Source organism: Chiloscyllium punctatum, chromosome 5, assembly GCF_047496795.1.
Source record: "Chiloscyllium punctatum isolate Juve2018m chromosome 5, sChiPun1.3, whole genome shotgun sequence".
NCBI lineage: Eukaryota > Metazoa > Chordata > Chondrichthyes > Orectolobiformes > Hemiscylliidae > Chiloscyllium > Chiloscyllium punctatum.
The window spans coordinates 3,461,966-3,534,054 of record NC_092743.1 but is presented as its reverse complement, the minus strand read 5'-3'; the positions used below and the strand labels follow the sequence as shown (position 1 = coordinate 3,534,054).

Sequence of the window (72,089 nt, the reverse complement as noted above, 5' to 3'; positions counted from 1 at the left end):
GTTGATGTCTGTTGACAAGGTGTTTTGCGAATAATGTAAATAACACTGATGCTGAACATGGTTTGCTGGGATTATGCTCAAGCCTGACATGCACATGAAATTCCATTCATAGCCAAATGTGAATGAGAGAATGGAGTCAGTGATGTTTCCACACATCTCTGCAAGGAAAGGTATACTTTATGAATCAACTTTTGAAGGGAACACATTGCCATTCAAGACAGGGAGATGTACAATGCACAGCTCACATTTCCATTGCACCTAATAGTGCACTGTGCTGTGGGTAAAAACCACATAACACTGTGCTCAGGCTTTTTAAAATTGGAACAGAGAAGGTTGAGGGGGAAGTTAGAAAATTATGAGGTGCGTGGACAGGGTGAACAAAAAAGTGACTTCCCCTAGTTGAAGGGTCAGTAATGGAGTGGGGGGGCATAATTTTAAGGTGAAAGGCATGAGATTTAAAGGGGACTTGAAGAAATCCTTTTTAACTAGAGTAAGGTAAAGTCTGGAATGCAGTGCCTTGGGGGGGGGGGGGGGGGGGTTGCGTAGTTGAAGCAGGTAAGCTCACAACCTTTGAAAAGTGTATGGATGAGCTCTTGAAGTGTCAGAACATTCAATGCTATCGGCCAAGTGCAGGAAAGTCTGACTAGTGTAGACTTAGTGTATTTTTGGTGGTACTTGATGGGCCAAAGAGCCTCTTCCATACTGTATGATTCTATGAAAGTGCTGCCTCTCACAGATTATTCAGGATTCCTCCTAACCTGCTGGCTGCTTTGAGAGGCTTTACTACACAGCACGCAAGTTTCATGAACTAAATGCAGGCTGAAGAACTATCTAACCCTAATACCTTGTGATGTTCATTCATTGTCTCACTGTCTGCTACTTCTTCTCTAATGGTTAGTGGGACATTTATACATAACTTTGCTCCTACACCTTATGGTCTTATTATGTGTAGATATTTAAAAGTGTTAAAACCCAAAGAGATTAAGGATACAGTCAGATGGATAATGAGGCATTTATTCAGCAATGTGAAAGGCAAAAATAACAAGGTCCACATGTCCTTTGCTCTAAATAAAAGCTGTTTGCCATATTACCAATAGAATGTTAAGCAATTAAACATAGTTCCAATACATCTCATTAATCCTAGAAGCGAGATTCACTGAGGTTATCTCTGGTTTCTCAGATTGGCAATACATTGCTCTGTCATGCTATCTTCTCAGAATCCCTATAGTATAGAAGCAGGCCATTTGACCCATCAAGTTGACACCAACCCTCTGAAGAGCAGCCCATCCAGACCCCCCACCCACCTGTAACCCTGCATTTCCCATGGCTATCCACTTAGCCTGCACATGCCTGGACACTATGGGCAATTTAGCTTAGGCAATGTACTTAATCTGCACATCTTTATGAGATGAGACCAGAGCGCTCAGAGGAAACCCAGGCACACACAGGGAGAATGTGCAAATTCCACATGGCCGTCCGAGGGTCCTGCTCAATGGCCTGATCTACGTGTTCATTCTTACCCTCAGAAGATTGTTGCTGACCTCCCACTTCATGTTTGCCCAGGATATCCCCTCTTAGTTGGATTCTGGGTGTGAAGAGCACAAAATACCACAGTGATGTGGGGCACCCTTATGGACAATACTACAATGCCCCACTGCAGTGGTCCAGGCATCAAAACCTCATCTTTAGGGAATCTATGGTCTGTTGCACTGTGGCCCTGGTGGAAGTGTGACCAGCATTGTTTCTCCATCCTGTTTAGTCTGAGTATCATAATGGTGTTCGCCTCCCTTTGCCTCTCAGCAGGCATCCCTATATGATCTGAGTACCTTGATGGGAGACAGGAACCTGAGAGTTCTCTGGAATGTAACAGTTTTTTTTAAATTTCAAAAATATGCTTTATTCATAAAAATATCTATATTATACAATAGCATATTAAGGAAACAAACATTGGAGTTTCACTCTATCCAAACAAAACAAAGACTATGGCAGCACACAAGATATCTGACACAAGTTGCACAATTTAACATTGATAGGCATGTGTAATTTGAACATTGATGGAGGGGGTACTTTTGCTGCTAATGATGACTGCAAGTTGGTTACAGTACGTTCTCAAAGAAACATAGAAATGATTAATAGCATCCTTCCCTTGGGGAAGCCAGCAATGGCAGAGAGTCCCACTGCTCACATAAACAAGGTGAATTGGGCCTTTAATGAGATGCAAATATATGGGGATAAGGGAGTCACTGCTCAGTTGTGAGATTTCTGAAGTCACCATTTACACCTTGGGGAGAAGTTGGAAAAGTTTTTCTTCAATGTCAAGAATTTGAGTTTATTTTCATTCTCACGATATTTTCCAGCTTTTTCACCATTATACACACCATACTATGGAGGGAAGCATTCTGCCCTAAGTTTCTGTTCCTTCAAAGCAGAACATGACATTTATATCTTTGTTTATTTCTGTATGCTTTCGTAGAACATAGAACAATATAGTGCAGAACAGGCCCTTCGGCCTGATGTTGTGCTGACCTGTGAACTAATGTAAGTCCATCACCCTACACTATCCCATCATGCATATGCTTATCCGAGAGCTGTTTAAATGCCCCTAATGTGGCTGAGTTAACTACATTGGCAAGTAGGGCATTCCATGTTCTTACCACTCTGAGTAAAGAACCTGCCTCTGACATCTCAATGTCCACCCTATCTAATTTTCTGATCATCTTGTATGTCTCTATTAAATCCCCTCTTAGCCTTCTTCTCTCCAATGAGAATAGACCTAAGTCCCTCAGCTTTTCCTCTTCACTCCAGACCAGGCAACTGACTGTGTGGAGTTTGCACGTTCTCCCCGTGTCTGCGTGGGTTTCCTCTGGGTGCTCCGGTTTCCTCCCACAGTCCAAAGATGTGCAGGTCAGGTGAATTGGCCATGCTAAATTGCTCGTAGTGTTAGGTAAGGGGTAAATGTCGGGGTATGGGTGAGTTGCGCTTCGGCGGGTCGGTGTGGACTTGTTGTGCCGAAGGGCCTGTTTCCACACTGTAAGTAATCTAATCTAATCAACATCCTTGTAAATCTCCTCTGCACCTTTTCCAATGCTTCCACATTCTTCCTGAAATGGGGCGACCAGAACCGCACACAATACTCAGAGTAAGGCCGCACTAGCATTTTGTACAGTTGCACCATGACATCACGGCTCTGGAATTCAATCCCTCTATCAATAAAACCTAACACACTGTATGCCTTCTTAACAGCATTATCAACCTGGATGGCAACTTTCAGGGCTCCATATACATGGACACCAAGTTCCCTCTGCACATCCACACTACCATGAATCTTTCTATTGACCCCTATTCTGACTTCCCCTTATTCTTCCCAAAGTGAATCACCACACATTTATCTGCATTTAACTGCATTTGCCACCTTTCAGCCCAATTCTCCAGTTTCTCCAAGTCTCCCTGCAACATTCTTCCACACTATCCACCACTCGACCGACTTTAGTATCATCTGCAAACCTACTACCCCATCCACCTATGCCTGTGTCCAAGACGTTTATAAAAATAACAAACAGCAATGGTCCCAAAAAAGATCCTCGTGGCACACCACTTGTAACTGGACTCCAGGCTGAATTTTTTCCATCAATCACCACTTGTTGCCTTCTTACAGAAAGCCAGTTTCTAATCTAAACCACTAAATCACCTTCAATCTCATGCCTCTACATTTTTTCCATGTGTTACCATATCAAAGGCTTTACTTAAGTCCACGTACACCACATCAACTGCCCTACCCTCATCCACATGCTTGGTCACCTTCTCAAAAAACTCAGTGAGGTTTGTGAGACACAATGTGCCCTTAACGAATCCATGTTGACTATTTCCAATCAACTTGTTGCTTGCTAGATGATTATAAATCCTATCTCTTATAATCCTTTCCAAAAGTTTTCCTACAACAGATGTAAGGCTCACTGGTCTATAATTACCTGGGTCACTTCTACTGCCTCTCTTGAACAGGGGCACTACATTTGCAATCCTGCAGTCCTCTGGTACTAAACCTGTAGGCAATGACAACTCAAAGATCAAGGCCAAAGGTTCCACCATCTCCTTCCTAGCTTCCCGGAGAATTCTCAGAAAAATCCCATCTGGCCCAGGGGACTTATCTACTTTCACACCTCTTAGAATCGATAACACCTCCTTCTTACTAACCTCAATCCTTTAAAGTCTTAATAGCCCATATTTCAGTCTTCTCCTCTACAATATTCTCCTTTTCCCGAGTGAAAACAGATGAGAAATATTCATTTAGCACCTCTCCAATCTCCACAGGGCTCACACACAACTTCCCACTTCTGTCTTTGACAGACCAATTCCTACCCTAGTCATCCTTTTATTCTTCACTTTTCTAAATAAAGCTTTAGGGTTTTCCATTATTCTATCTGCTGGAGACAGCTCATGTCCCCACCTTCCTCTTATCTCCCTTTAAATCCATCCTAGCTACTCTGTAACTCTCCATCGCCTCATCTAAATCATCTCACCTCAATGTCACATAAGCCTCCCTCTTCCACTTAACAAGAGATACAATTTCTTTAATAAACAACAGTTCCGTTACTTTATCACTACCTCCCTGCCTGATAGGGGCATAGCTATCAAAATCATGCAATAGCTGTTTCTTAAACCAGCTCCACATTTTGATTGTTCCCATCCCCTGCAGTTTGCTGCCCCATTCAATGCCTCCTAAGTCTTGCCTAATCACATGATAATTGCCCTTCCCCCATCTATAACTCTTGCCATGCAGCATGTACCTATCCTTTCCATTGCTAAACTAAACATAATTATGGTCACTCTCTCCAAAGTCCTCACCTATCACTAAGTCAAACACCAGGCCTGGTTCATGCCAAGTACCAGATCCAGTGTGGCCTCCCCTCTTGTCGGCCCTTTGACATACTGTGTCAGGAAACCATCCTGCACATACTGGACAAAAACTGATCCATTCGATGTACTAGAGTTATAGCATTTCCAATCAATGTTGGGGAAGTTAGAGTCTCCCATAATGTCTACCCTGTTTCTTCCACTCTTGCCCAGAATCAGTTTGCCAATCCTCTCTTCCACATCCCTGGAACTTTGTGGAGGCCTGTAAAAACAAAACCCAGCAGTGTGACCTCACCTCTCTTGTTTCTAACCATAACACCTCAGTAGATAAGTCCTCATCAAAAGATCTTTCAAACACCGTTATACCATCCTTGACTAACAAAGCCACACCTCCTCCTCTTTTACCACCTTCCCTCATCTTAATGAAAGATCTAAACCCTGGAACCTGCAACATCCATCCCTGACCTTGCTCTGTCCATGCTTCTGAAATTACCACAACATCAAAGTCTCAGGTAACTATCCATGCTGCAAATTCATGTTATCTCTTTTCCACTGAACCTTTCTTCTCTCCTCATAATAGAAACATAGAATATATGACGAGGAGCAGGCCGTTCAGCCATTCAAGCTTGCTACACCATCAATGTGATAATCCAACTTGGAACGCTTTTTCCCATAACTTTTGATCCTTCAAGTCCTAAGAACTACCAACACCTACATCTTTCTTGAAAGCTTCAATGTTTTGGCCTGAACAGTTTCCAGAGGCAGAGAATTCCACAGGGTCACCACATTCTGGGTGAAGAATTTTCTCTTCATCTCAGTTCTAAATGGCTTACCCCTTATAGAGTCATAGAGATGTACAGCACGGAAGTATCTTTAGACTGTGACCCCTGATCTGGACTCCCCTGGTCATCAAGGACATTATTCCTGCATCTATCCTATCTAATCCTGTTAGATTTTTAGAGGTTTTTGTGAGATTGCCTCTCATTCTCCTAAACTTGTGAATACTGTACAATCCTAACTGACACAGTCAGACTATAGGAAAAGAGGCTGTTAATTGGTGATTACTCTGATAAGTGATTAAAGTTTCTTCTGATGCTAAGATTCAAAATATTGCGAATCATGATATGGGAAATAAAATATATAAAACCTCAATTAAATACAAAGTTGAATACAATAATTAAGTAGTCCCTTAGAATACATTGAAAATGGTAGGATAAGTGATGTGTCACAGCTGAAATGTGCAGGGCTTCCTAGATACTAAGTAAACACATCTTCACAAATGTTTGATTTTGAGCACCTTCAGCTCTGACTTTATCTGCTGAAGGGAAAATTACAGATACTTTGATATATCAAAGAGGGGAAGGTTACCTGGATTCTTTGCACCAGGAGGCAGTCACACCTCTTAGGGTTATATTGTCTGATTTGGTCAGTGTTCAGGGACAAGAGAATATGACTCTGAGTGAGGCAGGTAAGGGGATGTAGAGTCTGGGATTCTCGGCTTTTGCAATTGTCCAGTAGATTTGAGGTCTTTTAGCTTGTCTCAATGACAGTAAGGGCTGCAGATTGGATGCGCAAACTGACCCTGGAACCATGGTACAGAAAACCATTCAAGGGGACAGTAAGAAGGAACGTAGTGGTAACGGGACAGCACAGCAAGGGGGAGTAACATTATTCTTTTTAACAAGGAGTGTGAGTCCAAAAAGTGTCTATCCGGTTCCAGGGTTTGGGACATCTGCTTGCATTTACTTGACATATTTCTACAAATCTCTCAGAATGTCATGAATTTTGGAACTCTGTTCTTGAAAAGCGTTTGGAAGCAGAGACATTGAATCTTTTTAAGAATGAGTTGGATAGAATCTTATTAAGCAAAGGGATGAAATGTTATCAGAAGTAGATGGGAATGCAGATTTGAAATTATACTGACATCAGACATGATCTTATTGAATGCTGATTGAACAGGCTCAAAGGTTTAATGACCTATTGCTGCTCCTAATGTGTATGTGCATATGTTTTTGTCACTGAGCCAATTTTGGGTCCAACTCACCACATTGCCCTGTATCCCGTGCGCTTTTATTTTTCTGGCCAATCTAAAATTTAAAATTTTGATAACAGACCCAAAAACCAATAAAACTATAACTACAGAATTTCCTCAAGAACTCTTTTAAGCTTTTTACAAAAAGTGCCAAGTATGATATTGACCATCATCCCTTTACTCGTTCTGTCTCCCTTTTAAATTGCAGTGTTCTCTAGTCTCAAGTCCATTCTCAACACTATTCTCATATCCTGTGATAAAACAGACACTTGCTGTCTAGATGCAATAGGATCTTCTATTTAATTAACTAGAGTCATGATCTCACTACTTCACAATCAATGCTGTCCTTATTCATTAGACAATGCAAGCTTACAAACCATCTTTCTCAATTACTAGTTACGCTGATTTTGACAAATTCCTTGCCAACTCCCCAAGGCAGTCACTCAAAATCCACAACTGCTTATCATCTTCTCAAGAGCAATTAGAGATGGTTAACAAATGCAGGCCTCACCAGTGATGGCCAAATCATGTGAAAGAATTTTAAAAAGTTAGTTCAGATGATTCATTGAACAAAATTTTATTTTTTTCAATGTTTATTTGTTTTCCCCTAAGTTTAGTTCTATCCTCTATATGCTAATTTTTTGGGGGGATACAGTTACAAGCACAAGGCCCTCTGACACCTGAAATCATTAGAGATTCTTTGTGAGTAAACCTTAGTAATAAATGTTGTCAGTTGTTGAAATGTAATGGTTTAAGGTAATTCAGATTTGCATGCACCATGTTAGATAAAACTGCCAAGTCACAAGAAGAATGTTAATTATCAATTGCAGGAAGCTCAGAGGAATGCAATTAACTTCCTATGTCATTAGATGTTTAAAATTTCAGCCAAACACCCTGTGAAACAGATCAAATGCCTCATTCAGTGAAATATCACCAAAAAGGTGCAGGGATTTGAACTCGTCTTCTTTCTTATTTGTTACCTGTCCATCAACAAAGCTTCTCATTTCACCAGTAACCTTATCTTCCATTGCACCTGGAGGTTTTCTCAGGCCTTGTCTGTATGATTAGCATATTTGTAAGTTCCAGTGCTTTGATGGGATTATCATTTACAATTTTAACAGGTTTAACTGAGTGCTCTGCTGTAAATCCAGTACACCCAGAGAATCTCCACAGGCAACCATATAATAGCTTTGCAGCATGGTTAGAACAATTGATTTCAACAGACTCATGGCTATACACGCAACACAATGTGAGACTGAGTTCAATCGGACTAATGTGGTTCCATTGCTCTTACAGTTCAGAAATAGGGCCTTTAGTAATCATGTCTACACAAGTCATTAGACGTTCAACTATTCTAATCCCATTTTCAGCACTTGGTCTATAACCTTATTTGCTCTGGCATTTGAAGTGCTCATCCAAATATTTCTTAAAGATCTTCAGGGTTCCTGCTTCCACCACCCTTTCAGACAGAGAGTTCTACATACATACACTCTCTGGGTGAAAATGGTTTTTCTTAAATTTCCTCTAAACCCCCTGCTCCTTGCCTTAAAATTGTATCTCTTGGTTATTCATCCCTCTTCTAGCAAAAAAAGTTTCTCCCTACCTACCATGTATATGCTCCTCAAACTTTGTATGTCTCAATCAGGTGACCCCTCAGGCTTCACTGTTCTATTGAAAACAACCCCAACCTCTCTAGTATCTCTTCATAGCTGATGCTGGAAGAGCACAGCAGTTCAGGCAGCACCCGAGGAGCAGTAAAATCGACGTTTCGGGCAAAAGCCCTTCATCAGGAATACAGCTGTATTCCTGATGAAGGGCTTTTGCCCAAAACATCGATTTCACTGCTCCTCGGATGCTGCCTGAACTGCTGTGCTCTTTCAACACCACTAATCCAGAATCTGGTTTCCAGCATCTGCAGTCATTGTTTTTTACCTCTCTTCATAGCTGAAATGCTGCAGCCCAGGCAACATCCTGGTGAATCACAGAATTGTTACGGTACAGAAGGAGACTATTTGCCTAATTGCACCTACGCCAGCTCTTCAAATTAGCATTATTAATCAGTGTCAACCTCCTTCTTTTATCCCTATACCCTTGCACACTATTTCTATCCAAATGATCATCCAATGCCCTCTTGAATGCCTCAGTTGAATCTGCCTCCACCACATTTCCAGACAATGCATTCCAGACCCTAACTACTCGCTGTGTGAAAAAACATTGACTCACATCGTCCTTGCTTCTTTGCACAGCACTTTAAATCTATGCCCTCTCATTCAATATTTTTCCTACTCTTGTTTAAAAAGAGAGTAAGGCAAAAGATGGAAAATTACAGTCCAATTAGTCTAACCTCAGTCTCAGGTAAGATCCAGTAATCCATTGTGAAGGATGAGATTTCTGAATACTTGAAAGTATATCAAACAATAGGGCAAAGTGAGCATGGCTTCATCAGTAGGAGGTCATATCTGATAAATCTGCTAGAAATGTTTGAGGAACAAACAAACAGGTTGGATCAAAGAGAACCAATGGATGTTATCTACCTGGACTTCAAGAAGACCTTTGACAAGGTGCCATACAGGAGGCTACTGAGAAAGTTAAAGGACCCATGGTGTCAGAGGCAAGGTGCTAGCATGGATAGCATTGGCTACCTGGCAGAAAGCAGAGAGTGGGGAGAACACGGTCCTTCTCAGGATGGCAGCCGGTGACCAGTGGTGTTCCACAAGGCTCAGTGTTGGGACCACAACTTTTCACTTTATACATTAATGATCTAGATGAAGGAACTGAGGGCATTCTGGTTTTGTTTGCAGATGACACAAAGATAAAGTTAAAAATCACAGAACACCAGATTACTAGTGATGAGCTATCTGCCAAAGGAGGAGTGCTCCAAAAGCTTGTACTTCCAAATAAACCTGTTGGACTATAACCTGGAGTTGTGGGTTTTTTAACTTTGTCCACCTCAGTCCAATACTGGCACCTCCACACAGAGTCATAGAGATGTACAGCATGGATACAAACCTTTCGGTCTAACTCGTTCATTGCCAACCAGATATCCTAACTGAATCTAGTGCCATTTGCCAGCACTTGGCCCACATCCCTTTAAACCCTTTCTATTCATATAACCATCTGGATGCCTTTTAAATGTTGTGATTGCACCATCATGGATACAAAGATAGGTAGAGGGACAGGTAGCTTTGAGGAAATGGGAAGGCTGCAGAAGGATTTGGAGAGGTTAGGAGTGTGGGCAAAGAAGTAGCAGGTGGAGTATAACGTGGGAAAGTGAGGTCATGCACTTTGGTGGGAAGAATAGAGGCATGAACTATTTTCTAAATGGAGGGAAAATTCAGAAGTCTTCAACAGTTAGTGAAGTGGATAAAATAACTGGCATCAGTCCCTCCCTTATGTACCCATAATGAGATGCCACATGTTACCTCTTGTGCTCTGGAAGCCATTGTTGGCATAGAAATTAAGGGTCACTGACAGAGTTCCTACCAAATCCATGTTCCTATGTGTCCAGACAAGCAATCTGACAAATTTTGGTGACTGTTTCTTATGGTATCCTCATGGCCTTGCTCACCATTTCAGTTGAGTATCTGATTTAGAGGTCAGAGGTGAGGTGCTGAATAGCTGAATGTGCCAGGAACTGGTGGAGTTGAAGATACAATTGTAATTTTTTAATTGACTCGTGGAATGTGGGCATTGCTGGCTAGCCAGCATTTTATTGCCCATCCTTAGTTGTCCTTGGGGACGTGCTGGTAGCCTGCCTTCTTGAATTGCTGAAGTCCACATGCTGTAAGTTGACTCACAAGGGAGATGCACTGCACAGATTTACGAGGATTTTGATCCAACAACAGTGAAAACAATGACAATATATTTTCAAGTCAGGATGGTAAGTGGCTTGGAGGGGAACTTGAAGCAGTGGTGTTCCCATGTATTTTCTTTGAAAATCACACATTACCAGGCTATAATCCAACAGGTTTATTTGGAAGTACCAGTTTTCGGAGCTCTGCTCCTTCATCAGGTAGCTAGTGGGGCAGGATCATAGGACACAGAATGTCGTATAAATTCACCAGAGAGAAAAGTCCGAGCTCAGTCAACCTCTCTTCATAAGAGAAGTCCTCCAGTCCAGGCAGCATCCTGGTAAACTTTCTTTGCACCCTCTCCAAAGCCTCTGTATCTTTCCTATAGTAGAGCGACCAGAACTGGACACAATATTCCAAGTGTGGTCTTATCTTGTAGAGGGACTTGTAGAGCTGTAGCAAAACCTCGCGGCTTCTAAACTTGATCCCCCTGATAATGAAAGCCAAAACACCAGATGTTTTCTTAACAACCCTATCCACTTGGGTGGCAACTTTGAGGAATCTATGTACAGTCCTCCACACTGCCAAGAATCCTATCTTTAATCCTATATTTAGCATTCAAGTTCCACCTTCCAAAATGCATCACTTCTCATTTATCCAGGTTGAACTCCATCTGCCATTTCTCAGCCCAGCTCTGCATCCTGTCTGTGTCGCGCTGCAGCCTGCAGTAGCCCTCGATACTATCAATGACACCTCCAAGCTTTGTGTCATCTGCAAATTTACTAACCCACCCCTCAACCTCCTCATCCAAGTCATTTATAAAAATTACAAAGAACAGAGCCCTGTGGGACTCCACTCAACACTGAACTCCAGGCAGAATACTTTCCATCTACAACCACTCTCTGCCTTCTGTCAGCCAACCAATTCTGAATCCAGATAGCCAAATCTCCCTGTATCCCATATCTCCTGACCTTATGAATGAGACTACCATGGGGAACTTTATCAAATGCTTTGCTGAAGTCCATATACACCAAATCTACTGCTCGACCTTTGTTGACCTGTCTTGTCATCTCCTCAAAGAACCCAATAAGATTTGTGAGGCATGACCTGCCCCTCACAAAGCCATGCTGACTGCCTTTAATCACACTATGTTTTGTCAAATAGTCATAAATCCTATCCCTCAGAATTCTTTCCAAAACCTTGCTGACCACAGATGTAAGATTGATTGGTCTGTAATTACCAGGGATTTCCCTATTCCCCTTCTTGAAAAGAGGAACAACATTCACCTCCTTCCCATCCTCCGGTATGACTCCGATGGAGAGTGAGGAAGCAAAGGTCTTCACCAGTGGCTTCGCAACCTCCTTTCTCGCTTCCTGGAGCAGCCTAGGATAAATCTGGTCTGGCCCTGGGGACTTACCAATCTTAATGTTTTCCAAAATTTCCAGCATATCAACTTTATCAATCTTGATCTGGTCAAGTGTGTTCCCAGCTCCTCAAAGTTCTCATTTACAGCAAGTTCCCTTTCCTTGGTGAAAACCGAAGCAAAACACTCATTTAGGGGCTTCCCCTATCTGCTCAGACTCCACGCACAAGTTCCCTCCGCTATCCCTGACTGGTCTTACCTTCTCCCTGATCATTCTCTTATTCCTCACGTATGAGTAAAATGCCTTTGGGTTCTCCCTAATCCTTCCTGCCAGGCCTTTCTCATGCCCCCTCCTGGCTCTCCTCAGTCCATTTCTGAGCTCTTTTCAAGCAAGTCTGTAATCCTCTAAAGCTGTGCTAGATCCTTGCTTTCTCCACCTTACATAAGCTGCCTTCTTCCTTTTGACAAGAAGTTCATCTGTTCTCGTCATCAAAGGTTTCTTAATCTTACCCCTTCTTACCTGTCTCAGAGAAACAAATTTGTGCGTCACTGGCAACAACTGCTCCTTAAATACTCTCCACATGTCTGCTGTGCCCTTTCTGTGGAATAATTGCTCCCAGTCTGTACTTCCCAACTCCTGTCTGATAGTGTCATAATTTCCTTTTCCCCAATTAAATATCTTCCTTCCATAACTGTTCCTTTCCCTCTCCAAGGCTATGGTAAATGTGAGGCAGTTGTGGTCACTATCACTAAAGTGTTCTCCCACCGCGAGATCTGACACCTGTCCTGGCTCTTTGCCGAGCACCAAATCCAAAATGTCCCCTCCCTTCGTTGGGCTGTCTACATACTGAATAAGGAAACCCTCCTGAACTCACCTGACAAAAACGGCTCCATCCAAACCATCTGCACTAAGGAGGTTCCAGTCGATGTTGGGAAAGTTGAAATCACCCATAACAACAACCCTGCTACATCTGCATTTTTCCAAAATCTGTCGGCCTATGAGATCTTCAATCCCCCTACTGCTATTAGGGGGTCTGTAGAAAACCCCCAATGCGGTGGCTGTTCCCTTGCTGTTCCTAACCTCCACTCATACTGACTCAGTAGACAAATCTTCCTCAACAACCTTTGTTTCTTTAGCTATGATCATTCTCTGATTAGCAATGCTACACCCTCTCCTCTTTTTCCACCTTCCCTGTTCTTTCTAAACATTCTAAACCCTGGAACATCTCGCAACCATTCCTGCCCCTGTGAAACTCACATCTCTGTTATGGCCACAACATCATAGCACCAAGTACTGATCCATGCTCGAAGTTCATCATTCTTATTTCGGACACTCCTTGCATTAAAGCAGACACACTTTAGCCGATCCCTCTGTTTCATCGCGTGAGAAACCTTCCTAATAGATTTACTACATCCTGTTACTGCCCCATCTACAACTGCCCCCCTCTCAGGTATGTAGCTTTGATCCCACCCCCATGTAGGTTTGCTCACTGAGCTGGAAGGTGCACTTTTAGACGTTTTGTCACCATACTAGGTGACATTTTCAGTAAGCCTCCGAATGAAGCACTATGTTTGGGTTTTCTTGCGTTGGTGATGTCATTTCCTGTGGTGACATCATTTACTATGGTGATGTCATTTTCTGTTCTTTTTCTCAGTGGGTGGTAAATGGGATCCAAGTCAATGCATTTGTTGATAGAGTTTCGGTTGGAATTCCATACTTCTGGGAATTCTTGAGCATGTCTCTGTTTGGTTTGACCTCGGATGGATGTGTTGTCCCAGTTGAAGTGGTGTCCTTCCTTATCTGTATGTAGGGATACTAGTGAGAGTGGGTTATGTCTTTTTGTGGCTAGTTGATATTCATGTCTCCTGCATTGGACAAACAGGCTGCAAACTAGCCACCAGAATACATGAACATCAACTAACCATAAAAATGACCCACTCTCACTAGTATCTTTACATACAGATGAGGAAGGACACCACTTCAACTGGAATACCTCATCCATCGTATGACAAGCCAAACAGAGACATGCACGAGAATTCCTAGAAGTATGGCATTCCAACCGAAACTCTATCAACAAACACATTGACTTGGATCCCATTTACCACCCTGCGAGAAAAAGAACAGGATATTACATCACAATAGGAAATGACGTCACCACAGGAAATAACATCACTAACCCAAGGAAACTCAAACATATAAATAGAAAATGGGCACAAAACATCTGAAAATGAACCTTCCTGCTCAGCGAGCAATCCCACATCCTGGGATTAGTCTAGTTTGGTGTATGTCGGCTGGCATAGACATGGTGAGCCAAAGGGCTATTTCTATGCTGCTTGACTTTATGACCTTTTCTCTACAACCATCTCCTGGACGACTGTTAATAGTTTGTTCTTCTCTGGATGTGATGATGTGCTACAGTACTGCCTGTCTTCAATGGTGTTTTCCCTTAATATCTATGTCCAGACCAGCTTCCACCTCAGGTGATACCTATTGTTAGCCTTGCAGCATTTGTTGGTAAACAATAAGAACTCATCCTTCTTCCGACACCATTCAACACTCAACATGTAACCCACATTACTTTTAATGGACACCAACATTACCTCGGGGAGGCAATAGCCTAGTGGTATTATCACCGGACTGTTAATCAGGAGTCTCAAGTAATGTTCTGGGGACCCAGGTTTGAATCCTGCCCAACAGATGGTGGAATTTGAATTCAATGAAAATCTGGAATTAAGAATCTAACAATGACCATGAATCCATTGTCAATTGTTGGAAAAACCCATCTGGTTCACTAATTTTCTTTATGGAATCGAGACTGCCAGCCTTACCTGGTCTGGCTTACATGTGACCTCCAGACTCACATCAATGCCCTATGGGATGGGCAATAAATGCTGGCCTAGCTAGTGATACCCTCGTCCCATGAATGAATTTTTAAAAACCTATTCCCCACCATCATGGAATCAATATCATAGAATGCAGATAGAGATCAATTGGCTGCACCGATCCTTTGAAAAGTATTTCACCCAGACCTATCTCTGTAACCCTGTATTAACCATGGCTAATCCACCTCGCTTGCACATCTGTGGACTTTAGGAGGCTGGGAAATTGGTTTAGTGAAGCAACAGTACCCACCCATTATTTCTACTTTTTGTTGGTTGCCACTCAACCAATTTTCCAGCCATGTCAGTAATTTGCCCTCATTTCTGTGGGCTTCTACTTTAGTTAGCAGTCACTTATCTGGGATTTTATCAAAGGCTTTCTAGAAGTCCACATGAACAACATCCATAAACATTCCCCTATCCACTACCTTAGTCACTTCAAAAAAGATTTGTCAGACATGATCTACCAATGATAAATCCATGCTGCTTCTCCCTGATTACCTAAAATCTACTGGATAGGTTTGGTGCTATCAATAGTGATGTTCTGAGGATGGCACAGAGAACATTCATGTCAAAATGGGAAGTGATATTGGCAAGGGGGCAGATCCAGAGTCAGACTCAGGTATTGGAAGGCTGTGCCAAATTGCCCAAGAGTGTCCTGCGATGTGTAGGCTGGGTGGATTAGCCATGATTAATGCAGGGTTACAGGAATAGGTCTGGGTGGGATCCTCTTTGAAAGATCAGTGCAGACTTGATGAGTCAATTGGCCTCTATCGGTACTGTGGGAATTCTATGACTGGGGGAGTGGGTATAAGGGGTTATGTTGGGGTCCATTAGAAGTAGGAGAAAGTGAGGACTGCAGATGCTGGGGATCAGAGCTGAAAATGTGTTGCTGGAAAAGCGCAGCAGGTCAGGCAGCATCCAAGGAGCAGGAGAATCGACGTTTCGGGCATAAGCCCTTCTTCAGGAATGGCTAGACTATATAGCTAGTCTAGTTCAGTTTCTGGCTAATGTTAAGCTCCAGGATGTTGAGCGAGAGTGTTTAACCCACTGCCATATCCCTTCCATGTATGCCCAATTTGAAGAAATTCTGCTCCTCTCTCCTACAGGATTCAATTTCAATCTTTTTCTCTTTCATTACTTTTGTCGTTATGCCTGGCGTTTAACAAGTATTTGCTAAAACCTGCTTCCACAGCCACATCGCATTCCTCATTGACTGCCCCTGGCTCAGACTGACCCCACTTGAATTCCACCTTAAGTTTCATCCTTTATGTTTTGAATCCACCCAGGAGATCACAGATATCTCCATGACATACAATGATGCTCAGACAGTAGCTCTCACTGCATCCTGATATTCACACTCAGTGCCATTATGACAAAGCTACTCCTTTATAACAAGATTATGCAGTCCTTGGCTTTTTTTTTCAGAGAAGTTGTAAACGACACAGACTCTGAAAAGTCTGGAGTTGAAGGGTTTCAGGACCAATTTGTTTATAGCTAACAGCTACTGCCTCAGGCAGCAGGCTTTCAAGTTAAAAACCATTTGTACACTGAAAGGGGAGTGGCCAGTTTTCCCAGCTCAGCTTTTCTCTGGTTTGGATTGGTTTTTAACAGTAGTCTGAAAAAAGCTGCTGGACCCAAAGAAGCAGGTCCAGTCTGATACTCTCTCTCTGACTTCTCTCCTGTAAGACCCTGTGCTTGATTTTACCTTTTGTGCTGAGGGGTGTTTATGGGGATTGTTGCAAGTAGTTGGAACAGCATCAGTAAGTTCGGGTGATCTGTTGGGTTTTCAGAAAGGTTAAGTTATTTGCGATACTGTTTCTGTTGTTTGTGTTTTATTCTGTAAGCTTGTAAATAGATTCTCTTTTATTTAAAACTAAGTGGTTTGACCTGTGTTATTTCTCCTGGAATTTCCACTTTGCACCTGCTTAAGACAACTAAAGAAGTTAGGGTCTGGGCTACCTTCTTGAAATGTTTTGAGGGGTCTGGCCTGGTCCATAACACCATGCATCACCATATGCACATCTTCTCCATTGACACCGTCTCACACTGGCTCAGAGCTGCCCTGCCCCCTTCCCCGCCCCAGCTCCATTTCACCCTCTTGACAAATTCGATGTTTTAACAATAAACTTTTTCTTTTCTTATCAGGCATTAAAAAACCTAAGATGCAACAACTTAGAGATATTCAGCCTCTTCCAGAACCTTCTTTCACTCCCTTTCCCTATGATTGCATTCCTTCTCCCAACCCCACCTCCTTTCCCTCATCTCCAGTCCCTTCTGATCTTCTGCCCTCTGAATGTTCTGTATCCAGCAAGGTCTCAACTTCATCCTAGAACGTCCAGACTACCCAGACAGGATTGTCCAGACGCATTGTTACTGCCTGCTCCTGCCCCACTGAACCCATCACTTTATACCTCGTCTCAATTTTTTTTTCCCTTGTCCAGTCCCTTCCCGCACACATCCGCTATTCTTTTGATGCTTTTATGTCAGTTTCAAAATTTGAAGTTTGCAGGCACTAGCTATTTCCTTGTCACCATGGATATGCAATCCCTTTACATGTCCATCCCTCATTAGGATGGTCTCACAGCTCTCTGCTTCATCCTGGAAAAAAAGGCCTGAACTGTCCCCATCTGCCACCTCCCTCCTTCGCCTGGCCAAGTTTCCCCTCACTTTGAACAACTTCTCATTTAAGTTCTCACACTTCCTTCATGTCAAAGGGATGACCACGGATAGCTGTATGGGCCCCAGTTATGCCTGTCTCTTTGTGGGGTATGAGAACCTTTCCTTGTTCCAGTCCTACTCCAGGTGGCTCTTTCTCCAATACATCGATGACTTAATTGGTGCTGCTTCCTTCTCTCATCCAAAATTGGTAACATTTATCCATTTCACTTCCAATTACCACCTGATGTCACCTTCATCTGGTCCACTTTATAATTATGGAATCCCTACAGTGTGGAAGCCCATCGAGTCCACACCATCGCTCTGAAGAGCATCCCACGCAGATCCCTACCCTATCCCTGTACCCTTACATTTTTCCCACAGGTAATCCGCGTAGCCTACACATCCCTGGACACTATGGGGTAGTTTAGCATGGCCAATCCACCTAACCTGCGCATCTTTTGACTGTGGGAGCATTTGGAGGAAACCCACGCAAACATGAGGAGAATGTGCTAACTGCACACAGACAATTGCCTGAGGCGGGGATTGAATCCAGATCCCTGGCACTGTGAGGCAGCAGTACTAAATACTGACTCCTCCCTTCCTTTCCTTAACTTCTCTGTTACCATTTCTGGGGTTAACTTGATCACCAATACCCATTACAAACCCACCAATTCCCACAGTTATCTTGACTATACATTCTCCCATCCCGCTACCTATAAAGACTCCATCGCATCTGTTCCAACATTGCTAACTTCGACAAGGGAGTCTCCGAAATGTCCTTCTTCCTCAACTGAGGATTCCCCACCACTTTTGCTAACAGGGCTGTCAGACATGTCCGATCCATCTCCTGTCTTTGGCCGTCACCCTGTCTCTTCCCACCCACAACAGCGAGAGAGTTCCTTGTCCTCACCTACCATCTCTCCAGCATCCACATCCAACGTATCATCAGCCTCCAGCAGGATGCCACTGCCATCATATATTCCCCTTCCCTCCCTTGTCATCCCTTTACAGAGACTATTGCTTCTGAGACATCTGGTCCACTCCTACATGCCCAACATCTCCCACAGCACCTTGCCATGCAATCACAGAAGATATAACTTCCTCCCTCCTTACTTCCTTCCTCCTCAATATCCAAGGCTCCAGGCACACCTTCCAGGAGAAGCACAATTTACCTGAACTTCACTCAATCTAGTCCAAATGATTTGTTGCTCACAAAGCAATCAGACCATAAGACATAAGAGCAGAAATGAGATCATTCCACCCATTGAGTCTGTTCTGCAATTCAATCATGGCTGATAGGTTTTTCACCCCCATTTTCCTATTTTCTCCTCATAACCTTTGATCCCCTTGGCAATCAAGAACGTATCTATCCCTGTTTTAAATATACTCAATGACCTGGCCTCCACAGCCTTCTGTGGCAATGAATTCTATAGATTCACCACTCTCTGGCTAAAGAAGTTTCTCCTTATCTCTGTTCTAAAAGGTCTTCCCTTTCCTCTTAGACTGTACCCTCAGGTCTTCATCTCTCTTGCCAATAGAAACATCTTTCCAACATCCACTCTGCTCAGGCCATTCAGTTAACTTAAAGGTTCAATCAGGTCCTCCCTCGTCCTTCTAAACTCCATTGTGTATAGTCCCAGTGTCCTCAAATGTTCCACATATGTAAAGTCTTTCATTCCTAGGATCATTGTCGTGAACCTCCTCTTTGACCTGCTCCAGGGTCAACACATCCTTCCTGAGGTAGGAGGCCCAAAATTGCTCAGAATACTCTAAATCTTGTCTGACCATCTCCTCTACAATCTCATCTACTTTGGGGAGAAAAAGCAGAAAGTGGGAAACTGCTTTGCAGAACACCTACGTTCTGTCCACAAAAATGACCCTGAGCCTCCTGTTGCCTGCCATTTCAACACACAACACAACCACCTTCCCTGGACAATATCTCTGTCTAAATTTTGTTGCATTGCTCCAGTGAAGCTCAGCACAAGCTAGAAGAACAACACCTCATTTTCTGCTTGAGAGCTCTGCAGTCTTCTGGACTCAATATTGAGTTCAACAATTTTAGGGCCTGAGCAGCCTTCTCCCATGTCTTTATCCCAACCTCCACACAAGGCTGTATCTCACATGGTTTGCTACCACAAGCAACCCATTATCGGCCACTAATGGTCTCCATCAGCAGCTACTCATTCTCCCAGACTGACCTTTACACAGTCATTTGTCTGTCCAACTGTTTTTCTCTCTCTTTGGGCTCCATCTCCACCTATCATTTACTCCTTCCCCCTCCCTTCATCCCTTCTTTATTACATATAGCTTAAAAATGTGTTGCTGGAAAAGCGAAGCAGGTCAGGCAGCATCCAAGGAGCAGGAGAATCAACGTTTCGGGCATAAGCCCTTCTTCAGGAATCCTGATTCCTGAAGAAGGGCTCATGCCCGAAATGTCGATTCTCCTTCTCCTTGGATGCTGCCTGACCTGCTGTGCTTTTCCAGCAACACGTTTTTCAGCCTCTGATCTCCAGCATCTGCAGTCCTCCCTCACTTTCTCCTACTTTATTACATAGACCCAACTTTTCCCACCTATAATCGGTTCTGAAGAAGCGTCTCTGGATCCAAAACATTAATTCTGCTTTCTCTCCATGGATGCTGATATACCTACTGATTTTTTCCAGTAATTTCTGTTTTTGTTGTTCTGGTTTGTAGGGCAGAAATTGAATGATATCAATACCATTGGATGTCAAGGGGCGATGTTTAGATTGTCTCTTACTAGAGATAGTTATTGCCGAGCACTTATGAAGCATTCATGTCAGTTGCTGCTTGTCTGCCTATATAGTCCAGGTCTTGCTACATTTGGAAATGGACTGCTTCAGTATCTAAGGAGTTGCACATGGCACTGAATATTGTTCAGTCATTAGCGGATATCCACATTTCTGACCTGATGACGGCAGAAAGATCATGGTTGTGCTGAGGAACTCTGCAGATGTCCTGAGGGTGTAAGACATTTGTAACTGATGTAAACATTTCATAATAACCTGTCAGCAGACAGGTTTGCTGTTTCCATTCCTGGATGTTTATAGCCCAAGTTAAATGGCACATCCAAAATTATGATCTGGGTTTTCTTTGAATTCTTCTGCAGATGATGATAGTCCTGTTCATAGTTGGAATCTTTCCACTATTAGCATTAACCACTCCCATAGTTTAACGCCTTAATGCTTAATCTTGTTTGTGGAGAAATGTTACTTCAACCAAAACATTTGGAGGAAAAAATATTTCTGCGTGTGCTCCAACTCAAGGGGTTTGTTCGGGAGAGCACCAAGGTGGAGGTTGCCTGATTATTTGAGTATTTAAAATTTGAAATAATGGGACAAAATACATAAAAACAGACTATTTCCAGTGCTTGAGGGATCTTGAATGTAAGAACATAGACATATTATTAAATGTGACATGCTTTAAACACTTTTACAATCCTGCAATATTACCATTCTGGGGTACCATTGACCAGAGACTCAACCTTTATTCCTGATGAAGGGCTTTTGCCCGAAACGTCGAATGCACCGCTCGTTGGATGCTGCCTGAACTGCTGTGCTCTTCCAGCACCACTAATTCACTGCACAGTACAAAACACCACACAGAACAAAACAGCTTGCGTGATTGGCACCAGATCCACAAACATCCACTCCCTCTTCCATTAATGCTCAGTAGCAGCAATATATATCAGCTATGAGATGCATTGCCAAAATTCTCCAAACTTCCTTAGGAACCATCTTCCAAACCCAAGACCAGTTCCATCTAGAAGGATAGGGGCAACAGATACATCGGAATACCTCCAACTGTAAGCTCCTCTGTTAGCAATTCACCACCTGACTTGGAAATGTATCACTGTTCCTTCAGTGTCACTGGATCAAAATCCTGGCATTTCTACTCTAAAGATAATATTGGTCTACTTACAGCACACAGACTGCAACAGGTCAGGAGACAGTTCACCACCACCTTCTCAAGGACAGCCAAGGACGGGAATTAAATCCTGGCCGATCACCATTGCCTAGATCTGATGAATGCATGAAGGAAAAAGTCCAGCTTAGCATTATAAGGGGACAATGGACATTTTTAGGAGCGTTGGTCAGATTCTCTGTTATTGGAGATGGTCATTGCCTGGTCATTGTTGCACAAGTGCTCCTTGTCAGCCCAAAGCTGGATATTGTTCAGGTCTTGCTGCATTTGGACGTGCTTCAGTATCAGGAGCCATGAATGTTGTTGAACAGTTGTAATCATTGGTGAACATCCCCACTTCTGACCTTATGATGGAGGGAAGTTCATTGATGAAACAACTGAAGATGATTGGACCAAGGACTCTACCCTGAAGAACTCCTGTAGAGATATCTTGGAGCTGAGATGACCGACCTCCAAAAACCACAATCACCTTCCTACGTGCCAGATATGACTCCAAACAGTGGAAAGTTTTTCCCCGATTCTGATTGACTCCTTTCTTTCCTGTGTTTGATATCATATTGGGACATGGGGTCCTGAGTCAAAGTTGAGGACTCCAAATGCAATTCATTCCCTATTAGGGCGTGTCCTCTTGCTGGGACAGGACATACCAAGGGACGTTGATGGTCTTGTCAGGGATATTGTCTTTGAGGTATGATTCTATGAGTATGACCACGTCAGATTTTTATTTGACTAATCTGTGAGACAATTGCCCCAATTTTGGCACTAGCCCTCAGATGTTGATAAAAATAACTTTGCAGTCCTGATAGGGCTGTTTTCCATTGTTGACTTCAATGTCTAGGTTGATACCAGGCATTCTGTCTGGTTTGTTTCTACTTAGTGACTTTTTAGCGGTTGATACAACTGAGTGTCTTGCTGAGCTGTTTCAGAAGCCACTTATGGATCAACAACAATACTGAGGGCCTGGAATCACATGTGGGCCAGACTAGGTAATGACAGCAGATTTCCTTCTTAAAGGGCACTAGTGAAACAGATGGGTATTTACTACAACTTACAGTCACCATTAGACTTTAATTCTGGATTTTATTGAATTCTGATTCCACCATTTCATGTTGTGGGATTCAAACCCTAGTCCTAAAATACAGGGCAACCCCTGATTTTGCGGAATTGTTTCCCGCGGTTTCAGTTACCTGCAGTTTCCTATGGCCTGAACATATTATAGGGAACTTTGCGGAACCAGGGACAAGGAGGCTGCTGGGAAGGTATATTTCCCATTGGAAGGAATGTGTTCTCTCCTGTCTGTGGTTTTGGGCTTCTGCGGTAGGTCATGGAATGTATCCCCTACATGTATGGGGTGATTACTGTATCACTAGCGACAATGCTTCTACACATGCCTACAATTTCTTTGGAAATTTATACCCTGTACAAGAAGGGTAGTAGAGATATTCCAGGTAACTACAGACCAGTGAGCCTGATGTGGGAAAGTTGCTGGAGAGGTACTGAGAGATAAAATCTATTTATATTTGGAAAAGAATGGGTTTATCAATGATAGACAACATCTTTTTGTGTGGGCGAGATCATGCCTTAACAACTTAATAAAGTTCTTTCATGATGGATTTGATATTCCTCACATCCAATTTCCCTCATAACCCTCGATACCTCGACTGGTCATTCTTTCTTATTTTTTTCCATGGTTTGGCCTCTGCATTTTCCTTTTAAGCCTTATGGAATTCCCTTTCTCAGAAAGCGGTGGAACTTGTGTCATTTAAATTATTCAAGGCATAAGTGGATGAGTTTTTAACAGACAAGGAAGTCAAGGATTGTAGGATACAGACATGACTGTGGAGTTAAGACCACAGCTGTATGCCATAATCCATGACGTTTTGTTGGAGCAGACTCCTAGAACAAAATAGCTTACATCTGTTCCTATTTTCCTACGAAATGCCTTGGGTTGATTTCCTAACAGATAGAAATTTGCCTCAGTCATTGAAACAGAGTGAACATTATTTGTTTCAGTTCTTGAAATGTAGGTGTCCCTGGCTAGGCCAATATTTATTGCTTAACCCTAAGTGTCAACCACATTGCTGGGGGTTTGGAGTTGTTTGTAGGCCAGACCAGGTAAGGATGGCAGATTCCTAAAGAACATTAGTGAATCAGGTAGGTTTTTGCAGCATGGTCACCATTAGGCTAGCTTTTTATTCCAAATTTTTATTGAATTCAAATTTCACTATTTGCAGTCATGGGATTCAGACCCATGTCCCAGTTCTTGATTACTAGTCAAGTGAGACTATGCCATCACCTCCCCGAAACTGGATCAGTTGTCTGCTACATACACATCTGGTAGTCTGGTTCACGGCATATGAATTTAAAAACTTACATACAAATGGGCTGCTAATACATTATCCAAGACAGTTTCTATCTCTAATAATATCTATCACCATTTTATCACTGACCTGTATTGTTTAATTCCCCCGTCAACCCTTCTGAATTGACTGTTTTGGAAATTAATTAATGTTTTTAACCAATTTGATATGACATGACACAACTCTAGAGCAGGTAGACCTCAAACCTGGATCTCCTAAGCCAGATGTAGAGACACTGTCACTACACCACAAGAGCTACAGACTGGAACCACAACAGCTATCCAATGTAACTATCTTGTTTATCACACAGGGTTCACCACTTGCTTGGAGACAGGCAGAGAATAAAAGAGAAATGAATAAAGTACATCCAATTACATCATACACAAGCAATGCACAGTTGTTTATAATCAAATTCATCATTATAGGCTTACAAATTAAAGCATTTTTTAGATATATTTTAGTACTTATAATTACATTCTCTTTAAAAACAAGAATAGGCAAATATCAGAATGTGGTGTTTAAAAAATCCATGTTGGCAAGGTCTAATCAGGTAAGTTGTGTCAAGTGTGTCTCTTTGTTCCAGGATTCAGTATACAATCAAATGATGCCAATGAAAAGTGCAATATCAGTAAGATATTCCAGTAACATATACTCAAACACACAGTAAATTAAACTTTAGAATGCAATATAGCCCCCACCCCAAGTGATGCATCCATGGCTACACTAAGGATCCTTTATAGCTTTTCATCTTGTATTTCTGTATTGTTGCTGTCAGCGATCTCTTCCAGTGCGGGGGCTAAGTGGCATAAAACAATTGGTTCATAATTTTTTGAATTTATGGTTGAGACAGGATTAAATGCAGGAAATATCGGTTTGCGGAACTTTGTTTTAAAGGAGTGAATATGAGTCCCTCGGTTGACATTATAGAAAGACAAGCGTCCTTCTTCATAATCTACAAATATTCCCAATCGTTCACACTTGTGGTCCCTGCTGTTCAGATCAAGGAAAATGGATTCATCAGCATGAAGAGCATAGTACTCCTTGTCAACCATCTGGATGGACCAGGAATATTTGTTCTTTCCCAGAATGGTTTCTTTACCTTTCCCTTTCCTGGAAATGGAGCAGTATGTAACACCGATGTTCCACCCATCCTTGTTCCTCACTTTGACCTCCCAGTAGTGTTTGCCTGATGAGAAGCTTTCATTTGCCAGAACATTGAATGAATACTCAAACCGCGCAGAATTATCTTGGACACTAGTGGGTATGGGATTGTATTGCACAGAATGCAAGTCACTTGACAAAGACAGATTCCTGTGTGCTGTGTTCTCAGCAAAAGTTATATTTCTTGAATCTGTAACAAAAAAATACTGTTACTAAAATCTGAAATTTTATTGAAACTTGAAAAGGAACATGGCAGTTGGAATATAATGCCAAAAAAATGTTGGTTATCCACTTTGGTAGGCAAAACAGAAAGGAGATTATTTCTTAGCTGGTGAAAGATTATGTGGTGTCTTTGGGTGTTCTAACTCACTGAAAGCTAACATGAAGTTTCAGTAGACAATTAGGAAGGCAATTGGTAATTTTTATTGCAAGAGGATTTGAGTACAGGAGTAAAGAAGACTTGCTGTAATTGTTTTCAGTTTTTATGTGATCATACCTGTACTGCTGACTATATATAGTCTTGGTCTCTTTACTTAAGGAAGAATATTCTCATTATAGAGGAACTGCAATAAGGATTCACCAGACTGACTCCTGGGACAGTGGGAAAGATTGATGAAGCTGGCTGTATATTCACTAGAGTTTAGAAGAATGAGGCACATTCTCTTGAAGCATTCAAAGTTCTTTCAGGACTCTACCAGATAGATGCACAGTGGATGCTTCCTTCTGGCTATGGGTTTTAGAACCGGGGACACAATCCCAGGGGAATAGGTGGGTAATTTAAGACTGAGTTGAGGTGATATTTCTTCTTTCAGAGGATGGTGAATGTTTGGAATTCTCTACTCCAAAGGCCTATGGTAGCTTAGTCATCGAGTATACTTGAAACAGAGATTGACAGATTTCTAAATAGAAGAAATCGAGAGACATGGGGATAGGGTGAAAACTGGTATTAAGGTAGATGGTCAGCCAAGATCTAGTTGAAGGGTGGAACAGGCCGAGGGGACGAATGGCCAATATCCATGTGTCAGTTTTCTATGGATATGATTACAAACTGTACACTGCTGAATATGTTTGAATCAATATTGACAATGAAGCTTTCGATATGTAATTCCACTGCATAGCGTTCTTGGTCACGGCTGTAATGTGCTAGTATAGTTGTTATGACTAACAATCCCTCCAAGTCGTTCCAAGGGTCTAAACATGGCGAATGGCATTTGTTTTTATTCATTCATTGGAATTCACAAGACGTGAACATCATTGTCAATCTCTAATAGCCCAGAAGCAGTTCAGAATCAACCACATTGCTATGGGTGTGGAGTCACATGCAGGCCAGACTGGATAAGGTTGGCAGATTTCCTTCCCTAAGGGGCATTACTGAATCAAATGGTTTTTTCTGACAATCAGCAATGGTTTCATGGATATCATTAAATGCTTGATCCCAGATTTATTTTTTATTGATTTCAAATTGCATCATCTGGCCTGGTGGAATTTGAACCTGGGTCCCAATAACAGTACCTGGTTTCCTGGATTAATGATCTAGTGATAATAGCACTAACTATCGCTAGCGACCTCCCGTGCCAATGCCATTCACAGCATTGATGTTTGTTTCTGAAAGTTGCTGCCGCATGCAAACCTTAGAGGTCCTTGCAGAAGGAAAAAATGAGTGGGAATACTAGTTATTACACAAGACTAATAGTCAGTCATAAATAATTTCTACCACTGTTACCACCTTCCAAGAACTCTGCGCTCCTCCAATTCTGGTTATTGCCCTATTCCTGGATATAATTACTCTTGAACCAAGGCTGTAATGAAGTCAAGAACTCAATGGCCTGAACAGAACCAAAACTGGGCATCACTGAGCAGGTTATAGCTCAGCAGGTGCTGCTTGATAGCACTGTTGATGACACCTTCCATCACTTTACTGTTTGGGCAATAATTGGTCGAGTTGGATTGACCTGCTTTTTGTGTACAGTACCTACCAGAGCAAATTTCTACAATCTTATGTGAATGCTTGTGTTGCTGTACTGGAGCAGCTTGGCGAGGGGTACAGCAAGTTCTGGAGTAAAAGTGTTCAATACTATTGCTGCTGGTATTTTGTTATGGTTCACAGCCTTTGCAGTATCCATTGCCTCCAACCATCTCTTGATATCACATGGAGTGAGTTAAATTGGCTGAAGACTTTTAAAAATTTATTCACGAGACAAGGGCGTCGCTGGATAGGCCAGCATTTACTACCCATCTCTCATTGCCCAGAGGGCAATTAAGAATCAACCGCTTTGCTGTGGGTCTGGAGTCACACGTAGGCCAGACCAGGTAAGAATGGCAGTTTCCTTCTCTAAAGAACATCAGTGAAACAGTTGGGTTTTTCTGACAATCAGCAATACATGGTCATCATTGGATTTCTATTTCCAGCTTTTTATTGAATTCAGATTCCACCATCTGCCATGGCAGGATTCAAACTCAGGTCCCCAGAACATTGCTTGGCTCTCTGGATTAACCATCAAGCAGTAATACCACCAGACCTGTCACCTCCCTTTGCCCCCCTCCGCCCCCTCCCCCCACCCCAATCACTAGCCTCTGAGATGGCTTGGGATCTGTGGAGGAGGCCAAAATGGATCATCCACTTGACACTTCTGGCTGAAAATTGCTGCAAACACTTCAGTCTTACCTTTCACCCTGATGTACTAGGCTCCTCAACTATTGAGGCTGAGGATATTTATGGAGACCTCTCCAAAGTGCATTGTTTAATTGTCCACCGTCGTTCACAACTGGACATGGCAGGACTGCAGAGCCATTAGTGGTGAAATTGCTTAGCTCCATCTATCACTTGCTGCTTATGCTATTGGCACGCAAGTTATCCTGTTTTGTAGTTCCACCAGGGTAACCCCACTGTGAGGTATAACTGGTGCTGCTCCTGGCATGCCATCCTGTATTCTTCTTTGAACCAGAGTTAATCCCTTGGTTTGATGGTAATGGTAGAGTGGAGGATATGCACATTGTGTTGAAATAAGGTTCTGCTGCTAATGGGCCAGTTGGTGCCCAGTCTTATGTTGCTAGATGGTGATAGTGCCCCACATGATGGAGATTACCCTCAATGTAGATGTGACTTCATCTCCACAATGACTGAACAGTAGTAACTCCTACTGAAACTGTCATAGACAGATACATTTGCAGCAGGCAGATTGATGAAGATGGGGTCAAGGATGTTTCTCCCTCTTGTTGGTTCCCTTGCAGCAATCTCCTTTATAATTCGACCAGCTTGATCGATAAAGATGCTACCAAACCACTCTTGATGATGGGCCTTGAAGTCCATTGTAGATTCACAATGTTAAACTGCTTTATTAATCCAATTTCTTGTTATTTTTGGTTCAATTCAAGAAAGATAGTGGCATTGTGGTAATGTCATGAGAGTTGTGATCCAGAGGCCAAGAGCAGCTGGTGGAATTTAAATTCAACAAATAAATCTGGTACTGGTAGCTAGCCTCAGTGATGGAAATCATGATACTGTCATTGACTTTGGAAAAAGCTCACCTAGTTCACTAATGTCCTTTGTGGAAGGAAATCTGCTGAGCTTACCTGGTCTGGTCAATGTGTGACACCAGACCCATAGCAATGTCATTAATTCTTCACTGGCCTCCCAAATGACCTAGAAACCTACCCAAGGGCAACCAGGGATGAATGACAAATGTTGGTCTTGTCATTTGTGTGTCCCATGAGAGAATAAAGAAAAATTTGCATCAGATCAAGTTCTGAATACAATATCTGCAAATGTTTTGAGCCAGCGCCAATGGAAAGTTGCGTGGCCTAATTGTTTCACTAACGTCCCATAGGGTAGAAAACTTTCCATTGCCACCTGTCCTGGTGACTCCAGGCCCACAATGTTTGGCTGATTTTACGTGTTGGGATTTGAACTTATGGATTCTGGCATGCTAATTCTATCCCATACCACTGACATATCTTCGGGAAGGTCTCAAATCCCAAAGGATACATGTTGAAATTAGAAGCCAGAAGAGAAGTCAAATGACTCTTTCCATCTAAAGGTTAATATGTTCTGGACTGAGTTACCAAGAATTGAACTTAGTTCATGGATTCAAGGGGAAAATAAATGTTTCTGGAAGGAGAGAGCATGTAGATGGAAAATCAGGTCAGTGGGACTAACCTTGTCTTGTTGCCAAAGAAACCTTTCATCAATGACACTATTCCCTGTATTTACCACCAGTGACAAAGCTTAGAGCAGTGTCTTTGTCTGCTTGTAGCTTTTTTCAACACGTCTATAACATTCTCTCACAGAACACAAACAAAAACCAGAATAGGGATAAGAATTTGCTTCACTTGTGCATAATTTATGCTAAGAGTGAAGAAGCCTCTTGACTGAACAAGGAACTATTTGCTCAGAGCTTACAATGTTACCAACCCACATCTCTCACCCCATACTCACATTGCCACATTCGTGGAAGCAGTTTCTTCACAGCCTGTTGCAGCTCCTCGACAGAATGCACCAGTGATTTCAGTCTCCCATTCTCTGCTGGCATTTCTTTACCAATTGATCTTTGCAAATCTTCAAAAGCTTCCAGGCTAAACAGTATTAAAATAATGAAAAGATAGTGCATCTTTACAAGTTTAAATATTTCCAAGAATTCATTTGAATTTCTTTATTAAAATGAACAATAAGTATTAGCAAGTTTTGAGAAGATTTGTAGCTCAGGTTGAGGTTCTGAATTAGGTTTGTTTGCTAAGCTGGAAGGTTAGTTTTCAGATGTTTCATCACCATACTAGGTAACATCTTCAATGAGCCTCCAAATGAAGCACTGGTGGTGTAACCAGCTTTCTATTTATATGTTTGGGTTTCCTTGGGTTAATGATGTCGTTTCCTGTGGTGACATCATTTCCTATGGCGATGTCATTTCCTGTTCTTTTTCTCAGGGGGTGGTAAATGGGATCCAAGTCAATGTGTTGGTTGATAAAGTTCTGGTTGAAATGCCATGCTTCTAGGAATTCTCATGTGTCTCTGTTTGGTTTATTCTAGGATAGATGTGTTGTCCTTCCTCATCTGAACATAAGGATACTAGTGAAAGTGGGTCATGTTGTTTTGTGGCTAGTTGATGTTCATGTATCCCGATGACTAGTTTCCTGCCTGTTTATCCAATGTAGTGTTTGTTACGGTTCTTGCAAGGTATTTTATAGATGAGATTAGTTGTTTTTGGATCCCATTCACCACCCCTGAGAAAACGAACAGGAAATGATATCACCATAGGAAATGATGTTGCCACAGTAAATGACATCACCAACCCAAAGAAACTCAAACATATAAATAGAAAGTGAGCTACACCACCAGTGCTTCATTCAGAGGCTCACTGAAGACGTTACCTAGTATGGTGGTGAAACGTCTGAAAATGAACCTTCCTGCCTAGCGAGCAAACTTACATCCAGAACGATAAATGTTTTTAGATCTCAAGCTCTACTTATAAAACTAGACCCATTATCCATGCTGCTGTTCCAGTGAACTCTAAGGAGCACTGCATGTTAAACATGACAGTTTTTGTGTGAGATCGTTATGATCCCAAGCTGATGGTCATAACAGACAAGTCAGATTCCAAATGAAATCTGGATTGATGGGCCATCAGTTTTAGTTTTTGAAATGTGATTACTGCGATAGTCAGCCACTGAACATTAGTGTCCAGATATGTGTAGCTTGGGTGAGCTAGCCATAGGAAAGTCAGAGTTATGGGCTTGGGGTGGGGGTCTGGGTGGGATGCTCTTCAGAGAGTCAGTGTGGACACGATGGGCCGAATGGCCTGCTTCCACACTGTAGAGATTCTATAGAAAGAGTGGCACGGTGGTTCAATGATTAGCACTGCTCCCTGACAACGTCTGGACCTGGATTCAGTTCCACCCTTGCGCGACTGCTTGTTTGGAATTTACATATTCTCCCTGTGTTTGCCTTGGTTTCCTCTGGGTGCTCTGGTTTCCTCCCACAGCCCAAAGATGTTCAGGTTAGGTGGAGTGGCCATGCTAAAATTGCCCATATTGTCCAGGGATGTGTAATTAATATCATCAGCTCAATGCTATGCTCTTTAGTGAATGTCTGTCCCTAAGATCTTTAACCAAGCTGGTAACTCAGCTCACTGTCACTGTTCAACGTGTTCCTTAAATTCATGTCCTCAACAGCTTTTTTAGGATGTCTTCCTCTCGGAGTTGTACTTCCATAGTCTTCTATTTCTCCATTTTCCTTCTGAGTAACTCAGGATTTCTCTCTGGTCCTGCCTTGACTGTTTTGGAAGCAGCAAAGCCAATAGCACCTCTGCTTGTATAAAAATTGTATGAAAATCTCTGGATTACAAGATTCATGCCTTTCTCTCTCTCTCTTGCTTCGAGTTATAAAACTCAATCAAAAAACACCTTAGTAATTATCTCCCTTCGGTGCTTCTTAAGATCACATGATTCCTTGGAAATGTCACCTGTAGCTCACTGTTCAACAATTTAAAAAATTAGTTTGATGAGATCTTCACTGAATTGAAATCTAAAATCAACTTTACTGTGCTTTAGAACCTTAGTTTCAAAACAATAATACTATGATGATCCTTCATCATAGTTGTTCACCTAGATATTAAACTGAAGCCCTGTTTTGCCATCTGGGTGAATGGAAAAGATATCATGGCACTAGATGAAGATGACTAGTTTAGGAGGCATAGATTTAGGGTGAGGGAGTTCAGTTTAAAGGAGATTTGTGTTGTAAATATTTTACGCAGAGGGTGATAGGTGGCTGAAACATGCTGCCAAAGGAGGTGGTAGAAGCAGGTATGATAGCAATGTTTAAAAGGCATTTAGATAGACACATTAACAGACAGGGAATAGAGGGATATGGACCATGTGCAGGCAGATGGGAATTAGTTTATAATGTCATCGTAGTTGACACAGACATGGTGGGCTAAGGAGTCTCTTCCTGTGCTGTACTGTTCTAGGAAGGACCTCAGGAGTTGTCCAGATAAAAATATTTCCTTCAATCAAAAATAATTTTTCTGTTCATTTATCTCAAACTGTTTGTGGACGTTTTGTGCTTCTAAATTAGTTACTGTAAGTTTCATACAAAACAGTAGTGACTGCATTTCAATTGATGAAAAATTACTTTAAGACAACCTGAGGATGGAAAAGTGCTGTATAAATAGGAAATATTGCTTAATCTCTTCAACCTTTGTCAACAAGCTTCCAAATCTCCCCAAACCCCACTTCATCCCAGGCCCAACCCTCCCTCTTCATCCCACCCTGTTAACCTGACCCTACCTGTCCATCTTCCTTCCCACTGACCAATCACAGCCACCTCCTACGTGCATCCACCTACTGCCATCCCACCCAACTTTCCCCAATCCCCATTTATTTTGCAGCCCCCTTCCCCTCCCCCAGTCCGGATGAAAGATTCCCCTTCTCCTCTGTGCTTTTTACCAGCTCCACTCTTTATTCTATCCAACAAGGTATAATTGCAATCTACTGACTTCATGATTCAATCCATGTTAAAGATTAAAGGTCAGAGGACAATCTTTTTTTTTCCCTCCCAGAGCTTGTAGCAATTCGCTCCCAGAATGTATTGTACAGAGTCATCACATTTAAAAATTACTTTGACGCCTACTTGAAAAGTCGCAACCTACAAGTACGCAGAGAAGGGCTCTCCAGTTGACATACACAGTTCCTTCATATGTATAGTAAACATTTCATGATTTGATTATGGATCTGTCTGTCTTTTTTGCCATTCACATTTCCAGGAATTAGATTATGGATTTCTATCCATTTTCACTTTTTCCCCCAAATTTTCAATTTGCCACAGAAGTATAAATTTGACATTGCAGATCAGTTATATATAAAGATCCCCAAACTGATACTTATTGAAGTCATGAAGTGGAGGTGCTGGTGTTGGACTGGAGTGGACAAAGTTAAAAATCACACAACACCAGGTTGTAGTCCAACAGGTTTATTTGAAAATACAAGCTTTCAGAGCGCTTGAACTTTCAAATAAACCGTTGGACTACAACCTGATGTTATGTGATTTTATACTTATTGAAATCAGTATTAACTGGTGGTACAGTGGCAAAAACCTTTACATACAGCAGCAATTGGAAACAATCGGACAGGTAAAATAATTGTGATACTCACCGTGCCTTCCAACTCATGACTTCCTGTAATACAAAGGAATAGATAGATTAATTACATTCACATCCATCAGTGAGACATCAAATATAATGCTAAAATTAATATATCTAACCAAAACCAAAAAAAATGTGGATACTGAAAATCAGAAACAAAAACAGAAATAGCTGAAAAAGCTCAACAGGTCTGGTGGCATCTACGAAGAGAAATCAAAGTTAAAGTTTTGGGTTCAGTGACCCTTCCTCAGAACGGATGGTAGTTAGGAAAATATCAGTTTATATGGAGAAGATAGGGTGGGGGGAGGGGGGGGGTGGAAGTAAAGAGAAAACAATAGGTGGGAATAGAGGCCAAGGAGGGAGAAGAACATTTGGACAGACAAGGAAGTTGATAATGATCTGGCTGGGAGGCTGAATAATTGTTAATGGAGACTGTTAGTGGCTAATAATGGCAGATAATGTGATAATAAGGCCTTGTGTGGGGTAGGGGGCTAGAATATGGGGGAGTTCAGACCCTAAAGTTATTGAATTTGACATTGAGTCCGGTGGGCTGCAGGGTTCCCAACTGGAATATGAAGTGTTGTTCTTCCAGCTTGCGCTGAGTTTCGTTGGAGCACTGCAACCAACCTGAGACAGAGATGTTGGCCAGGGAACAGGGTGGTGTGTTAAAGTGGCAGGCAACTGGAAGGTCTGGGTCTTTTTTACAGCAGAACGAAGATGTTCTGTGAAGCGGTCACCCATCTACATTTTGTTTCCCCAATGTAAAGGAGACCACATTGTGAGCAGCGAATCCAGTAGACTGGATTGTGAGAAGTGCAGATAAAGTGCTGGTTCACCTGGAAGGTATGTTCAGGCCCTTAGGTACTGAGGAAAGAGGAAGTAAATGGTCAGGTTGTTGTCGACAGGGCCCGCAACTGGGTCTGATCCATCTCCTGCATTTCTGCCCTCACCCCCTCTCTTCCCTCCCACAACAGCGATAGGGTTCACCTTATTCTTACTACCATCCCACCAGTAGCCACATCCATAAGATTATCAGCCGTCATTTCCTCCAGCAAGATGCCACAGGTTCCCATTACCCCTTAGGTTCCCACTTATTCTTTCCCCTCTCACCTTAAAATGATGCCCTCTGGTCCTCAGATACATATTCCCCTCCTCTCCGTTGTCCACGTTCCACAGAGACTGTTCCCTCCCTGGTCCATTCTTCCTTCACTCCCAACACCACCCCCACAGCCTCATGGCACATTCCCCTGCAAACGCCAAAGATGTAACGCCTTCCCCGAAACATTAACTTTGACTTCTCTTCATAAATGCTGCCAGACCTCAGAGTCTGATAGCATGGAGACAGGCCCTTTGACACCTGGAACCGATCCATGTTGACCAAAATGTCTATCCAATCTAACTCCATTTCCCTGCATTTGGTCCATATCCTTCTAAACCTTTCTGATCCATGTATTTGTCCAAATGCCTTTTTAATGTTGTTAATGTACCCGCTTCGACGATTTCCACTGGCAGCTCATCCATGTGCATACCACCCTTTGTATAAAAACGTTGCCCCTCAGGTTCCTACTTATTCTTTCCCCTCTTATCTTAAACTGATGCTCTCTGGTCCTCAACTCACTCAGCCTAGAAGAAGACTGAGTGCATTCATCCGATCCATGCCTCTCATGATCTTATACAGTTCTGTAAGATTTCTCCACCATCTTCTATGTTCGAAAGAGAAAAGTCCTAGCTTTTCCAACCTCTCCCTATAACTCAGTCCCTAGAGTCCTGGCAACATCCTTGTAAATTTATTCTGCACCATTTCCAGTTTAATAACATCTTTCCAATACCAAGGTGACCAAAACTGAACACAATACTCCAAGTACGGCCTCACCATTGTTCTGGACAACTGCAACATAACTTCCCAACTCGTACACTCAATGCCCTGACTGATGAAGGCCAGTGTGCCAAAAGCCTTCTTCACTGCCCTGTCTATCTGTGATTCTACTTTCAGAGAATTGTGCACCCAAACTCCAAGGTCCCTCTGTTCCACTACACTCCTTAAGGCCCTACCATTCACCATGGAACTCCTACCTTGATTTGATTTTCCAAAATGCAGCACCTCACATTTAACTATGTTAAATTCCATTTGCCATTTCTTGGCCCGCTTCCCCAGCTGATCAAGGTCATATAACATAGTACATTACAGCGCAGTACAGGCCCATCAGCCCTCGATGTTGCACCAATCTACTAAACCAATCTGAAGCCCGTCTAACCTATACTATTCCACTTTCGTCCATTTGTCTATCCAATGACCATTTAAATGCCCCTAAAGTTGGTGAGTCTAGTACTGTTGCAGGCAGTGTATTCCATGCCCCTACTACTCTCTGAGTAAAGAAACTACCTCTTGTTATGACACGGGGTAAACCCCCTCTGCTAATTTAAACCAGCAACACAGAAAAGATTTATCCGTGTGGTAATCTGAAAATTCGAGAGGCAAAGAACTATCCCAAAAGTCACAATTTATAGTAAAAATTATTTTTACTATAACTTTATTTTACTACAACTTTATTTTTAAGTCTAACACAGAATAATAAACTAACAACTATTTACAAATCATTTATCTAAACCTATCCATTTCCTCCCCCTCTACAATACTGGTCCAATAAAACCCCCAATTATGATTTACTGAAAAATTCAAATTGCAAAACCAGCCAGCTGTTGAATCTTCTCCTTGTATCTTTCTCTATAGATTCGCTATCCAGGTTAGTGTCAATGTTTTTTTTTCTGTGCAAATGCCTTCTTTAGACATGTACCTCTCAGAGAGTTCTTATTAGCAGCCTACATCTGTTGGTCTTTTGGCAGTTCACTCTCAACTGATCAATTTTTTCCCAGTTTTATACCCCAAAATATATCTGATTGTTTCATTGGTTTTAATATTGTCAAAATACCAAATTCAATCTTGATTGGAGTTTGGTATCTTGGGGCGTAACTTAAACTGATTGGCAAAGTTTGAATTTATTTTTGTCTCATAGCAACCCAGCCAGTGCTAACCAAGCATTACATTACCACCTTGTTCCGGACTGTCTGTGCCTCTCTAAGTCCATGCTAGCTTTCAACTCTCTTAAAGGTTCAGTACCCCTTACACTAACATCTGTCCTATATCTATCACCTCTCATACTAGCCATCACCATCTGAGGAAAAAGGCTCTCACTGTCCACCTTATTTATTATCTCTGATTATCTTGTATGTCTCAATTAAGTCACCTCTCAACGTTCTTCTCTAAAATGAAAACAGCCTCAAGTCTCTCAGCCTCTCCCTGTAACACCTTCCCTCCATACCAGGCAACATCCTAGTAAATCTCCTCTGCACCCTTTCCAAAGCTTCCACATCCTTCCTGCAATGTGTGACCAGATCTGTACACACTACTCCAAGTGCAGTCGCACCAGAGTTTTGTACAGGGGCAGCATGACCTCATGGTTCTGAAACTCAATCCCTCTACTAATAACAGCTAACACACTGTATGCCTTCTTAACAACCCTATCAACCTGGGTGGCAACTTTCAGGGATCTATGTATAGGTCCTGCTGCAATTTCTGATAACCTTCCTCACTACCTATGATATCGCCTTTTTTAGTGTCATCTGCAAACTTACTAATCGTATCTTGTACATTCTCATTCAAATCATTGATATAGATAACAAACAGCAATGGGCCCAGCACTGATCCCTGAGGCACACCATAGTTACAGGCCTCTAGTACGTCAAGCATTCTTCCACTATTACCATCTGCTTTCTACCATCAAGCCAATTGTATTTCCAATTTGCCAGCTCTCCCTGGATTCCATATGGTCTAGCCCTCCAGAGCATATGGAACCTTATGAAAGGCCTTACTGAAATCCATGTCAATTACATCTACCACCCTGCCCTCATCAACCTTCCTGGTTTCTTCATCAAAGAACTCTATCAAATGTGTGAGGCATGATCTCCCACACACAAAGCCAAGCTGACTACTCCTCACCATACCCTGTCTTTCCAAATGCATGTATATCTTATCCCTCAGAATCTTCTCAATTAACTTAGCCACCACAGATGTTAGGCTAAATGGTTTATAGTTCCCAGGTTTTCCTATGCAGTCCTTCTTGAATACAAGCACAACATTCGCCACCCTCCAGTCTTCTGGGACCTCACCCGTGGCTAATGATATTGCAAAAATATCAGGCAGGGTGCCCGCAATTTCTTCTCTAGCCTCTCGGACGGTTCTTGGATATATCTGCTCAGGACCAGGAGATTTATCCACCGTCATATATTCTAATGCATCCAACACCTCCTCTATAATGATATGGACTGCCCCCAATGTATCACCATAAATTTCCCCAAGTTCCAAGTCTTCATGTCTTTCTCCATGGTAAACATAGAGGAGAAATTGAGCCCATCTGCCACAGTTCCACACATACATGTCATTGAGGGGTCTTATGCTCTCTCTAGTTATTCCTTTTCCTTTAAAATACTTAAAGAATCTCTTTGGATTCACCCTAATCTTCTCAGCCAAAGCTATCTCATGTCTGCTTTTCACCCTCCTGATTTCCTTTTTCAGTAAACAGATGTGTTGAGTTTTTCCAGCTACTTTGTTTCTGTTTCCAATGCTGAACTTGTCCTGGGAATGATTCATGGGGACAGTGTAGAGGGAGCTTTATTCTGTGCTGCACCTGTCCTGGAAGTGTTTGATGTGGACAGTGCAGAGGGAGGTTTACTCTGTATCTAACTCCATGCAGTACTTGGGAGGATATGATGAGGACAGCGTAGAGACAGCTTTATAGATTCTCACAATTCATAGAGTTTTTATAGGATGATAAAGAGGCCCTTCGACACATTGTGTCCATGCCAGTCATCAAATATTTATCTATTTTAATCCCATTTTCTAGTACTTGACACATAGCCTTGTATAGGCTGGCATTTCGAGTGTTCATCCAAATACTTCTTGTGTCTTGAGGATTCCTGACTCTACTACTCTTTCAGGCAGTGAGTTCCAGATACCAAACACCTCTGGGTGAAAATCTTCTTCTTATAAGCCCCCCCAAACCTCCTGCTGCTTACTTTCAATCTATGCCCTCATTGTTGAACCTTCTATTACAGAAAGATGCTTCCCTATCTACCCTGTCTCTGCCCCTTAAAGCTCTGTACACCCCAATCAGATCTCCCCTCAGCCTCTCTGGACAATAACCCCAGCCTCTCTAGTCTCTCTTCATAGTTGAATCGCTCCTGGTGTATCTCCTCTGCGCCCGTTTCTGGTGCAATCAATATCTTATTGTGTGTTGCCCAGAAACATGCACAGTACTCCAGCTGTGGCCTAACAAATGGTATATACAACTCCATGAAAGCCTCCTTGCTGTGGTATTCAAAGCCTTGACTAATAAAGGCAAGAATCCGATACGGCTTCCTAACCATCCGAACAATCTGTCCTGCTGCCTTCAAGAACCTATGTCCACCAAGGTCCCTCTGATCCTCTTAAAACATTTCAACATGTACTCCCTTGATAGTCCTCCAAAAATGCATTACCTCACACTTTTCAGGATTAAATTCGATTTGCCACTGTTCAGCCCACCTGACCAGTTCATTTACATCATCTTGTCGTCTTAGGAGCTTTCATCCTCCCGACTTACCATATCTCCAGTTTATGATCAACTTACTGATCATATTGTACCCATTCATGTCCTGGAGTATTTGATGACCACCGTGTAGAGAGTTCTTTACTTGTCTGTTAACCCTGCACTGTCCCTGTTCTAGGAGAGTTTGATGGAACAGTGTGGAGGATGTATTATATTCAGTTTTTAAGAATAGAGGGAGCTTTACTCTGTATCTAACCCTGTGATGTCCCTGTCCTGGGAATATTTGACAAAGACAGTGTTTGGGGAGCTCAACTTTGAATTTAAAAGAGTAGGGAAATCTTTCCTTTCAGATTAAAGGAGTAGAATGAACTTTACTCTAACTCTGAGTTTTACCTGTCCTGGGCATGTTTGATACCAGAATCCCTGAAGTGAAAACTTCTACTTCCAGTGCTATATGTGCCTCCCCAGTGAGGCATAAAACTTAAAGAGTAACTTGTATCTGTGCTAAGCATTACATGTAAAAAGATTTTTTGTGGTTTCCCAAAGCCTGTCCACCATCTGGAAGCACAGGTCAAAATTGTGATGGAATACTCTTCATTTATCTGGATGAGTGAAGCTCCAACAATACTGAAAAAGGTTGATACTATCTCGTACATAGCAGCCTACTTGGTAGGCACCTCACCCATTGCTGTCAAAATCCACTCCCTCCACCTCTGGGGCTCAGTAACAACATCTACCTTATAGAACATGGACGACAGAGGTTAACCAAAGATGCTTTTAAACCCACGGTCATTAATATGAAGAAGGACAAGGGCGGCAGATATAGTACACGGGAATGCTATCTCCTGCAGCTTGCCCTTCCAGTCACACACCATCCTAACTTATGAAAACATGCACATAGAACAGGAGGAGGCCACTCGGCCCTTCTCGCCTTCTCCACCATTCAATTTAATCATGGCTGATCTGATTTTAACTCAACTCTTCATTACTACACAGCTGATCATTTTTCATCCCTTGGAAACATATGGCTATGCCACCAATCAAAATCTTGGAACCCCTCCCTAACGGCACTGTGGGTGTCCCTATATCCCAATGACTGCAGTGGTTCCAGCAGGAATCTCACTACCACCTCTCTTGGGCGAGTAGAGATAGATAGTGAATGCTAGCTGAGCTAGAAAAGCACATCCCGTGAACAAAAGAAAAGAAAGAAAGCAGAACTGTACACCATAAAAACAGGCCCTTCGGCTCACCATGTCATAGAGTCATAGAGATGTACAGCATGGAAACAGACCCTCCAGGCATAACTCATCCATGCTGACCAGATATCCTAACCTAATCTAGTCCCATTAACCAGCACTTGGCCCAAATCCCTCTAAACCCTTCCTAGTCATATACCCACCCATTTTAAATGTTGCAATTGTACCACCACTTCCTCTGGCAGCTCACTCTATACACATACCACCCTCTGTGTGAAAAATTGGCCCCTTAGCTCCCTTTTAAATCTTCTCCTTCTCACTCTAAACCAATGCCCTCTAGTTCTGGACTCCCCCACTCCAGGGAAAGGACCTCGTCTATTTACCCTATCCATGTCCCTCATGATTTTATAAACCTCTATAAGGTCACCCCTCAGCCTCCTACACACCAGGAAAACAGCACCAGCCTATTCAGCCTCTCCCTACAGCTAAAATCATCCAACTCTGGCAACATTCTTGTAAATCTTTTGAATTGAATTTATTGTCACATGTACAGAGACAGAGACACAGTGAAAAGCTGTGTCTTGCAAACAATACAGGCAGATCACAGAGTTAGGTAGCATAGACAGTAAATAGGTAAACAGCGACAAAGCAAAAATACAGGTACCTTTTCTGAAATCTTTCAAGTTTTACAACATCCTTCCAATAGGAGGGAGACCAGAATTGCACATAATATTCCAAAAGTGGCCGGACCAATGTCCTGTACAGACACAACATGACCTCCCAACTCCTGTACTCAGTGCTCTGACCAATAAAGGAAAGCATATCAAACGCCTTCTTCACTATCCTATCTGCCTGCAGCTCCACTTTCAAGGACCTCTGAACCTACACTGCAAAGTCTCTTTGTTCAGCAACACTCCCCAGGACCTTATCATTAAGTGTGCAAGTCCTGCTCTGATTTGCCTTTCCAAAATGTAGCACCTCGCATTTACCTAAATTAAACTCCATCTACCATTCCTCAGCCTATTGGCACATTTGATCAAGATCCTGTTGTACACTGAGGTAACTTTCTTTGCTGTCCACCACACTTCACATTTTGGTGTCATCCACAAACTGACTCACCATACCTCCTATGTTTACATCCAAATCATTTATATAAATGACGTAAAGCAGTGGACCCAGCACCGATCTTTGTGGCACTCCACTGGTCACAGGCCTCCAGTCTATAAGGCAACCCTCCACCACAACCTTCTGTCTTCTACCTTTGAGCCAGTTCTGTATCCAAATGGCTAGTTCTCCCTGTATTCCATGAGATCTAACCTTGCTAATCAGTCTCCCATGGGGAATCTTGTCAAACGTCTTACTGAAGTCCACATAGATCACATTCACCACTCTGCCCTCATCAATCCTCTTTGATACTTCTTCAAAAAACTCAACCAAGTTTGTGAGACATGATTTCCCACGCACAAAGCCATGTTGACTATCCCTAATCAGTCCTTGCCTTTCCAAATACATGTAAATCCTGTCTCTCAGGACTCCCTCCAACAACTTTCCCACCACCAATGTCAGGCTCACTGGTCTATAGTTCCCTGGCTTATCCTTACCACCTTTCTAAAATAGTGGCACCACGTTAGCCAAGCTCCAGTCTTCCAGCACCTCACCTGTGACTATTGATGATACAAATATCTTAGCAAGAGGCCCAGCAATCACTTCTCTAGCTTCCCACAGAGTTCTAGGGTACACCTGATCAGGTCCTGGAGATCTATCCACCTTTACACACTTTAAGACATCCAACACTTCCTCCTCTGTAATATGGACATTTTCCAAGGTGTTACCATCTACTACCTTGGCAAATACGATGCCAGTCTAAACTAATCCCATCTGCCCGCACATGGTCCATATCCTCTATTGTCTGCCTGATCAGCTCTTTGTCTAAATGCCTCTTAAACGTTACTATCATATTTGCTTCTACCACCTGCCCTGGCAGTGCATTCCAGTCACTTACCACGCTCTGTGGAAAATACTCGCTTCCCACATCTCCTTTAAACAGTCTCCCTCTCACCATACACCTAGATGAAACCTCATATTTGTAATTTCCACTCTGGGAAAAAGCTTCTGACTACCTAACCTATCCATACCTTATAGAAGTATATAAAATTATGAGAGGTGTCCCCCAGCCTCCAATGTTCTAGTGAAAACAATCCAAGTTTGTCTAGCCTCTCCCTCTTTATGGGTATTTAAGCGGGCATTGGATAGGTATATGGAGGATAGTGGGTTAGTGTAGGTTAGGTGGGCTTGGATCGGCGCAACATCGAGGGCCGAAGGGCCTGTACTGCGCTGTATTCTTCTATGTTCTATGTTCTATATCTAATACATTTAAATCAAGGCAACATCCTCGTCAACTTCCTTTGCAGCTTTTCCAAAGCCTCCACATCTTTCCTGTTGTGTGGTAACCAGAACTGCACATAATTCTCCTTATTTGGCCTAATTTAAGTTTTTTATGGCTGCAACATGACTTGCCAACTTTTATACTCAGTCCCCTGACCAATGAACGCAAGCATGTTGTATGCCTTCTTAACAACCTTACCCTCTTGTGTTACCACTTTCATGGAGCTATGGGCTTGCACCCCAAGATTTCTAAATTTATCAGTGTTCCTAAGGGTCCTGCCACTTACTGTATACTTTCATCTTGCATTTGACCTCCCAAAATGCACCACCTCACACTTACCTGGATAAAACTCCATTTGCCATTCCTCCATCCAACTTTCCAACTGATCTATATATCCTGCTGTATTCTTTGACAACCTTCTTCACTATCCACAACTCCAACAAGTTTTGTATCATCTGCAAACTTAATAATCAGACCACTGATATTTTCATCCATAACAAACAACAGAAAACCCCCAGTGGAACACCACTGGTCACAGACCTCCAGTCTGAAAACAGCCCTCAACAAATACTCTCTGTCTTCTTTGACCAAACCAATTTTTTATCCAGCTTATTAACTCATCATGCATCCCATATGACCAGCCTACCGGGAGAGATCTTGTCTTAGGAAAGTCTATGTAAACCAACATCTGCTGCCCTACTCTCGCCTCATCTTTGGCACTTCCTCAAAATACTCAATCCAGTTTGTGAGACAAGACTTCCCCCACAGAAAGCCGTGCTGACTATCCTAATAAGATCTTATCCCAATGTATCACAGATGCACCACAGCTTGTTATGGCAACTGCTGTGCCCAAGACCAGAAGAAACTAGAGAGTTGTGAACAGAGCCCAGACCATCACAAAACCAGCCTTCCTTCTATTGACTCTGTCTACACTTCCCATTGCCTGGGGAAAGCAGCCAAGATAATCAAAGATCCCTCCCACCCTGTTATAGTCTTTTACACCCTCATCCATCGGGCAGAAGATAAGCCCCTCGCACTAAGTCAGTCCCAATCCATATTGGGGAAGTTAAAATCACCCACTACAGCTACAACAATGCTGTTGTTTTTATATTTTTCCATAATCTTCCCACATATCTGTTTCTCTATCTCCTGTTGGCTATTGAGAGGCCTATAGTATAACCCCATCATAGAGACTGCACCTTTCTTATTCCTGAGTCCTACTCATATTGCCTCACTGGATGAACCCCGCCCCCACAAATGACCTTTCTTAGTGCAGCTGTGTCATTCTCCTTAATTAGTAATGCAACTCCCTTACACCTTTTACGTCCTCCTATATTACACCTGAAACATCTAAACCTTGGATCATTGAGTTGCCAGTCCTGCCCATTTTTCTGAACATATTTCTGTAATGGCTACAACATTGAGCCTGACATCGGTGATGGGCAAATTATTAGAGGGAATCCTGAGAGACAGAATTTACGAGTATTTGGAAAGGTATAGTCAACATTGTTTTGTGTGTAGGAAATTGTGTCTCACTAACTTGTTGAGTTTTTTTAAGAAGTAACAAAGATGATTGATGAGGGCAGAGTGGTGGACGTGATCAGTATTGACTTCAGTAAGATGTTCAACAAGAATCCTCATGGTAGACTGGTTAGCACATAGAATAGGGGAGACCTAGCCATTTGGATACAGAACTGGCTCAAAGGTAGAAGACACAGGGTGGTGGTGGGTTGCTTTTCAGACTGGAGGCCTGTGACCAGTGGAGTGCCACAAGGATCGGTGCTGGGTCCACTGCTTTTCGTCATTTATATAAATGATTTGGATGTGAGCTTAGGAGGTACGGTTAGTAAGTTTGCAGATGACATCAAACTTGTACATATAGTGGACAGCAAAGAGGGTTACCTCAGAGTACAATGGGATCTTGATCAGATGGGCCAATGGGCTGAGGAGTGTTAAATGGAGTTTAATTTAGATAAATGCGTGGTGCTGCATTTTGGAAAGGCAAATCAGAGCGGGACTTATACACTTAATGGTAAGGTCCTAGGGAAGTGTTGCTGAACAAGGAGACCTTGAGGTGTAGGTTCATAGTTCCTTGAAAGTGGAGTCACAGGTAGACAGGATAGTGAGGAAGGTTTTTGGTCTGTTTGCCTTTATTGGTCAGTGAATTGAATATAGGAGTTAGGAGGTCATAGTGTGGCTATACAGGATATTGGTTAGGTCACTTTTGGACTACTACATGAAATTCTAGTCTCCCTGCTATAGGAAGATGTTGTGAAACTTGAAAGGGTTTAGAAAAGATTTACGAGGATGTTGGCAGGGTTGGAGGGTTTGAGCTAGAGGCAGTAGCTGAATAGGCTGGGGCTGTTTTCCCTGGAGCCTGAGGAGTGCCCTGATAGAGATTTATAAAACCATAAGGGGCATGGGTAGGGTGAATAGACAAATCTTCTCCCCAGGGTGGGGGAGTCCAAAACTAGAGGGGAGGGATTCTGAAGGGATCTAAGGGGTAACGTTTTCATGAAAAGGAAGGTTGTGTGCATGGATTTAGCTGCCAGAGGAAGTGGTGGAGGCTTATACAGTTACAACATTTAAAAGGCATCTGTATGGGTATATAAATAGGAGTGGTTTAGATGGGCCAAATGCTGGCAAATGGGACGAGATTAATTTAGGATATCTGGTCAACATGGACAAGTTGGACCGAAGGGTCTGTTTCTATGCTGTCCATCTCTATGAATCTATAACTGTATTGTAGTTCCATGTGCTAATCCAGGCTTTAAGCTCGTCTACATCATCTGCTCTACTTCTTGCAATGAAATAAAATTATACTTCAGACCACCATTTCTGCCATGTCCATTAACCTGGCGTATTCTGTTCTTCCCATTACACTTACTAACTCAACCCTTCCAAGAGGCACGAGGACACCTCCTTCCAAGGATATTGGTACCCTTCCAGTTTAGGTGCATTCTGTGCTTCTTGTAAAGGTCCCTCCTGACCTGAAAGAGATTCCATGACCCAGATATCTGAAGCCTTCCATCCTACACCAGCTCTTTCGCCACATATTCAATTCTATTTTTTTCCTCTATCTGGCCTCACTAGCACATGACACAGGGAGTAATCTGAAAGAGGTTAGTGCTTCTTGTCTGGACTTGCACATGAAGTTAATAATCAAGGCATTACCTAAGTGAATATTTACCTGTAGTTCCTGTACAGTCTCAGATTCTGGGTTCTCACTCATATCATTGAATCTTTCCATTAAGGATATTATGGCATCACTGTAGGCCTCCTTGTCCACTTGTTGTCCTGTAATAATGGTCTCCATTGACAAGCGTTCTGCTTCAATCAAACTCATTGTTACTCTCATATCATTGTCCAGAAGCTTCTTAAGTATATTGTATTTTTCTTCAACAGACTCTTTTGTTTTTGAGATGATGATCTGCACAAGAAGCAATTCAGAAATAAGGAAAAATAAGAATGACAACCGAGTTTGTGAATTGTGAGATGGAGGAAGTGGTTGCAGAAGATAAGAGAACATAAAGGAAGGTGTGTTCGAATTTGCTTCACTCCCAAAGTTAGTAATTCAGATGTGTTTATCAGAATTTGGATTTGTGTAGTTAGATTGGTTAGAGAGACAGAAACAGCAGCTAGTTGACACACTGGCAAGGTTGGAGAGATGTTGATGGAGTGTAATGTCGCTGGGTTAATAGCCCAGTTAATGTTCTGGAAACTTGCGTTCAAATCCCACTGTGGCATATTTGAATTTGATTAAAAGCTATTGTAAAGGTGACCACTACTGGCTGTCATTAAAAACCCATCTAGTCTGCTGCGTCTTTTAAGGACGGAAATCTACCAATGATAGCCAGTCTAGCCAACATGCATCACCAGGCCCACAGTGATGTTTTAAAAAATTCACTCATGGGATATGGGTGCTACTGGCTAGGCCAGCATTTATTGTCCATCCCTTGAGGTGACAGTGAGCTGCTTTCTTGAATTGCTGTAATCCAATGTGGTGGACTCCGAAGTGCCCACTGAAATAGCTTACCGAGTCAAACATTTCAAGACAATTAGGTATGCCTACCTTGCCAGTGAAGCCCATGTTCCAAACAAGAGTAAAGAAGAAAATAAATCACATTAGGTGAGAGTATCAGATATTGACCATCACAGTGAAATACCCAAGCATCATCATTTAGCTATCTGTGATTGTCTAAGTAACCCTATTCCTCATGTCATATTAAGATGGTCATTGTGTTAAGTCTGGACAATCAGCCAGAGGGAACTTAAATTCTGGGCAACTGATGTATAACATAACTGACAAAGAAGGGACACACAGGAATAGACTGTAAGGTCAAGACAAACACAAAAGCCAGAGGGGCAACATTTGCAGAGACCAGGTTTATTCCTTTTGTATCTTCAAGAAACCAGGATATTTGAATCCATTGCAGAAGTAAAGGTAAAGTTGCTGTTGTTCTACTGGTCTGTAGGGCTGCTCTCTGATCAGACAGAAAGAGAGAGAGAGAGAGACACACACAATTGGTGGTGGTTTCATCTGAGTTTGAGGAGCTGGTGTTGGACTGGGATGGACAAAGTTAGAAATCACATAACACCAGATTATAGTCCAACAGGTTTATTTGGAAGCACTAGCTTTCAGAGCGCTGCTCCTTCATCAGGTGGTTGTCATGCCTCAAGTAAGGGGAGACGTTAAGGAGGAGAATCCTTCATTGTAACCTCAGCTAATGTGGGATGTGATGCCACAGCATAACTATAATACCTATTGCACTATTAGTTTCTGAGCAATAAAACAACATTTGGACAATTTGCTGAGCCTGAATCACAAGGAATAATTTAACTGAGTTGAAGAAATTTCCGAACAGGGCATGAGAGAGTTAGTGGGAAGAACGGAGTGTAAAGGAATTATTCAGTACTAAGAGAGTGTGTAAGGGTGTTAGAATAGACCTGACAGTGTTGTCAAATGAGTAGGCCAAAGACCTATGAGGAATGAGGATAAACAAGGTTTATTTTGAGAGTCCACTGTGAATGACCAAGGTCAGTGATGCTAAGATCACATACATTGAAAAGAACATGTTAAGAGAATCAAATATTCTTCAGTTTTGGATTTTAAAACTTGAAATTAGGAAGATGAGGTTGATGATGTGTCAGACTTTTTCTCCAGAGTGGAAGTGTCAAATACCAGGGGACATAGGAAATTTGTGATGAACGTATTTTACACAAAAGGTGGTAGGTGGCTGGAACATGCTGCCAGGGGGGGGGGGGGGGGGAAGTAGAAGCAAATACAATTGTGACATCTAAGAGGCATTAAGACAGCTGCATGAACAGGGAGGGAATGGAGGGATATAGACCATGTGCAGGCAGATGGGATTAGTTTAGAATGGTGTTATGGCCAGCACAGACATGGTGGGCTTAAGGGCTTGTTCCTGTGCTGTACTCTTCTATAGAACTATAGAATCCCTACAGACCAGATGGAGATCATTCAGCCCATCCAGTCTATGCCGAACTTTCAAAGAGCATCCCAACCAAATCCACCTCCGCCCCTGCAACTTCACACCTATCATGGCTAACTTACCGAGCTTGCACATCCCTGGGCACTATGGGACAACTTAGCATGGCCAATCCGCTTAACCTGCACATCCTTTTGGACTATATTCTGTGTTCTTATGCTGTACAATCTTGAAGTCCTTAGAAGGTATGATCAGAGAAGAAACATAGCAATGTTTTCATTATTTTTGGGAGACTTGCTATATCTTCCCCAATGAAGACAGGAGCTATGTTTCAATTTGGACTGCGTGATGATAATTATTTAATTTGCTCCCAGGTGTGAACAATGCTGGCAAGGTTTATGTATTACTCTCCTTGGGGCCCCCTTGCAGTGCAGCAGTAGTGTCCCTACCCCTGAACCAGGAGGTCTGTGTTCAAGTCCCAGCTGCTCCAGAGGTGTATAATAGCATCTCTGAACAGGTTGATTAGAAAACTGTGTGTTGCTCAGCTCCAGTTGCCCTACAAAGGATCATACAATTTGTGTGATAATGATGTCAAGCCATATTTCCATAATATGAAACTGCCCTAAATTTGCAAGTAATTGGCAGGTACAGGATAACTGGTGTATGAAAGGTAAACATCAGAGTAGCTCAAATTGTAACAGTGAAGAATCCAAGGGCCCTTTGGCACAGGACAATTCCAAACTTAAAAATAAAAATGAAAAAGAATTATAAATAAATTGTATTTAAAAACCTGAAAGTTTCCAGAGGAATAAAAGACACAGAAAAACCTTATCAGTGAGTGCTTACTTCAATGTCATTTAGAGTCAGAGGAATCTTGACCATCTCCTTCTTGATTTGGTCATGAATCTTCTTCAAATCCTTCACTTTCTTCCTAATCTGAAACTGAAATGAATTAAACAATAAGCTGCAGATAGAAATCATAAAACAAGGCGGACACAGTAATCTCTGCATCAAGAGAAGAAGGGGCTGCCAATACAGCTCAAAGACTCCTATTGAAAGATCATCATGAACATTACATTCCCCTCTGTAGAAGTATTGGAAACACACAGGCAATATCTGTAAAGTGAAGAGTTAATTCCTCCGTATGTTCAGAAACTGAACTGGACTATAGTGTCTACAACAGCAGTGAGAATCAAGGAATCTTGCAGCAAGTAACTCACCTACTGACTCTCCAAAGCCAGACACAAGTCAGCAGTGCAATGGAATACTCCCCACTTGCCTGGATGAGTGTATCTCCAACACCACTCAGGAAGCTTTTCACCATTCAGGACAGGCAACCTGCTTAATTTGTTTTCAATGTCATGGTCACCATTTTGTTAGTTTTTTAATTGCAGGTTTTTAATGGATTAAAATTTCACAGTGGGATTTAAATCCTTGTCTCCAGACAATTTGCCTGCGGTTCCAGATTGCTCACCCAGTTACAGTTAGCTTTGCATGATCAGGAAGGAGAGATCACATCCAGTGTGAGTCTCTGTTGGTTAAGGACAGTATTACAGTTGCAGAAAGGATGTTTGGGGACTCGTCAACTGAGGTAGTATGGGCTGAAGTTAGAAACAGGAGAGGAGAGGTCACCCTGTTGGGAGTTTTCTATAAGCCTCCGAATAGTTCCAGAGATGTAGAAGAAAGGATAGCAAAGATGATTCTCAATAGCAGTGAGAGAGACAGGGTAGTTGTCATGGGGGACTTCAACTTTCCAAATATTGAAAGGGAACACTATAGTATGAGTACTATAGATGGGTCAGTTTTTGTCCAGATTAGATTAGATTAGATTTTTAGATTAAATCAGATTACTTACAGTGTGGAAACAGGCCCTTCGGCCCAACAAGTCCACACTGACCCGCCGAACGCAACCCACCCATTCCCCTACATTTACCCCTTTTACCTAACACTACGGACAATTTAGCATGGCCAATTCACCTGACCTTCCAGTGTGTGCAGGAGGGCTTCCTGACACAGTATGTAGACAGGCCAACAAGGGGTGAAGCCACATTAGATTTAGTACTGGGTAATGAGACCGGCCAGGTTTTAGACTTGGAAGTAGGTGAACATTTTGGTGATAGTAATCACAATTCTGCTATGTTTACTTTAGTGATAGAAAGGGATAGATGTATACCACTGGGCAAGAGTTACAGCTGGGGGAAAGGCAATTACGATGCGATTGGGCAAGATTTAGGAAGCATAGGATGGGGAAGGAAACTGCAGGGGATGGGCACATTAGAAATGTGGAGTTTATTCAAGGAAAAGCTACTGTGTGTCCTAGATAAGTATGTACCTGTCAGGCAGGGAGGAAGCTGTAGAGGGCGGGAGCTGTGGTTTACGAAGGAAGTGGAATCTCTGATCAAGAGGAAGAAGAAGGCTTATGTTTGGATGAGATGTGAAGGCTCAGTTAGGGCGCTTGAGGGGAAAGACCTAAAGAGAGAGCTCAGAAGAGCCAGGAGGAGACATGAGAAGTTGTTGGCGGATAAGATCAGGGTAAACCCTAAGGCTTTTTATAGGTATTTAAGGAATAAAAGAATGACAAGAGTAAGATTAGGTCCAATCAAGGATAGTAGTAGGAAGTTGTGTGTAGAGTCAGAGGAGATAGGGGAAGCACTAAATGAATATTTTTCGACAGTATTCACTCTAGAAAATGACAATGTTGTCGAGGAGATTACTGAGGTACAGGCTGCTAGACTAGGTGGGATTGAGGTTCACAAGGAAGAGGTATTAGAAATCCTGCAGAGTGTGAAAATAGATAAGTCCCCTGGGCTGGATGGGATTGATCCTAGGATCATCTGGGAAGGCAGGGAGGAGATTGCTGAGCCTTTGGCATTGATCTTTAAATCGTTATTGTCTACAGGAATAGTGCCAGAAGACTGGAGGATAGCAAATGTGGTTCCCCTGTTCAAGAAGGGGAGTAGAGACAACCCTGGTAATTATAGACCAGTGTGCCTTACTTCAGTTGTTGGTAAAGTGTTGGAAAAGGTTATAAGAGATAGGATTTATAATCATCTAGAAAAGAATAATTTGATTAGGGATAGTCAGCATGGTTTTGTGAAGGGTAGGTCGTGCCTCACAAACCTTATTGAGTTCTTTGAGAAGGTGACCAAACAGGTAGATGAGAGTAAACCGGTTGATGTGGTGTATATGGATTTCAGCAAGGCATTCGATAAGGTTCCCCACAGTAAGCTATTGTACAAAATATGGAGGAATGGGATTGTGGGAGATATAGCAGTTTGGATCAGTAATTGGCTTGCTGAAAGACAGAGGGTGGTGGTTGATGGGAAATGTTCATCCTGGAGTCCAGTTACCAGCAAGGGTCGGTGTTGGGTTCACTGCTGTTCGTCATTTTTATAAACGACCTGGATGAGGGCGTAGAAGGGTGGGTTAGTAAATGTGCAGACAACACTAAGATCGATGGAGTTGTGGATAGTGACAAAGGATGTTGTAGGTTGCAGAGAGACATAGATAAGCTGCAGAGCTGGGCTTAGAGGTGGCAAATGGAGTTTAATGCGGACGAGTGTGAGGTGTATCACTTTGGTCGGAGTAACCGGAATGTAAAGGACTGAGCTAATGGTAAGATTCTTGGTGGTGTAGATGAGCAGAGAGATCTCTGTGTCCAGGTACACAGATCCTTGAAAGTTCCCACCCAGATTGGCAGAGATGTTAAGAAGGTATACAGTGTTTTAACTTTTCTTAATAGAGGGATCGAGTTCCAGAACCATGAGGTTATGCTACAGCTGTACAAAACTCTGGTACGGCAGCACTTGGAGTATTGTGTACAGTTCTGGTCACCTCATTATAAGAAGGATGTGGAAGCTTTGGAAAGGGTGCAGAGGAGATTTACTAGGATGTTGCCTGGTATGGAGGGAAGGTCTTACAAGGAAAGGCTGAAGGACTTGAGGCTGTTTTCGTTAGAGAGAAGGTTGAGAGATGACTTAATAGAGACATATAAGATAATCAGAGGGTTAGATAGGGTGGACAGGGAGAGCCTTTTTCCAAGAATGGTGACAGCTAGCAGGAGGGGGCATAGCTTTAAATTGAGGAGTGATAGATATAGGACAGATGTCAGAGGTAGTTTCTTTACTCAGGGAGTAGTAAGGGTATGGAATGCTTTGCCTGCAACGGTAGTAGATTCGCCAACTTTAAGTACATTTAAGTCGTCATTGGACAGGCATATGGACGTACATGGAATAGTGTAGGTTAGATAGGCTTCAGATTGGTATGACAGGTCGGTGCAACATCGAGGGCCGAAGGGCCTGTACTGCGCTGTAATGTTCTATGTTCTATAAACTGAATGAGTATATATTTATAGAATTTTGAAGCAATGTGGCAATAGAATTGGTAAATCTCTCTTCTCATTTTCTTTTAAATGTTTAAAATTCAGTAACCTAGATAAAAGGTTAATGAGGGAGCTGACTGAGGGTTATCAGTCAACCATCTGCAGCCTGAAAAGAGCCTCATAAATCCATAAGACATATTTCACAATTCAGCTATTCCGCCCATCGAGTCTGCTCCGCTATTCTATCTTGTCTGATTCGTTTCTTAACCTCATTCCCCTGCCTTTTCCCCATAGTCATTGATCCACTTACCAATCGAGAACCTGTCTGTATAAAAATCAAAAGAACTGCATATCCTATAAATCAGAAACAAAAACAGAAATTGCTGGAAAAGCTCAGCAGATGCGGCAGCATCTGTGGAGAGAGAAATCAGAGTTAACATTTTGGGTCAAGTGACCCTTACTCAGAACTGGTAAGTGTATCACTTGTAACCTTCTTATGTCCTCTTCACAACTTCCTTTCATACCTACCTTTGGATTAACATGTCATTCACGCTCGTCACTTCAGACTCAATCTGGTGCTCATTTCTCTCACCTGAGCCTCAATCGAACACATTAACAGCAAGTGAGGAACGTATCAAGAATAATCACAGAAATATAACATCATGTATGACTTCTACACAGGCTCTATTGAAATTTTACTACATGGGAGAGCAGGATTACAGAAGCAAAAAACTGGAGATGAAGCATAGCTTATGTTGGCAGCACCTCACCTGATGAATTACATGTAATTGGAGAAAGTACAAAGAAGAATGCTCAGGATACATTTCTAAACAGTTTTATTGATTTATTCCAATATTGAATCACAAGCAAATCTAAATAAGGTGGTTTGAGGGCTTTAGGAGAGCAACTGAATGAACAGCTCACACCCGTTAGCAGGAAAACTATTTCATTAAAAGTCAGTGTCCTCAGAAGAGAATTTAAAAAAAAATTAAACAATGTATTGCCAATGTGGCAGTTAAAAGTGAAGCACATTGCTGAGGAATTAGAGTTATATGCAGGCCAGGAGATTTCCTTCCTTGAAGAACATTCATTAACCAAATAGGCTTTTCGCAACAATTGACAGTGGTCTCTTCATTGACTCTTTTATCTCAGATCTTTAAAAAAAATTCAAATTCCCCCATCTGCATGTAATTTGAACCGAGGTCCACAGAACATTACCTGCCTCTGGATTAAGAGTTTAGCAACTATTCCACTTGGCCATCCCTCCTTTGAGGAATATACAAACAAATGTTGCTTTCCTTGCCCCTGACTTAAATATGGAGAAAGTGAGGACTGCAGAACCTGGAGATCAGAGCTTAAAAATGTGTTGCTGGAAAAGCGCAGCAGGTCAGGCAGCATTCAAGGAGAAGGAGAATCGACGTTTCGGGCATAAGCCCGATTCTCCTTCTCCTTGGATGCTGCCTGACCTCCTGACTTAAATATACTTAGCAGTTCAGTAATTTTGGTTATTTCTGTTCTATACTCCTGGGTCATCACCTCCATTTGAAATTTGAATCAAAGTAGATGTGCTTCTAAAGCATCAAGAAAAGGTTCTTATCTCATCAACTATACTATTATAAAGATGGATCAGTGTGTCACATTGATACCTATCAATGATCCTGTTTATAAAGACTTGAGGAAAGAAACATGTTCAACAGCCAACCAATCCTTCTCTCAGGATCCAGTTTGTCCGTTGCGCTAAATAAGAAAAGATCAGGTACTTACTTTTTGTTCCTTGCAAGCCTCCTCAAATGGTGAGAAAGTGTGTGTTTTGTGCTTGTTCCCCACCAAGCAGCGAGGGCATACACAGTCCTCACATTCATTACAGTAAAGGATCAGGTTTTCACTATGGATCACACATTGCACACCTAATGTACTTCCACTGGTATTGCTAAAAATACTCCCCTGATTATTTTGTAAAGTCATGTCAAATTGTTGCAATTTCTGCCTCCTTGGTAATCCAGATACTAATGGAATGAGAAAACTTGTTAGGAAGGGTAAATGCAGGATAGAAAAGATCATTGACTGACAGCACTCAGAGAGCAAAGAGCTGATTATAAAGCAAGTTGCCAAGGGGAAGGGCCTTGCAATTTGATCTTGGGTGTTACACAAGGATCAAGATACCAATGACAGCTTTTTTATTTAAACAGTTTCCTGGAAATTTTTTATGTCAAGTGAAACTATGATTGTATCCCTTCACAATGTGTTCAAAGAATTTAATGAGTTCTCCAGAACCTTTTTTCTAAACAAAACATCTAGCTTATATATTTGTGCCTCATCTTACTTTCCCAACATTTGTGTTTATCATCTATAATACAAGATAAATCTCAGTAACCTGATGAGATGATCAAGGTGTTTCATGCCACAGGAGATATTTGAATACAAACTTAGGTTGATATATTGTTTCATCACATCCAAGAGGATGGGATGCTCTTCAAAATGTCATTGCAGATTTAATTGGCTGAATGTCATCTTTCTGTACTGAAGGGATTCCATGAACAATTTATAAAGATTTTCAAACACTTTGATGCAGGTTAAATGCTTTATTCATTTATGGGATGAGGGCATTGTTGGCCAGGGAGGATTTATTGCTCATCCCTAATTGCCCAGTGGGCAGTTAAGAGTCAACCATATTGCTGTGGGTCTAGAGTCACATGTAGGCCAGACAAAGATGGTAGTTTCTTTCCTTAAAGGACATTGTGAACTAGATGGGTTTTTTTCTGACAATCAATAGAGGATTCACAGTTATCATTAGATTCTTAATTCAAATTCCACCATCTGCTGTGGCAGGATTCAAACCCAGGTCCCCAGAACATTATCTGGGACTCTGAATTAACAGTCCACTGACAATACCACTAGGCCATCGCCTCCCCAGGTGAAGGCAATAACTCCATTCACTCATCACTGCTTGCAGACCTAGTTTAGCCCCTGCTCCCTGAGCACATCAAGCTTTTTGACCAAAGTAATTCATGACTTTCCAGTGTTGGAGCTGCACCCACCCAGGCTAGTGAAAGATTTGTGGGGAGGCACTGGTGTGGAGTCTTTGCAACTCTCTACCCAAAAAGGTGGAAGAAGCAGAGTCATAGAATCATACAATACAGAAGAGATCCTTTGGCTGTACTGCCAAAACAATGCTTAGTCTATGCTAGTCCTACTTTCAAGCACTAGGTCAAGAATCTTGCATGGTAAGACATTTCAGGTGCTTAGCCATGTCTTTTAAAGTACTTTTAAAGATTGCGAGGTTACTGCCTCAACTATCCTTCCAGGCAATGCATTCCAGACCTAACAACCCTCCCCTCTAAGTCTCCTGACATCTATCATCAAAGTATGTTCCCTTGATATTGACCCTTCAACTAAGATGATCAGCTGCTTTCTATCTACTTTGTCCATGTCAGGTTGTCTCTCAATCTTCTCTGCTCCAACGAAAACAACCTGAGCTTAGCCAGCCTCTCTTCAAAAGCTGAAATGCTCCATTTCAGACAATGTCCTGGTGAAGCTCCTCTGCACCCCCTCCAGTGCAGTCACATATTTCCTACAGTGTGGTGACCAGAGTTGCACACAGTACTCCAGCTGTAACCTAACCATATTTGTGTACTGCTATCATCATGGATCCCAAGGTTCCTCTGAGCTTCCTACTGTTATACCATTTATGGAGTACTCCTTTGTCTTATTATTTCTTCCAATGTGCATTTATCTCATAGTTATCAGGATTAAATTCCATCTGCTCCTGATTTGTCAATCTGACCCAATCTATGACTTCCTGTAACCTAGCACCTTCCTTCTCACTGTTAACCACCCAGTCAATTTTCCTCAAATATTTTTACGGTAGGTATAGGTAGATTGTTGACAAGATCAGTGTGGTGCAGGAAAAGCACAGCAGGTCAGGCAGCATCTGAGGAGTAGGAAAATCGATGTTTCGGGCAGGAGCCCTTCATCAGGAATGAGACTGGGAGCCTCGGGGGTAGAGAGAGGAGGTGGGGCTGGAGAGAAGGTAGCTAAGAGTACAATAGGTGGATGGAGGTGGGGATGAAGGTGATAGGGTGGAGAGGATAGGTGGGAAGGAAGATCGGCTGGTAGGTCAGGTCATGAGAATGGTGCTGAGCTGGAAGTTTGAAACTGGGATAAGGTGGTGGGAGGGGAAATGAGGAAACTGGTGAAGTCCACATTGATGCCATTGGGTTGAAGTGTTCTGAGGCAGAAGATGAAGTGTTCTTCCTCCAGGCGTCGGGTGGTGAGGGAGTGACGATGGAGGAGGCCCAGGACCTGCATTTCCTCGGCAGAGTGGGAGGGGAAGTTGAAACGTTCGGCCACAGGGCAGTGGAGTTAATTGGTGCGGGTGTCCCGGAGATGTCGCAAAGGAGTGAAGGGATATCAGAAGCAAGTGGGAATATTGGTTTGAAGTTATAATCAGATCAGTCTTGCAGAGCAGGCTAGAGGGGCTAATGATCTACTCCTGCTCCTGATTTGTATGATTGTATGATTAGCGGGCGGCACGATGGCACAGTGGTTCGCACTGCTGCCTCACAGCGCCAGAGACCCGGGTTCAATTCCTGCCTCAGGCGACTGACTGTGTGGAGTTTGCACGTCCTCCCCGTGTCTGCGTGGGTTTCCTCCGGGTGCTCCGGTTTCCTCCCACAGTCCAAAGATGCGCAGGTCAGGTGAATTGGCCATGCTAAATTTCCCGTAGTGTTAGGTAAGGGGTAAATGTAGGGGTATGGGTGGGTTGCGCTTCGGCGGGTCGGTGTGGACTTGTTTGGCCGAAGGGCCTGTTTCCACACTGTAATCTAATCTAATCTAAAAGCTCATTACAGTGGTGTGGTACCATCCTGTAATATGCTTTTTTGCTTGGCAGTTCAAAAGACTAGAAATTTGTGCCAATAGGAAACAGGCAGGGCTGTCTCAGGTCATTATTTTCTGATTGCCAGTCTTTGAATAGATGCTGATGATTCAGCAAGTCTGTAAGAGTAGAAGTAAAACTCTGCAGATGCTAGAAATCTCATACAAATACAGAGAGAACTGAGGAAGACCCACAAACTCAAAAAGCTAACTCTAAGAATTGAGCCGGGACTGCACTGCTGTACGTATTATATCGTTGGAAGGTGTAAAGACCGAAGACAATGGAGAGAGAGGGGTCTGGTTTTGAGAATACTCATTGTTGCTGTTGAAGTGGTACCACAGCCCCACCATGATGCAGAATAGAGTGCCTGGGAATTCAGTACATCGGTATGGTCATGACCCAAACTTACTTATGTGTGCCTTGACAGTGGTAATATATGGATGGAAAGTGACTGCTGGTCAATACAACTCAAAAATTGTTCTCACAGGGCTGTGAGACGCGCATTCTCCCAAATTTGTGGGGGAAGAAATGTGGGTAACTATGTGCTATGTGCTTTTTGAATCAGCTATTCAAAGAGAGAGTTACCTTTTTAATCTGAGATAACATAATTCAAACATTAACAGGGGAGGGTTAATTCACCTTGCTGCAGTAAAAGATCTAAAAAGTTAGATCTTGTCGAATGGTTCGCTTAACGTTAGTTCTTGGAGTGCCAGCTCATTTTAAAGAGTTTTACATTCCTCCTGGCCTGCTTCAAGGGGACCCTGGCCTGTTTCACAGTGAGGACTGCAAATGCTGGAGTACCAGAGTTGAAAAATGTGGTGCTGGAAAAACACAGCAGTTCAGGCAGCATCCGAGGAGCAGGAGAACCGATGCTTTGGGCATAAGCCCTTCTTCAGGAATGAGGCTGGTGTGCCAAGCGGGCTGAGATAAAGGGGGGGGGGGGGGGGGGGGGGGAGGGAATTTGGGGGAGCGGCGCTGGGAATACGATAGGTGAAAGGAGGTGAGGGTGATAGGGCGGAGAGAGGGTGGGGTGTCCCACTGAACTCATCTCTGCATACCTCGACACTGTCCTGTCCCCCTTAGTCCAAGAACTCCCCACCTACATTCGGGACACCACCCACGTCCTGCACCTCCTCCATGATTTTCGCATCCCGGCCCCCTACGCCTTATCTTCACCATGGACATCCAGTCCCTATACACCTCCATCCCCCATCACGAAGGACTCAAAGCCTTCCGCTTCTTCCTCTCCCACCGACCCAACCAGTACCCTTCCACTGACACCCTCCTCCGACTGACTGAACTGGTCCTCACTCTTAACAACTTCTCCTTCCAATCCTCCCACTTCCTCCCAACCAAAGGAGTAGCCATGGGCACCCACATGGGCCCCAGCTATGCCTGCCTCTTCGTCGGATATGTGGAACAGTCCATCTTCCGCAGCTACACTGGCACCACACCCCACCTTTTCCTCCACAACATCGATGACTGTATTGGCGCTACCTCGTGAACCCACGAGGAGGTTGAACAGTTCATCCACTTTATTAACACCTTCCATCCCGACCTCAAATTTATCTGGACCGTCTCAGACCCCTCCCTCCCCTTCCTAGACGTCTCCATTTCTGTCTCGGGCGACCGACTCAACACAGACATTTACTACAAACTGACCGACTCCCACAGCTACCTAGATTACACCGCCTCCAACCCTGCCCCCTGTAAAAACACCATCCCATGTTCCCAATTCCTTTGCCTCCGCCGCATCTGCTTCCAGTGGACCAATTCCTCTACTGAACAACTCAAATGGCCTCCTTCTTCAAAGACTGCAATTTCCCCTCCGACATGGTCAATGATGCTCTCCACTGCATCTCCTCCACTTCCCGCACCTCCACCCTTGAACCCACCCCTCCAATCGCCACCAGGACAGAACCCCACTGTTCTCACCTTCCACCCCACCAACCTCCGGATACATCATATCATCCTCCGTCATTTCCGCCACCTCCAAACAGACCCCACCACCAGGGATATATTTCCCTCTCCACCCCTATCAGCGTTCCGGAGAGACCACTTCCTCCGTGACTCCCTTGTCAGGTCCACACCCCCCACCAACTCAACCTCCCCTCCCAGCACCTTCCCCTGCAACCGCAAGAAATGCAAAACTTGCGCCCACACCTCCCCCCTCACCTCCCTCCAAGGCCCCAATGGATCCTTCCATATACGTCACAAATTCACCTGCATCTCCACACATATCATTTACTGTATCCGTTGCACCCGATGTGGTCTCCTCTACATTGGGGAGACAGGCCGCCTACTTGCGGAACATTTCAGGGAACACCTCTGGGACACCCGCACCAACCAACCCAACCGCCCCGTGGCTGAACACTTTAACTCCCCCTCCCACTCCGCCAAGGACATGCAAGTCCTTGGCCTCCTCCATCGCCAGACCCTGACCACACGACGCCTGTAGGAAGAGCACCTCATCTTCCGCCTAGGAACCCTCCAACCACACGGGATGAATGTAGATTTCTCCAGCATCCTCATTTCCCCTCCCCCCAACTTATCTCAGTCCCTACCCCTGGATTCAGCACCGCCCTCTTGACCTGCAATCTTCTTCCCGACCTCTCCGCCCCCACCCCCTCTCCGGTCTATCACCCTCACCTTCTTCCACCTATCGTATTCCCAGCGCCACTCCCCCAAATTCCCTCCCCCCTACCCTTTATCTCAGCCTGCTCGGCACACCAGCCTCATTCCTGAAGAAGGGCTTATGCCCCAAACATCGATTCTCCTGCTCCTCGGATGGTGGTTGGCCTGCTGTATTTTTCCAGCACCACATTTTTCATCTCTGTTTCACGGGGATCCTGGCCTGGTTCACGGGGATCCCGGCCTGGTTCACGGGGATCCCGGCCTGGTTCACGGGGATCCCGGCCTGGTTCACGGGGATCCCGGCCTGGTTCACATTCCTCTCCTTTCCAATGATCCTATTCTTCTTCACACTCCTCCGTGTCTATTTCATAATGATCTTGACCTGCTGTGCATTAAAGACTGCTGCAAAAATTGCGCGCCAAAACCGTTATTCAAACAACCAACAAATCAAGAATGGACAGACGCTGTAGAACGTGCCATAAACACCAAACAACGACAAACACAGATAAAGAAAAATCAGGACCTGAAGAAAAAACTGGACAAACTCACAAAAAAAGACAAAACTGATAACACAGGGGCATGGATAAAGAACTTATCAGACCGAACCCTATCAGACACAGAAAAAGTGCTCCTAGTAAAAGGACTAAATTTTAATTACCGAGATGCTGACGAGAAAATTTCCTAGCGGCATCAGAAACCACATTGAAGGACAACAATCTCACGGAAGAAACACAACAAACGATCAGACAGACAGTTGCACCTACTCTGAGCTGAAAGAGGGAAGGAAACAAACTGAACACACAAAAGAGAGCCCTAGAAAACCTCAAAAAAGACAAAAACATCGTTATATTACCTGCAGACAAAGGGTCGGCTCACAGTCATCCTGAACAGAAGGGACTACATCGAGAAAGCCAATGCATTACTCGCAGACACCAACACCTACCAACAGGTGGTGCTAGACCAGACCACACAACTAGGAAACAAAATTACATATCTCCGAAGAAAATTACACAATTCCGGACAATTAAACGAGACAGAATTCCAGAAAATGAAACCCAACGGGACCAACACCCCACGATTCTACGGACTACCAAAATTCCATAAACCAGGAGCCCCCCCCCCCCCCTCCTCAGACCCATAGTCTCACTACCCGGAACACCAACTTACAGACTGGCCAAAGAACTACACGCAAGACTGAAATACCTAGTAGAAGAGTCACAGCATTCCATCCACTCCACCCAGGAATTCCTAAAAATCATCAAAAACACCAAAATAGAGAAAGACGAAGCAATGATCTCATTCAACATAACAGCATTGGTCACCTCCATCAACATCGACCTGGCAATGGAAACACTTACCACACTCTTAGAGGAGACCATCACACACACCCCAACCACCACCAATTACATTACCAACAAAAACATCATGAAGCTAGTGGACCTGTGCCTCACCACCCACTTCACCTTCAACAACATAGTCTACAAACAAACCAACGACACACCCATGGGATCTCCGCTATCAGGATTCACAGCAGAAGCAGTAATGCAAAGACTAGAACAAACAGCCCTACCAACCATCAAACCAAAAATCTGGGTTCGCTACATAGATGACACCTTTGTCATCACAAAACAAAACAAGATAGAAGAGACATTTAACATCATCAACAACACCCTCACAGGCATAAAGTTCATCAAAGAGGAAGAAACTGACAACAAACTCGCATTCCTGGATGTCACAGTCGAAAAAAAAGGACAGAGAACTACAAATCTGTGTATACAGAAAACCGACAAACACTGACCAAATACTTAACTACACCAGCAACCATCCCAACACACACAAACGAAGCTGTATCAGAACACTATTCCAACGAGCCACCACACACTGCAGCACAAACGCACTTCGGAAAACAGAGGAGAACCACCTATACAACATGTTCAAGAAGAACGTATACTCAAAAAATACAGTCCGCAGATTCCTCAAGAACAAACCACGACAAGCAGACCAAACCCAGCCAGAAACCCTAACCACCTTACCATACATCAAAGAAGTTTCAGAAATGACAGCCAGACTACTGAGACCCCTCGGAATCCTAGTAGCACACAAACCCACCAACACTCTCAAACAAAAACTAATAAACTTAAAAGACCCAGTACAACCCATGGACAAAACCAACGTCATCTACAAAAGTCCATGCAAGGACTGCTACAAACACTACACAGGACAAACAAGAAGAAAGTTAGCCACCAGGATACATGAACACCAGCTAGCCACAAAAAGACATGACCCTCTCTCCCTCGTAGCCCTACACACGAATTAAAAAAAAACACCATTTCGACTGGGACAATACATTTATCCTGGGACAGGCTGAGCAAAGACATGCAAGAGAATTCCTAGAGACCTGGCACTCCAACCACAACGCCATAAACAAACACATAGATCTAGATACCATCTATCAACCCCTCAGAAAACCGAACAGGAAATGACATCACCACAAACCCCAGGAACCCCATCCAGGACAAACATATAAATAGAAAGTAGGAGACAACAGCTTCACTTCACTTGGAGGTCGCCACTGATGATGTTACCTAGCCAGGTAATGAAACATCTGGATATCAAACCGACAGCTCAGCGAGCAAACCTACACACTAAAGATTTCATGTGTGCAGAGAGAGCTTTGTAAGGTGGTTAGAGTTTTAACTAGTATAATTATATCTCAACAGTTCATAGATTTTATTTAAATCTGTAGCTAGAATCCAGCCATTTGTAAAAGTAGCAATTCTTGTTTAGTACTGGTTCGTGCTTTCTGTCAAAACCCAGGTAACTTGGGGAATCCTGTGTACATTTGAAAATCTTTAACTTCTGTGACAACTATAGAAATTGTGACGTTTGATTTCCAGTGTGCTACCTCAATGATGCGTGACCGTGTCAGCAGCTAAAACAGGGACATTAACATTCCAGGTGGATAGCTTTTCTAAAATTGGTATATGGAGGAAGAGAAGAAATTCTCTATAGCAGTGACCATGATGAGGAGGAAAGGGGAAACGAGATAAAGATTATGGGTAGAAGAACAAATTAGGATTAGCTGGAGGCAGCAGTTCACTTACAAAAAACAAATGGTACAGACTTTGGATTTGATCATTTGTCTTAGTGACATAACCCTTCAGCAGCATTTGCCTCGATTCAACAGATGCTGTGAAGGGGTGTAAAATACTAGTTATTGTACCCTTTTTGTCAGACTGGAAACACGCATTGGAAGATAAATGTGACTACTTCAAACTGAAAGTCAAATGATGATGCAGAAATCAGAGTCACTAATAACTGTTGGTGCATTTTAAACGCAAAGCAATACGAAACATGATCAGAATATATTTCTCTGAAAAAAATACTTAAAGCTTCCAGATAATTAATTACATCACCTGTTCAGTTGCAAGAGGTTGTGAAGCCCATTGATCATCTTACTCACAGCAGCTTCAGACTTTAATGCAGATTACACAATGTGTGCGTGACAAGTATGAGTGAGAATCTGGAACGTGAATCACTTTACAAGGTATTTACCACCATCTCAAGTGCAGATTAAAGCATGTTTTAAAAGGAAGCCATCAAGCTGGATGTTCCACTTTTAGAATGTGAGACATTTTCAGCACAGAAATAGGCAATTCAGAGTATCATGTCTGTGCCAGATCTTCAAAGATCATAGGACCAGTGGAAGACCATTTACACTCTTAAATATGTTACATCATTCACTGTGACCGAACTCCATATGCCCATCTTTGTTCAAGATTCATTAAAACACTTGGTTAACAGATACAACAATCTTGAATTTAAAATTAACAACTCATCAAACATTAATGACTCTTTGCAGATTAAGGTTATGAACTAATGTTTTTAATTCATTTATTGGATATGGATGTCGCTGTTTTGGCCAACATTTATTTCCTGGCACCAGATGCCCTTGAATAGGTGATGTGAGCTGCCTACATGAACCGCTGCAGTCCATCTGATGTAGGTACATTCACAATGCTGTTAGGAAGGAAATTCCAGGAATTTGACCGAGCAACAGTGAAGACATAGAAATATATTTCTATGTTAGGATGGTGAGTGTATTGGAAGGGGTGGTGTTGACATGTCCTTCTAGGTGGTAGTAGTCATGATTTGAAATTGTTGATTAAAAGCCTTGGTGAATTTCTGCAGTACATCTTGTAGGTGGTACACACTGCTGCTGAGTGTTGGTGCTCAAGGCAATAAATAGAGTCAGAGAGACGTACAGCATGGAAACCCTTCGGTCCAACCCGTCCATACCGACCAGATATCCCAACCCAATCTAGTCCCACTTGCCAGTACCCGGCCCATATCCCTGTAAACCCTTCCTATTCATAAACCCATCCAGATGCCTTTTAAATGTTGCAATTGTACCAGCTTCCACCACTTCCTCTGGCAGCTCATTCCATACACGTACCACCCTCTGTGTGAAAAAGTTGCCCCTTAGGTCTCTTTTATATCTTTCCCCTCTCACCCTAAACCTATGCCCTCTAGTTCTGGACTCCCCCACCCCAGGGAAAAGACTTTGTCTATTTATCCTATCCATGCCCCTCATAATTTTGTAAACCTCTATAAAGTCACCCCTCAACCTCCGACACTCCAGAGAAAACAGCCCGAGCCTATAATCTTTCCTGTAGTTCAAATCCCCCAACCCTGGCAACATCCTTGTAAATCTTTTCTGAACCTTTTCAAGTTTCACAACATTCTTCCAATAGAAAAGAGACCAGAATTGCATGCAATAATCCAAAAGTGGCCTCACCAATGTCCTGTACAGATGCAACATGACCTCCCAACTCCTGTACTCTATACTCTGACCAATAAAGGAAAGCATACCAAATGCCTTCTTCACTATCCTATCTACCTGTGACTCCACTTTCAAGGAGCTATGAACCTGCACTCCAAGGTCTCTTTGTTCAGCAACACTCCCTAGGACCATACCATTAAGTGTATAAGTCCTGCTAAGATTTGCTTTCCCAAAATGCAGCACCGCACATTTATCGGAATTAAACTCCATCTGCCACTCCTCAGTCCATTGGCCCATCTGATCAATATCCCATTGTAGGCTGAGGTAACCTTCTTTGCTGTCTACTACACGTCCAATTTTGGTGTCATCTGCAAATTTACTAATTATACCTCTTATGGTCACATCCAAATCATTTATGTAAATGACAAAAAGTAGAGGACCCAGCACCGATTCTTGTAGCACTCCACTGGTCACAGGCCTCCAGTCTGAAAAACAACCCTCCACCACCACCCTCTGTCTTCTACCTTTGAGCCAGTTCTGTATCCAAATGGCTAGTTCTCCCGGTATTCCATGAGATCTAACCTTCTAACCACTCTCCCATGGGGAACCTTGTCGAACGCCTTACTGAAGTCCATATAGATCACGTCTACTGCTCTGCCTCATCAATCCACTTGGTTGCTTCTTCAAAAAAGCAAATCCAGTTTGTGAGACACGATTTCCTACACACAGCCATGCTGACTATACCTAATCAGTCCTTGCCTTTCCAAATACATGCACACCCTGTCCCGCAGGATTCCCTCCAATGACTTGCCCACCATTGATGTCAGGTTCACCGGCCCATAGTTCCCTGGCTTGTCCTTACCACATAGAACATAGAACAATACAGCACAGAACAGGCCCTTCGGCCCACGATGTTGTGCCGAACATTTGTCCTAGCTTAAACACCTATCCATGTACCTATCCAATTGCTGCTTAAAGGTCGCCAATGATTCTGACTCTGCCACTCCCACAGGCAGCGCATTCCATGCCCCCACCACTGTCTGGGTAAAGAACCTACCCCTGACATCCCCCCATACCTTCCACCCTTCATCTTAAATTTATGTCCCCTTGTAACACTCTGTTGTACCTGGGGGGAAAGTCTCTGACTGTCTACTCTATCTATTCCCCCGATCATCTTATAAACCTCTATCAAGTCACCCCTCATCCTTCGCCATTCCAATGAGAAAAGGCCTAGCACTCTCAACCTATTCTCGTACGACCTATTCTCCATTCCAGGCAACATCCTGGTAAATCTCCTCTGCACCCTCTCCAAAGCTTCCACATCTTTCCTAAAATGAGGTGACCAGAACTGCACACAGTACTCCAAATGTGGCCTTACCAAGGTCCTGTACAGCTGCAACATCACCTCACGACTCTTGAATCCAATCCCTCTGCTAATGAACGCTAATACACCATAGGCCTTCTTACAAGCTCTATCCACCTGAGTGGCAACTTTCAAAGATCTATGTACATAGACCCCAAGATCCCACTGCTCCCCCACCGCTCCCCCACCTTACTAAGAACCCTACCGTTAACCCTGCATTCCGCATTCTTATTTGTCCTTCCAAAGTGGACAACCTCACACTTGGCAGGGTTGAACTCCATCTGCCACTCCTCAGCCCAGCTCTGCATCATATCTAAGTCCCTCTGCAGCTGACAACAGCCCTCCTCACTATCCACAACTCCACCAATCTTCGTATCGTCTGCAAATTTACTGACCCAGCCTTCAACTCCCTCTTCCAAGTCATTAATAAAAATTACAAACAGCAGAGGACCCAGAACTGATCCCTGCAGAACTCCACTTGTAACTGGGCTCCGGGCTGAAGATTTACCATCTACCACCACTCTCTGACTTCGACCGGTTAGCCAGTTCTCTATCCAACTGGCCAAACTTCCCACTATCCCATGCCTCCTGACTTTCCGCATAAGCCTACCATCGGGAACCTTATCAAATGCCTTACGAAAATCCATGTACACTACATCCACTGCTCTACCCTCATCCACATGCTTGGTCACCTCCTCAAAGAATTCAGTAAGACTTGTAAGACAAGACCTACCCTTCACAAATCCGTGCTGACTGTCCCTAATCAAGCAGTGTCTTTCCAGATACTCAAAAATCCTATCCCTCAGTATCCTTTCCATTACTTTGCCTACCACCGAAGTAAGACTAACTGGCCTGTAATTCCCGGGGTTATCCCTATTCCCTTTTTTGAACAGGGGCACAACGTTCGCCACTCTCCAGTCCCCTGGTACCACCCCCGTTGACAGTGAAGACGAAAAGATCATTGCCAACGGCTCTGCAATTTCCTCTCTTGCTTCCCACATAATCCTAGGATATATCCCATCAGGCCCGGGGGACTTGTCGATCCTCAAGTTTTTCAAAATGCCCAACACATCTTCCTTCCTAACAAGTATCTCCTCTAGCTTACCAGTCCATTTCATACTCTTCTCTTCAACAATACGGTCCCTCTCATTTGTAAATACTGAAGAAAAGTACTCATTCAAGACCTCTCCTATCTCTTCCGACTCAATACACAGTCTCCCACTACTGTCCTTGATTGGACCTACCCTCATTCTCATCATTCTCATGTTTCTCACATACACATAAAAGGCCTTGGGGTTATCCTTGATCCTACCCACCAAAGATTTTTCTTGCCCTTTCTTAAATAGTGGCACCACGTTAGTCAACCTCCAGTCTTCCAACATCACACCTATGACTGTTGATGATGCAAATATCTCAACAAGGGGCCCAGCAGTCACCTTCCAGCTTCCCACAGAGTTCTAAGGTACACCGGATCAGGTCCTGAGGATTTATTAACGTTTATGTGTTTCAAGACATTCAGCACTTCCTCTTCTGTAATATGGACATTTTTGAAGATGTCACCATCTATTTCCCTCCATTCGATATCTTCCATATTCTACATTCTCCACAGTAAACACTGATGCAAAATACTCGTTTATTATCTCCCCTAGCTCCTGTGGCTCCACACAAAGGCCACCTTGCTGATCTTTGAGGGGCCCTATTCTCTCCCTAGTTACCCTTTTATCCTTAATGTATTTATAAAAACCCTTTGGATTCTCCTTAATTCTATTTGTCAAAGCTATCTCCTGTCCCCTTTTTGCCCTCCTGATTTCTCTCTTAAGTATACTCCTACTACCTTTATACTCTTCTAAGGATTCACTAAGGATCCTGTCAATACCTGACATATGCTTCCTTCTTTTTCTTAACCAAAACCTTAATTTCTTTAGTCATCCAGCATTCCCTATAGTTACCAGCCTTCCCTTTCACCCTGACAGGAATATACTGTCTCTGGACTCTCATTATCACATTTTTGAAGGCTTCCCATTTTCCAGCCGTCCCTTTACCTGTGAACATCGCTCCCTATCAGCTTTTGAAAGTTCTTGCCTAATACCGTCAAAATTTGCCATCCTACAATTTAGAACTTCAACTTTTAGATCTGGTCTATCCTTTTCCATCACTATTTTAAAATGAATAGAATTATGGTCGCTGGTCCCAAAGTGCTTCCCCACTGACACCTCAGTCACCTGCCCTGCCTTATTTTCCAAGAGTAGGTCAAGTTTTACACCTTCCCTAGTAGGTACATCCACATACTGAATCAGAAATTTTTCTTGTACACACTTAAAAAATTCCTCTCCATCTAAACCTTTAAGACTATGGCAGTCCCAGTCGATGGTTGGAAAGTTAAAATCCCCTACCATAACCACCCTATTATTCTTACAGATAACCGAGATCTCCTTAAGAGACATATCTCAATAAAACATACAATCATAAAAGAACACACTCTACTCACTATTGTAGATTTACACCAAGGCTATACTTAAAACTATTCACTTATCTGTTTCTGTGCTGTGAGCTTCCCAAACAGGTTCCTCCCAGATCAGTTGGGAATTTCACTGTTGGTTAATTTTCCTGGATGCACTCCAATATCCAGAGATACAATAGCAAAGACAGTCACTGTGCAGGGTCACTGCTATGTCAGTTAGCAATGTGGGTTTCTTTCTCTCTCTTTCTCCTGCACTGACCTGACCACATGCTGCCTTTGTCTGTTTCTCTTCCTTTTAAATGTGCCGTTGTTTTGACTTTTTTTCTCTCCAAAGTTCCAAAACAATGCAACAGCACATAAAACAGTAATTGTTGCTCCTGGAATTTCAGGAAATCACCTCCAACACTTAAAATACTTCAATAAAGGAGCAGCGTTTTACAGCCAGAAAGTTTCCCCATCCTCCATCCTGGATTACCCATGCGATGCCAATCCTGCTGGCTTGGTGTGGAGCTTCTGGAGTGTTGTTGGATCTGCAACCATCCAGACAGGTGAGAAGTATTCTGTCACACTCCTGACTTGTGCCTTTTTGATGGTGGACAGGCTTTGGGATATCAGAAGATGTTACTTGCTGCAGGATTCCCAGTTATTGACCTGTTCTTGTAGCCACTGTACTTATACTGTGAGGCCAGTTGGGTTTCTGGTTATTTGTAAACCTCAGAATGTTGATAGTTATGTGCAGAATTATTCCCTAAACGAAAGGTTTTGTTATAAATTTTAATGATTCGGAGATGCTGGTGTTGGACTGGGGTGGACAAAGTTAAAAATCACACAACACCAGGTTATAGTCCAACAGGTTTAATTGGAAGTACTAGCTTTTGGAGTGCTGCTCCTTCATCAGGTACAGCAGTGCTCTGAAAGCTAGTACTTCTAAATAAACCAGTTGGATTCTAACCTGACGTTGTGAGATTTTTAGCTTTATAAATTTTAAGCCATGTCCCTCAATCCTAGGCCCAGACCTTCACTGCGTCACTCCCTGAAGCTTGCATTTTTCATCCTTGCACAGGTGGTATTGGGAGCCATCCATAATTCCTGCAGGTGAATTCCCAGAGTTGGCTGCCCATCTAAATGATCAGCTGCACCCATTGGGATCAGGTTTTGGAGTCCCTGCAGCATGGAATCTGGTATGACAAGATTAGACCAGGTAAGAGCACATCTGTTCTCATCACATTTCTTTTGGAAATTGTTTTAATCCATGAGGGAAGATGCATTGATTCTCAAGCCCCACTACTTGCGGGGTCACCACATAATTTAATCAAAGTATGCAAAGTCCCTGATTTAACCATCTACTGGAATCAAGTTAACAGTAACCTGTACTGAACAAGAACAAATTACAATAAGTAATTTCTAATCACAAATAAACAGCTATGAATTATCAAGATATGGCTATACTCAAAAACTCTACTCTGCTTTTAAAATCCTGACACACAAGTACTGACTGACATAGACAAACATGAAAGCAATAGTTTTATGTACAGTGGGAAGAACTGCTGGGAAACCATTCAATAGCATCAGTCTACAGGGGTCATTAAGATGTTCCTTCTTCTTTGTTCTTCAATCTCACTTCTCTAGGTTCTTGCATCTCTTTGTAGGCTGATTAGTACACTATCTACAAAGTCTCTTAGTTACTAGTTAAAGGCAACAGTTTCCAGCAACTGGTCTTCTTCAGGCTTCACGTATTTTTACTGCAGAGAGACACACACACAAACTCATCTCGCCCTTCCAGCAATATGAAGGATTCCCATAGCATCATTCACACCCAAAAGCCATTCAGCCACTCAAAGTTGTCGTCAGGCTGATCACCATGGGCATCCATCTGGGATGGCACGATGTCTCAGTGGTTAGCTTTTGCTGCCTAACAGCGCCAGAGATCTCAGTTCAGTCCCAGCCTCGGGTGACTGTCTGTGTGGAGTTTGCACATTCCCCCTGTACCTGTGTGGGTTTCCTCCAGGTGCTCCGGTTTCCTCCCACAGTCCAAAGATGTGAGGCTAGATGGATTGGCCATGTTAAATTGCCCGTATGTCCAGGGATGTACAGGCTAGTTGGTTAGCCATGGGAAATCCAGGGTTACAGGGCTAGAGTAGAGGGGATTGATCTGGGTGGAATCCTCTTCAAAGGTCAGAGTGGATTCGATGGGCCAAATGACCGGTCATCAGTTCACAGGCAGCCATTCCAATAATTGCTGTAACTTGCTTTAACAAGTGTAGCAATCCCTTCTACAAGCCTTGGTCTTTAAACGGTCCTTTTCCCATTTCAGCCCACAATCAAAAATACAGAATTTTTAAAAAGAAAACTGTCTTTACAATGTATTGAGTTTTGTGTTTTGTAAACTATATTTATATGGCTTGTTCAGTTGAATTTCTGGGCAATGGTAACCACAAGAATGTTGTTACTGAGGGATTCAGAGATGTTGACATCATTGAATGTTGTAGGGACAGGGATAAGATAGTCTTTTATTTCGTCAATGCTTGGCATTTGAGTTGAGTGAATGTTACTTTCCATCTGTCCAGGTCTTGCTGCATGACTCTGCTTCAATATCTGAAGAGCAGGAATGGTACTGAAGATTGTGCAATCCTTTTTTTTCATTAATTCAAGGGTCATGGATGTCACTAGCTGGACTATTACCCATCCCTAGTTGCCCTTGAGGAGGTGGTGGTAAGCTGCCTCTTTGAACCACTGCAATCCAGAATGCTGTGAGGGAGGGAGTTCCAGAATTTTGACTTGGAAACTAGCAGTCATCTTCACTCTTCTCAGGTTGCATGGTCAACTTCCAGTCCAGTCCTCCTCCATACCTCCATCACAGACGGAGGGTTTCAAGCGAGTAGCCATTCTCCCATCTCTGCGCGCACAGCCTCAGATTGAAAATCAGGATGACCAATTAAAATTCTTCCTCTCAATCTGACCTATACCTTCTTGAAAACATCCATCAAATCATCCCATAACTTTATAAATTCCAGAGAATACCACCCCATTTGTGTAACCTTTCCTTATCCCTCTGACGTCAGTTTTTATCACAAGCATATGAACTCGCAGTAAAGTGGGTTATTCAGCTCCTCAAGTCTGCTCTGCCATCCAGTCAGATCATTATTTTCAAATCCACTTTCCCCCCCTACCTATAATAATAAGAATCTACCTACTGCGATCTTAAAATGACTCAGTGAACCTGCCCCCAGAATGTAACTCTGGTGAATCTACATTGTGCTCCATCCAAGGTCAATGTCATCTTCTCAAGATATGGGACCCAGAACTGCTCATAGTGGCTCCAAGGAGAAAATTAGGTCTAACCAAGACTTTGTACAGCCATAGCATAAGTTTGACAGCCATCAGCAGCACCCCTCTTCACCTCACCACACCCCTTGTATTCTTGTTCCTCAGGATAGAAAGCCCATCAATTCACCAACTACTTGCTGATTTTTTGTACCTGTCTCTGACAATTTAATGATTCACTTATTTGAATCCACCATACCCCAGTCTCTTTGACTCTTCACTGTTTCCAAGTGACATCAGTTAGAAAATATTCACTTCTACCCATTTTGATTGGAAGGTGCATCCATTTGCTGGTTTCTCCCAGTCAAGAATCTATCATCATCTCCCTGTAATTTTAAACATTCAGTTACATTTCATACAATGCCACATACTTTTGTCTCTTTGGAAAACTTTGCTAGGTAACTCTCCTTGTGCCAATTAAGCTGTTAATGAAAATAGTAGAGAGTTGAGACTTCAACAGAGATCAAACTTCCTCCATTTTCATTTCTCACTTGAACTCAAGCTCCCATTCCTCACATTTCATAGTCTCTCTCCACA

The 72,089-nt window shown here is 42.9% G+C and overlaps 1 protein-coding gene across 1 annotated transcript; it reads right to left on the bottom strand.

Annotated features, from left to right (window-relative positions):
• Positions 1-24,383: 24,383 nt before the first annotated feature.
• LOC140476729 (E3 ubiquitin-protein ligase TRIM21-like) lies at positions 24,384-54,339 on the bottom strand. Its single transcript, XM_072569549.1, has 6 exons — positions 53,876-54,339; positions 48,637-48,732; positions 45,531-45,770; positions 33,184-33,206; positions 29,477-29,613; positions 24,384-25,231 (listed from the first exon to the last, which is right to left on the bottom strand). Exons 1-6 carry the CDS (start codon positions 54,170-54,172, stop codon positions 24,615-24,617), a joined length of 1,410 nt encoding a protein of 469 aa, XP_072425650.1. The 5' UTR covers positions 54,173-54,339; the 3' UTR covers positions 24,384-24,614.
• Between the last annotated feature and the right edge of the window lie 17,750 nt (positions 54,340-72,089).

Bases quoted from the DNA above. Each gene is read 5' to 3' on its own strand.
- LOC140476729 (XM_072569549.1), bottom strand. From the start codon at position 54,172: ATGATCTTTTCTATCCTGCATTTACCCTTCCTAACAAGTTTTCTCATT. The intron at 48,733-53,875 runs GTAAGTACCTGA...AATTCATTTCAG, and splicing joins AGGCTTGCAAGGAACAAAAA to TTTCAGATTAGGAAGAAAGT. The intron at 45,771-48,636 runs GTAAGCACTCAC...CTTCTTGTGCAG, and splicing joins TGACTCTAAATGACATTGAA to ATCATCATCTCAAAAACAAA.